The 72,089-nt window shown below is 37.7% G+C and overlaps 1 protein-coding gene, 1 long non-coding RNA gene and 1 pseudogene across 3 annotated transcripts; all 3 read left to right on the top strand.

Moving 5' to 3' along the window:
* The first annotated feature begins 17,916 nt into the window (after positions 1-17,916).
* On the top strand, positions 17,917-44,566 carry LOC149838806 (metal transporter Nramp2-like; annotated as a pseudogene). The gene is made up of 4 exons (XR_016431990.1): positions 17,917-18,502; positions 18,995-19,131; positions 19,245-19,897; positions 44,297-44,566. The product of XR_016431990.1 is annotated as a metal transporter Nramp2-like (transcript).
* On the top strand, positions 23,175-25,036 carry LOC149838807 (uncharacterized). The gene is made up of 2 exons (XR_016432214.1): positions 23,175-23,707; positions 24,000-25,036. It is a non-coding gene; the product is annotated as an uncharacterized LOC149838807 (long non-coding RNA).
* An 8,281-nt stretch (positions 44,567-52,847) lies between the features above and the next one.
* LOC149838805 (FRIGIDA-like protein 3) lies at positions 52,848-58,581 on the top strand. Its single transcript, XM_090006814.1, has 4 exons — positions 52,848-52,954; positions 55,992-57,076; positions 57,341-57,513; positions 57,796-58,581. Exons 2-4 carry the CDS (start codon positions 56,017-56,019, stop codon positions 58,309-58,311), a joined length of 1,749 nt encoding a protein of 582 aa, XP_089862940.1. The 5' UTR covers positions 52,848-52,954; positions 55,992-56,016; the 3' UTR covers positions 58,312-58,581.
* The last annotated feature ends 13,508 nt before the right edge of the window (positions 58,582-72,089 follow it).

Raw genomic sequence — 72,089 nt, 5'->3', positions numbered from 1 at the left:
TATTGTTTGACTTTTTGAGATAGGTACACATATTCGAGCTTGTGTACATTATATTAGGTATCATGTTCATGTTGTGGAGGATCCACATATGCTTAGCAACATATGTATGGTACATGTATTTGGGCTTGTGTACATTATATTAGGTTTCATGTCATGTTATGGATGGCTCACATATGCTTAGTATATCAGCAAATGAGGTTGATGGTGTGAGTTCTGGAAAACCTCTTTTTAAAACAATATTTTTAATTAAAATCAAGTGAAAACCCGATACCAAAAATATAAAAACCGGCTCGCAAGAACAGAATGGAAAATGCTTTGTATTCAAACACACAATTGAACTACTCTTTATTACATTGAAAAAGAAAATAATAATTAACTAAATAAACAAAAGAGTGTTGCCTCTTCAAAGGGCTTAAACAAATAATTAAATAGCTTATTACAGGACCAATTAATAAATAAATAGCAGAAATAAAACTCTAATCTAAAAAGAAAAGAAAAGGCTCCAATGCTTCGAGTCTTCTTGTACCTTCTTGATTGATTTGCTTTCTTTTATCCTTTCCTCTGTGTACCCTTAGGGTACTTAGGTTGAACACTTTTGTATGGTTTACTAAAGAGCCCTACGAGGCCTCTCTGAGGGCACTTATGAATGCTTGAGGGCACAAAAAAGGCTCTACCGCACGTCCAACGCTTCTCTGCAAAACACAAAAAAATAAAAAACAATCCTTGGTTTCGAATTCGAATGGAATGGTTAACGTGCATGAATATATGATAAATCTGTGTTTGATCCATGATAAGATTGAAGTGTAGATCTAATTCAACCTTTAACTCACAATTCTTACAAAAAAAACCCGATTCTTGAATTTTTAACTATTTATTTTTAGTAAATAGATTTTTTGAGAGATTCTTGGTTTTTTATTATGAACTATTTATTGATCATTGTTATGTCATGATTATACATAGTTTTAGTGGGCTTAAGGGTTTCGTTTATTTATGCAATGATGATAAGATGGATTAAACTCTATTAACTATATGAATTTAAGATTTTTATTAAAATAAGCCTACGTATGATGCATTTTTATGTTATTTTCGTGCATGTGTATTGTGGGCAAAACTCCATATGGGGTATTGATATGTTATCAGCCACTGTTTAATGTCTGAACCGATGCCATGTCATGATCAAAGGTTTTAATGGGCTCCAATCAGATTTTTACCAAAATGATTTTTGGAAAAAACCCATATCTCGTGATTATCATTTGTGAAAACCATGTTGATGCTTTTAGATGAATGTTGAATGTGATATTTGAATGTGATCATCATGTACAATGTTAGAAACATGATTAGTTTGATAATTAGAGTATATAAAAAGAAAAAAAAACTAGAACCCTAAACTTGAAAGGCCGATTTTTGAGTTTTGGGGTCTCTTTTTGGAAATTTTGATTTTATGGGTTTTACGTTATTGGAGTATTATTATTCCTATACAATTTGATTGAGACTAGACTTTTGTGTATTCGGATATGAGTATGCATGACTGAGTGAAACATGCATAAGCAGGTTCATGTACGCTTGTACCTATTAGGGTTTATGAGACCCTTTTTTAGAAAATCAGGTTAGAAGAATTTATTAATATTTTATACACAAATGCAAACTAATTGATGATCAACCACTATTAATTCATATTATTTATGTCTGATAACCCTTTTGTATGACTGATATAATGAGAGTATATAAAAAGAAAAAAAAAACTAGAACCCTAAACTTGAAAGGATGATTTTTGAGTTTTGGGGTCTCTTTTTAGAATTTTTAATTTTATGGGTTTTATGTTATTGTAGTATTATTATTCCTATACAATCTGATTGAGACTAGACTTTTGTGTATTCGGATATGAGTATTCATGACTGAGTGAAACATGCATAAGCAGGTTCATGTAAGGTTGTACCTATTAGGGTTTATGAGAGCCTTTTTTAGAAAATCGGGTTAGAAGAATTTATTAATATTTTACACACAAATGCAAACTAATTGATGATCAACCACTATTAATTCATGTTATGTATGTCTGATAACCCTTTTGTATGACTAATATAATATTTAAACTTAAATTTTAATTGGTAAAATAGAGACTTGTTGTTTATAAGCCTTGTTTTGGAAACATTTAAACATTTATATTGCATGTGTTTATAATGAATAATATGTTTATGATGTGCATACAATGCCATGAATGCATTTAATGTTATGACATGTATGAGATGCATACAGGGTTATGAATGCATATAGTATTGTATGTGAAGCATGGGGTTCCAAATGAGAACGAGGATATACTTGACACAATGAGTTATTCATGTGAGAACTGCATTAACTTATGACCTAATAAAGATAACCTTATTTTGAGATTTCGGATATGCCTCATAAGAGTATGTTAAATCGAAAGGCCCAAGTCTACTTTGAAGATGGTAGGTGGTACAAACTCCTTGAACTCATGAATTGTTAAAAATGCTTCAAATGATAAAGACTCAGTTAGTCCTCAGATCCAAGGGGAGTTAGGAGGCCATACTACCAATATTCATCTGAGGTAGTATGTCTATGTCTTCTATCAAAATTAAAATCGATCATGTTTGGTCATAGCCACTAGGTGAGCTTATCTTAGTGTAGAACCGCTCCTAGTGGGTTCGACTCAGTCAATTACTAAGAAAAAAATTAAAACACACAGCATAATAAACACCTGAGCAGTCTCGTTGTTTTGTGTGACACCTTTCATGTACTCGATGGGGTTGGTAATCAAGAAGAATAATGCATTAGTTGATTATGATTAGTTTTTAAATTATGCAATTTCATTCACATCATACCTGTTATTGAAATCATGTATTAGATGTGGTTAACATTTAATTTATTATATGCCTGATAAAGTATTATTTGAATTTTCAACTATTATGACTATTATGATATTGTTGTGAATAAATGTTGTTTACATGCATACTTAATATTGTGTATGTATGCTTGTTTAATGTGTAACCTACTTAGAGTGGTTAACGTCTAACTCCCTATGTTTAAACAATTACTGGTAATGAGTGAGAAATTATAGAGTAGTTATGGGTTGTTGGTGGGGTACTATGTGAACCAATCATTTAGTTTCTGGGAACATTCTTTTGATTATTTGAATTGTTAAATTTAAAACTAGACGTATGCACTTTTATTTATATGATGAACATTTAAATTTGATTTATGAATGGATGAGATGTGCTTAAATGACTGTAATCTGCTCGGAATGTTTAACGGATTTCAAATTTATAATTTTTGCAGTGTTTTTTAAATTATTTAAAAAGAAGTTTTATTAGTTAGATGCCTTTTCTCAAACTCTGTTATAAGGAGTTCTTAAGCGCTTGTGCTTGTGCTTGTGCAAGTTGACTCCTTAGAGCTTAATTTGGTTAAGGCAATATAATAAATAAAACTTATTTAAAAAAAATTATACTTTTAGGTTAAATTTTTGAGGTGTTCCATGTTTGCACCTAATTCTTAGAACTCATTGACAAAGCTATATGGTTAGTCTTCAACAAAAAATAGTGGAGTTTTATGTGAAGTAACAATTGAATATACTTTAAAAAAAAAGAATATACTTGAACATATAGATACAACATCCTTAAATACCAGCCGCATTCCATATCATAGTAATACATCCATTTAAGTGTGGAGTACCAATCTCAAGTGTTATAGTTTTTGAACACTTGGTGTATTTAATAGTGGTAATAGAATAACCCAAGATGGAGCCTAAGGGTTAAGTCAGTATTATCACAATGCCCTTGTACAAAGGTAAGGATGTGAAGGGTTGTGTCTCAGCCCAAGTCACACATATCAAGGATATTTTGAAAATATCATTGATTTGATCAAGTTTCCAAAAAAAATGGAGCAAAAAAAACTAGGTTCACAAGGGTCCACTAGGATCTATTTATATATTTGAATTTTATCTACTTTTTATTTGGATATTGGGCCCAAATGCTGGATCCATATTCAATAAGAAGTTAAATAGATTTAGGAAATTGTCTTCGATAAGCTTTATCAAGATTTAAAAAAAAATTATTTATAAGTAGAGGGAAAATTTAGAAGTCTGGGGAGACTTAAGTTGGATTCCCAAAATTGTTATTTCCATTTTATTCCAGTTGTTTCATGTTTCTAGTTAATTTCCAGTAATTTCATACAAATTTTTTTATTTTTAGATATTTTCAAACTTATTTCATGTTTTCTCTAGATAATTTTTAGTAGTTAGGTGTCTTTTGTAAATCATACTTCTAAGTTACATTAATTGGTATCAAAGCAAGAGATCAATGTCTCGATTCCATTCAAGGGAAGATCTTATTGGTTTTATCAGTTACAAGGCATTCAATTTGAAAAGCACAATGAACAACATAATAGAACGTTAAATTCTTCAAGATCTTAATAAATGGCATGGATACTTAAATCACTTATAATGGTTGCTTATGCTAGGGAAGAATAGTGAAAGTGTTGGTGTTCCTCAAAATAGAACCAGAATGTAAAACATGAATACATATCTGTAGAAGCTATGGATGAAACGATGTGCAGATGCTCAGCATTCTACTCTGCTTATTGATGCTGACGATGAGCCAGGCCGTTAGGTCGATGGTTAGAAGGACCTTGAACCCAAATGAGAAAGAAGAGGACACCCCTTGGTTGTTCCCATCATGCAACTAGGCCCCTTTCTTATAGTCTTTTAAGAGAGGCCTATAGCGGGAGTAGTAGGTGGATACCACTATTAGTGGTTACTCTGCGTAGGCAGTTACAATAATTACGGCCCTGTAACTCCCATGAGTTATGCTCCACCCCATGATGTACTCATGTCAAACCAAGTCACATAGGTTGGATCCAATCCATATTCCAACATTCTCCCACTTGACTCATTGACATGGAAAAACACTACATCAAGGTTTTATTGTTATCTTGATTCAATTTCCATGAGGGTTCACATGCTATCCTTTATCACCAGAATGAATCATATGAATCATGTTGATGAATACTTTTTTATGAAATATCACATTTCTATGTACTACAATATAATTCATTTTTAATGCTTTATCATATTAAGATTACCTTTATGAATAGGTTGGTCTCTAACCAATTCTATTGGTCATTTAATATTGTTATTTTGTTATTCTCTCTAACCAAATAAGAGATCATTTATATAGAATCAATAATACACAAAATAATAGAGAATCAATTTAGTTTCACAAATATGATCACATATAATCATAATGTATTGTTATACATCAGAAGGAATCAAACAGACCCATCCCATTTACATGTTGGAAATATAATCTCGGTGCTAGCCTTAATTTTAGTAAGGCAAACCGCAATCATTTTCTTTGTATTGATTATATCGATACAAACTAAATGATTCTTAGTCATTTCTTTAACAACAAAGTATTTGAACTCTATGTGTCGACACAAGGTTGAGCTCTTGTTATTATTCAAGAACATGGTAGCTTCATTATTATATAAGATCTTTAATAGCCTCCCAAGAGAGTCTACTATACCAAGATCCATAATAAAGCTTTCAATCCATATGGCCTAAGACAAAATATAGTATAAAATCAATAATTTATGCTCCAATAGTTTTCAGAAATTCCTTTATTGTCATGTACGTAGTAAGAGATGACACCTTAAATATTCTCATCTACTCGCGATTGCAAAAGCAACCTGCTAAAATTATTCAAACACTCACATTTGTCATAGACATCCTTTTAAGCACTCCTACTTCTTATAGACAACCTTTAGAATGGTTGTTCTATTCTCTGTATGATTGAGAGATTAATACTAAAAACATAAATGTGAGACCCCTTAATATTCACCTTTTCTGAGACAAGCATAATTGGGTCATTACCATTTTACTTTGATAAAAACGATAATTCTCATAGTTGTTTTGTCTCCTCAATTTATAAGGAATCAACTTCAATTAGTGAAACTAGCAGATTATATAACAAGTGTCAATTCAACATTGTACATTTGGGTACGAACATGCTTCATGGGTTGATATACATATCTACTATTACACTTTGTGTGAATTTGAAACACAATGACCCATCTTTGGGTAGAATCGCTATTTTATAAAATCACACACAATCATAATACTGAATCTTAACACGATCCTGAGAATTCTCAATCAACAAAACTCAAATCAGTTTAGTGATTGCATGAGTAAGTTGTTAAAGATATCTTACTGCAAACATATCCGTATTACGGAGCATGTCTACGCAGATAGGATAATGCATGTATATTCATGATGAAATATGTGTTATATCATTAAAATATATAATCCATGCATTAACTTATATGCACTAATAAATTTTGATGAGAACATATTACAAATGTCATGAATTTAGTCATAATTCATGTTTGAATATCATGCATAACTTAAATAGCATCAAATGCATGTAAAAAGTCAGGCTTTCGTGATAATAAACACTTATAAAGCATGAAAAATAACAAAATTATACTCTTTTGGGTAAAACTTGGAGTCTTTATGCAAGAACCGGTCTATTAATGCACCAAACCGGTATAAAACGGTTCCGAACCTCTCATCTAGATAAGCACTTTACAAAGTCCAGTCTCTTCAAGTTGGGTCCAACCTCCCATTTTTTGTCCCAAATATCCAACGTATCCTGCTGAGGCTGTAGTATATGGAGCAAAGCATGATTGTCAGCCATCATCTATTAATGCCTAGTGTCCAAAACTAATTACATGGACAGCAATGGTAGTAGAAGCACAAAATTGGGACATCAGACCAACCTATTGAGTTTTTAAATAACAATTAGCCCCAGCAAACATCACCCTAATAACCCTAGTTAGGGCTACTAAACAGAAGCACTCCTTGGGTAATGCAAGCCAACATATTGGCCTGACTTTTGTTTCATGTTGACCAAATACTCCTTATTTAGGGACCTACCAATCCTTAAATGAGCTATTTTTTGACATTTGATTTCTTTATTAAGCTAAATCACAGGTTTATGGGGTCACGGATTGCAGAGCAAGCTCTTATTAGGGTTAGTAAAAGAGACGGACTGCTAATGGTTCGGTTTGCAAAGAGCTCGTTCAAACTTGTAAAATAAGTTCTACAAGCCAAACACAAGCAATAGGTCTTTGGCTTGATAATAAATATACTTTAGATATATCATAAATGGTAGAAGTGAAGTGTTTGGCTTGCAAGCAATAGGTCTACAGTTCAAATCTCTTGTTTCTTCTAGAGCCTTCAAATAAAGTACTTAATTTATAAATGGGTCAATTTGAGCTCAGCTTAATAAGTTTAGACTTTAGTGTTCAAATCCTTTCCGACTTTGAAAAATAATTTTCATTCTTAAAAATAAGCCAGTTTAGGCATGGCTCATTTAGCTTGAGCTCAGCTCACTACAAGCATGAGCCAAGCTTGAACACCTCAATTTTGACTCATTCAGCTTTACTGGCCACTGTTCTAGCCGATTAAAAAATGAAACTCTTGGTTAAGCTTACACCTAGCTAGTTCACACACTATTTCAATTACCTAACTCCACAAGATCTACATTCCACCCATTGAAGCTACGGACACTCAACCCAAACAGTTACAAGGCCTGTGAAATTGAGGTGTAGCCTACGCAACTGCAAAACAGTATGGATTGCTTTACCCTTTCTAAAAGAAGACAGCTTGTCTGGGAGCAGCAGCTAGTGCACGTCAACATGTGTTGGGACGTTGCAAGTTCGAATCCCAATGGTATCGTTGTATAACTTGTAGGGGTCTGCCTAACCCCAGCTTTTTTATAAAAAAAAAATGAGAAAATAATCCCAAGTACCTTGCATTCTCTCTCAAAAAAAAAAAATTTGCCAAGAAATTGCACTTTTATGTTGCTTGTTGAAGTACCGTGTATCGTAGTCCTTCATCAACCGGTTTGACGCCACCTCGACCGCTTTCTGCAGCTCTACCTCATCGGTCTTGTCTGTGTCTATGCTGAGCAAAACGTTCTTCCTCCTGATAAAGTGGAACTGAGGGGCCTTGTTGTGGAAGCCACTGACTCGGAGAATGTCCCCAACTCGGTACCGGTACAACCCAGCATAGGTGGTGATCACGATCTCGTATTCCTTGCCGACTTGTACATCAGCCAGGTCGACGAGTTGGGTGTGACTCCGATCGGATTGGTTCGGGTCAACCCGCCAAACTGCCAACCCGTTTACCCGACCCAACCGGTTTATTAAGCGGGTTGGCTGGACGTGTCGGGTTACCCGTTTAATAAACAAGTCGGGTTTGGGTTGAGGTATGCTTACCCGCCAACCCGACCCGATTGCCACCCCTACCTGTAGGTACTGTGTCTAGGTGACATGCCATGACACAAGGGCACAGCAAGTGACACGTTAGAACACTTACGGTCATCATTTTATTATTTTTATCAATTAAATAATAAAAAATTTTATGTCCTTGAGTCTTATTTTTAAAAATTCTACAAAATTTTGCCTTATGTGGCCTATGAGCAGATGTCATGCCACAAAGCCAAATTAGGGTGGACACAAAAAAAAAATTATATATATATACACACACACACGAAAAAAGAGAGTAATAGGTATGTGCTAAATGAAACATGCTAAATGAGTTTTTCAAAGTGTTTGATTCCAACATATGGGTAGTTTTTAACTTTTTATAACGTTCGAAAAATCAATGGTCCAAAATCTTTGTAAAATTTTGAGGCTCCAAATATCATTTTTCATCGAAAATACATTATCCAAGTATGGATTCCTCAAAAATCAACCATGCCCAACACATTTATGGGGTCAGAACTGCGAAAAACTATTGGAAGAGCACAAAAATCCATTTAGCATGATTTATTTAGCATGATTTATTTAGCATATATATATATTAGATTCCATTTCTCGTTATGCCCTATTTCGGCTCATAGGTTTTAAGTGTTTTATGATAGATCTAAATCGTTAGATGTCATTAGCATGCTCTATTTAGTGAGAAATGACTCTTGGATCATATTTTTTCGATGAAAAAAATTATTTTGATGAGATCGAAAAAATTAATACCTTCATAGCCATCGATTTTGCATCGAGAAAACCTGTATGTAGATCAAATTCTGACGATCCAACAGTTGATTCCCACTAAACAAAACATATACATCACATCTATGGTGTTAGACATGAGAAAAAAAATTAAAACTATAATTTTTGAAAGGGCCTAACGAGACCTAACAAAAAAGGGAGCCTAAGGAACACACACACACACACACACACACACACACACACACACACACATATATATATATATATATATATATATATAGTGGAAACAACCTACAAATATTGGTGACGTTAAGAGTTTTCTTGGATTAGCAGAGAATTATAGTCGTTTTATCCAAGATTTTCAAGAATCACCCTGCCAATGATGAAGCTTCTCCGTATGGGAGTGAAGTTTGTATGAGGCACCAAGTGCGAGGAGAGCTTTCAGATATTGAAAGAAAAGCTTACAATTGCTCCAATGTTGATCTTGTAATATGGACAAGGTGGTTTGTTCATGTCGATGGATGTCTCAGATACTGGTCTAAGGTGTATTTTGATGTAACACAGGAAAGACATTACTTATGCATCCCGTTAAATGATGGTTCATGAGAGAAACTACCCTACTTATGACCTAGAATTAGCAACAATGATCTTTGCCTTGAAAATTTGGAGGCATTACTTGTATGGTGAGCAATTCAAGTTTTTTTACAAACCATAAGAGCCTCACGTACCTATTTGTGCCGAAAAAGTTGAACAGTAGGTAGAGAAGATGGCTCAAATTCATAAAAGATTATGAGTTCACGATCGCTTACCACCTAGAAAATGTGAATATCATAACAGACACTCTTAGTTGCAAGGCGTGAGGAGTTTTTGCAAGCATATAGAGTTTGACAAAATATCTCATTGAGTGGAAACCTTTTTTATCTTAAGATTGTAAGATCAGAATTGTTAGTATGGCTGTGATGACTAAAATCATAGAGCGGATCATAAAAATGCAAAAAAAATGATCTCAAATTCACTCAGATGGTAGTTGCATGTCAAGAAGATGGGTCAGCTTTACACCTTAAAGTATCTAGTACGAGCAAAGGTTATGAATACCTAACGACCCTCAAATTAAGGAAGAGTTGCTTAGCAAAGCACATAATATCGAGTTTACCATACATCCTGGTAGTACTAAAATATTTAAAGACTTGTAGATGAGATAATATTTTATGATTTTTCTTATTTTTAAGTCTATTTTTTTGTTATTCTTATTACTACCCTATCCTCTTTGAATTTTTATAGTTACTAGTGGAACGGGATAAAGCGAGACGTAACAGATTATGTTTTGATGTGCTTAGTTTGCCAACAGGTTAAGATAGAACATTAGAGGCTTGACAGGTTATTGCAGCAAATTGAGATTCTGCAGTGAAAATGAAAAGAAATCATGATGGATTTTGTAGTTGACTTACCCAGGATACATAGAGGTAATGATGATATATGGGTGATTGTCGATAGACTTACTACCCATCAGATTTAATCGATCTTTGGAAAGTCTAGCAGACTTGTACATCAAGAAGATCATGTAACTACATGGAGTACCTCTATCAATCATCTCCGATCGAGATCCACGATTTACTTTGAAGTTCTAGGGTCAATTACAGAAAGCCTTGGGAACTCAATTGAAGTTTAGTATGGCCTTTCATCCTCAGACATATGGTTAGTCTGAGATGATGATTCAAACTCTGGAGGATATGCTTAGAACGTGTATTTTGGACTGAAAGGGTGATTAGGACAAACATGTTGTGTTGACAGAGTTTGCCTACAATAGTAGTTACTATGTAAGTATTGGTATAGCACCTTATGAGGCCCTATGGATGACCATGCATATCACTGGTCTATTAAGACGAGGTTGATGCACGTACTTTAGACACACCAACGGTGATAGAGCACTACACTGAGCAAGTGTACAAGATTCATGACAGACTACTAGTTGCTTAGAGTAGGAAAAAGAGTTATGCGGATCGACGTCATCGAGCGCTCACATTTGAGGTAGGTTGTTTCATTTTTGTGAGTTTCTCTTACCAAGAGTGTGTTCGAATTTTGCAAGAAAGAAAAACTCAGTCCTAGATACATTGAACCATTCAAGGTTTTGGAGAGGATATGCACAATGACTTATCGAGTAGAGTTACCACCCTAGTGTACGAAGATTCATGACGTGTTTTATGTGTCAATGCTGAGAAAGTATGTACCTTACACGTCACACGTGATTTAGTATGAGGATGTGAAGATACAAGAATACCAAACTATGGAGGAACATCCAATTAAAATCATCGATCGTAAGAAACAAGTGTTGAGGACGAAGACCATTATTATTGTGAAAGTACGTTGGCAACATCATGGTATAGAGGAATATACTTGGGAACCGAAAGTTGTTGTGCAGGAGGAACACCCTCATTTGTTTGAGTAGTATTTGTATCGAATTTTGAGAACAAATTTTATTTTTAAGGGGGAGAATATAATACCCGTATTTTTTTAATTATTTTAATAAATAAATAAGAATTTTTATTCTCATTTATGAATTTTTATTTATTCAAGAAGGTTTTGAAATTAGAATTGATTATATTATTAATTCAAAAAGTTGATCTTAGTTGGATTGGAATTTTAACTAAAGTTAAAATGAGATTTGAATTTAACTTAGGGTTAAATTCATGCAAACTAAAATTTAAATATGATTTGAATTTGAATTTGAATTTGAATTTAGTTACAAATGGATTTGGGTTTAGTATGTGAGGTTGGATCAGTATTGGGTATGAAAATTTATTGGATTAGGATTTGGTATAAAATCCAAGGTCTGAAATAGATCCATGATCCAATTTGAAAATTGTAGATTTTCTTAAAATTTATAAAATACATTAATTAAATTAAAGTTGCAAGTTCATCCAAGAGGGTGGGACGCCTCCTAGGTGGCTCACACCCCCTTGGCTAGAGATTATATTCAAAACTTACCACTAACAAAGAAAGAAAGAAGAGAAAAAAATAGTAAAAAGGAAACTTTTGAAAAAAAAAAAGTCTAACTTGTGTTAGAATTTTGGGAAAAGGGAATTTGGAGGAGGGTTTTGGAAACTCAAAAAAAGAGGAAACAATGGGGGAAAGTCCCACCCTCTTGCCTCTCTTTCTTATTTCACACACACACGTGTGTATATATATATATATATATATATATATATATATATATATATATATATATATATATATATATATATATATATATATATCTTTCTAAATTTCATCTTGGCTCTCCTTCTTTTCATTACTTTTTATCTCTTCTTTTCTTCTTTATCCAACATCCATTGGTGATTTCACCTTGAAGCTAGTGGTGTTTTGGAGGTGTTGCATTTGATTTTGAAACCAGAAATCGAAGAAATTCACAACCAAATACCGAATGAGGTAGGTGCATCAAACACATAGGCATGGATCGATCTAAACGCATGTGATATGCATAAGGGTTATTCTGAAATCTAAACAAAAGGTGGATCAGACCTTGTAACAACTAAAATAGATTTTGTTTTAGTTTTTAAAATTAGTTTTAGTGAAACCATGTAGGATAATTGTCATGAATGTTGACCGTAAGCATGTTTGGTTGAGAATATGTGCATTTGACTTATATTGTCATGTTGTGTTACATGCTTTAGTTGATTATATGAAGATGTACCAATGCTTATCTTTTGTGTTTGGGTTACATTCATCTTTATGTCGTTTGATGTATCTTATTGGGGTTGTGGATTAATGTTTCCATATAATGCATGAGCTGGTGTGATGACAAATAGCTTGGCGATGTCATACAGATCATTATCGTTTTTTTTTCAAAAGATCTAGTTTTTTTTTTTTTATAATTTTATATTAAGTTAGATTTTTATTGAGACATAAACTCTAAATTTAATTGAATTAATTTCTTCAATTAATATCTTTAAATTCATATGTGTGTTGATATGTTATTGTAACCCACCCCAAAGTTTGAATCAGTTTCAAATCTTCTATTCCCTTGTGTTTGCATTTAGATAAATCAAATTAAAAAAAAAACTTTAAAATTTTTTGATAAAATTTTGGGGCATTTTAGGTATACTCCTCGGTGGGTAGTACTAGAAATGTGCAATGTGCTGGGCAGCCCGTGGGCCAACTTGGAATGGGCCGCAAGCCAACACAGGTTGGGCTACATGCCGACTTTACATATATATACCCATCCCGATTGGGCCTACGGGGCCCGCCCGCCCGAAACGGCCCATCGACCTCAAGTGTTTTACGATTTTACCAATCAAAGACCTGCCAATGTGTGGCCAATAATGAGGGGCGTTCCCTTCGCCTAGCTTAAAAACAAAAATCTTAGGGTTTGTGTTTTTATCTTTGTGACATAGGTTACTTAGGGGCATGAAGTTTGTGATTAGCTAGCTCTGTTTCAAATGAGACTTTTTGTTAAGACATCTTTTTATCGAATATGCTCTGATCTCCATACTTATCCAAAGCTGGGAACCAAACTTCTTGTTTCATAAATGTTAACAGAGTGAGCCTACCACGCAATCACATGTTGTGAACCAAACATGCAGATTTTGGTGGGCCCACAGCCCAGTCCATCGACTTTTTAACTTTTCAAAATACAAAACGGACGGCCACGATGTTGGCATGAACAAAAAAAAAAAACTTTTTCAAAACAAAGTAATTTCATGAAGCTACCAAAGTTACCCTTTTTAAGTAAAAAAAAAATTAATTATGCATTTTGGAAAATGCCATTTTTTAGTGTGTTTTAGTTATTTTCATATGTTTGAATTTATCTAATGTTAAACCTAACTGGTTTAATGATAGATTAACCTATATAAATATATATATATATATATATATATATATATATATATAGAGAGAGAGAGAGAGAGAGAGAGAGAGAGAGATCGTAATATAGGTTTCCATGTCAGATCCTTGAATTTATGGGCGTCAATGGGTTAAATCAAGTTCACACCCAATAAATCCAAATCCAGATCTGACTTTGAGGTGCTGGCACCGGATCCAAACAGGGGTCAAACTGAGTCTTATCATTAAAAAAAAACATACCCACGTCATTTAAGGATTACATGAACCCGGTAAAATAATATTGTTTAACTTTTTTACAATGAAAAATCAGGAATCTTAATCTGAATTCGGGTCAGACCTGGCTCTGGTTTGAAATTTCACAAACCATACCCAACTCTATATATATACTAATCAGATCATTCGGTCTGACCCAGATTCTAATCTAGCCTCCTTTGTTATTACAAAACCTAGACCCTGTAAGGTTTGGTATGGGTGTGGTCATGGTCAAACCCAACCATTGACACCCATACTTGGATTTAAGGCATTCAAACAATCTCATATCTTCACATTTTGTTTTGCTCTTCTTCTTTTTATAGTCTAAGGCCTCTCACATACCACAGACTTGTTGGCCTCTTCTTTGGTAAAAACCTTAAGGTCCCTCATCAGTACACTCAGCTTTGACCTTGGGACAAGGGATGCCACTCATGGGTTTTTAACTTGTGATGTCCTGTGAACTTGGTGACATTCACAAGATGCCACATGAGTAGGGGTGGCAATTTCTGACACAACCCGCCAACCCGCCTCTTAGGCGGGTTCGGGTTGGGCTTAAGCCAACCCGTTTAATAAACGGGTCGACCTACGTAACCCGTTTATTAAACAGGTCGGGTTCGGGTTGGGGGTATGCCAACCCACCAACCCGGTTGACCCGTTTAATAAACGGGTTAGGCAGGTGGGTCGACCTGCCAACCCGCCAACCTGACCCGTCAACCCACCAACCCAACCCGTCGACCCGCCAACCCGACCCATCAATCCATCAACCCGACCCGTCAACCTGAGAACCCGTTTACCCGACCCAACCCATTTATTAAATGGGTTGGCGGGTCGTGTCGGGTTACCCGTTTATTAAACGGGTCGGGTTCGTGTTTGCCACAGCCGACCCGTTTAATAAACGGGTCAGGTTCGGGTTGAGGTATGCTGACCCGCCAACCCATCGGGTCGACCCGCCAACCCGACACGATTGCCACCCCTACACATGAGTGAGGCTCTTGTGGTCATATTTTCACTTTTTATGTTAGACCAAAAATCCTTAATTCTAAATCTAGGATTTTGGATATGACCTCTCATATTTGATAACCAAGGCAATCAAACATGGCCTACAAGTGCAACCTAACCTCAAACTATCTTATTCAACCCTATGGTTCTATTATCCAAAGCAACCTTTTTTTAAAACTTGGGAGAAACTACCTCAATAGCTAATTTTATTGGAGCAAATTATATTAGAGACTACACCCAGCTTCGATCTTGCAGCAAAGGATACACATTTGTTCCCAACTCAAACTTAAAAACAATAATTAACATAAAACTTTGACAATCTGTCTTTGTGGATTCCTTGACATGCCTGGTTTACCGAGACCCGACCAGAACCAAACCTCTATAGGGTCTGGGTATGGTGATAAATAATAAGACCCACCCAAAGGTCCGATTAATACATTTACCCGGGTATAGTTTGTAAAATTTTATACCAGACTCAGACCCGACCTGAGTTCTGATTAAGACCCACAAATTTTCAATGTAAAAATAATAAAAAATAAGATTATATCGGGCCGGGGGGTCTGGTTCATGTAGTTGTTATTGGGTCCGGGTATTATTTTTCTTATAATGGACCCCATTAAACTCGGGTCCAGACTAGATACCATACCCCAAAACCGGGTCCAAGTCTGGTACCACCTGGTCCCAACCAAACCAAACCTGTTGACACCCCCATCCCCTACGTGTAAGACAAACCTTGGCCTCACCTAAAGTACCCATGACATAATGTGAACAATTACCAGTTTAACTTGTCCACTGGAACACGTGAACATAAACCATTATTTTAATTGAAAAGTTAGGGATGGAAAGAGAGATAACAACACTTAGGTACCATTGATCTAAAAGACGGGCTTAGTGGGCATCCACATATTCCACCTTCCTGCTTTGGAACTCAGATTTGTGGTATTTTATTTTGGTGGTATGTTTAGCATGAACAAGATAATTCCACCCACAAGGGCTTCTTCTTTTTGGCTAAAAGTGATCAAAAGTTTGTCACCTAACATAGAACGACCACGGTTTCAGACCCACAAGGAGCATCTTTTGTCGCAAGGTTGAAGCTGAGCCTACTCTCTAGTAGGCAGGAATAGGGATGGCAATGGACCGGGGCGGGGGCGGGGGCGGGGGACAGGGTCTCCACCCCCATCCCGTCTCAAGATTAGAACCTCCATCCCCGCCTTCAACCCCGTTTCATGTCCTCCATCCCCGGTTCAAACGGGGATGAGGCGGGGCGGGGCTCGTTTCCCTGTAGTCTATTGCCATCCTTTAGAAGGACTGGGGATGGGGTGAGGCAGGGCGGGGCGGAGAAAAGTGTAAGTCCATCCTTGAACGGGGATGGATTTTAACCTTCGTCCCCGTTTCATACCCGTCATCCCCGGTCCAAACGGGGTGAGGCAGGGCAGGGCCCCGCTTTCACCAGGTCCACTTTCATCCCTAGGCAGGAGGAACCCCCAAGGTTTTACTGATTGGCAGCCTGTAAATATATGGTCTTTGATGGAGGAAATTGTGTTCCCTTTAGCCTAAGCCAAAAACAAACAAAAAATCAACTGCCGGCATTTCCTCTTTCAAGTGCTAATGCCTGGAATTCGCTCTCCTATCTCATAATCCAAACATACTTCTTGTAGAGTCTTGGTGGAAATCTTGGTAGGAAAATGACTGGGTGTGGTTGGTTGGAGTTGTCAGTGCATGTCTCCTTGTGGTGGAACTTTGAAGGTTCAAAACCAAGTGGTACGTTCAATAATAACTGGTGGGGGTCTGCCTAACCCCAGCTTGCCTTTAAAAAAAACAATCTCACGGTGTATTGAAAACCTTTTGAGAAAATATTCCCATGAGCAAATACTTAACAAATATATGTATAATATTATAGAGAAGATATTAAAACTATGAAAATGTAAAAGAAGCCTTTTTTATCACATTAAAATCTTTTAGAAATAATGATATATTAAAAAATAACACTTTTTTTAGATTATATCAGCCTCTCAAAGCATGGCAGATTTTTATATCCAGATTTTCACTTTTCCCCTTGAAAGAACCAAATATTGCACTGCAATTATCATCATCTCTGTATGTGGTTGGTATTATGAACAAAAGTATCTTATTAAAAGGACAAAGACAAATGAATAATACTCAACTACTTATCCAGGAAACCAGTGCAAATTTGAATATTGGATTACAGAGCACAATGATAAGATGAATGTCCCAACTTATCCCAATTTTTCAGGATAAGTAGTTTCTTTCAACACCCGCTTAGGATACTGTTCCGGATGAACTTTGATTGCGTGCCCTGGACTTTGGCTATTCGCTATTTGACTTGTGTAGAAATGAAACTCTAGGTTTGATTGTCATGGTATAATGGTAAATTCCCTTGAGTGGTGGATCTAGTTCGGAACTGTACTCTTTAGTGATACATAGAGCAAGGGGCACGTTCAAAAAACATGGTCCAAAAGAAAAATAGGGAAAAAACGGTAAATTCCCTCCCAAGCATGATTTCATGGTTGTTAGTTTTGCAAATATATCAATAATAATCTCGATATTTAAAAAAATAAAACAGCAAATATTTGTTACACAGCGGACAAGGTCCCCAGAAAAACGGAAACAAACCGAACCCGTGACCCGAAGTCCAAGAACCTCCGTCTTCACGCTCGGCAACCTCATCCGCACGTGCGAAACTCGAGCCGGAGCCTATGCGCAACGTGGCGGGCGGGCACGCGTTTCACACGTGCGAGATAGCCTATAAATACGCCGCCGGTGAGCTCTCTCCCTGAGATATGGAGAAGGAGAGAGACGCCAAGTGAAGAGAGAAGATGAGTCGAGTTGCAGAGGGCGAGAAGGAACAGGACGCCCTGCTCTCCTCTTCCTTTTTCGATGAGGAGGAGGAGGAGAAGGCGTTCGAGGAGCGGGAGAAGGTCGTGATCGGGATATTGGAGGATTCAGGCGAAGACGATCCGTTTCCGTCGTCGCCGCCGGCGTTCTCGTGGCGGAAGCTCTGGATTTTCACGGGCCCAGGGGTCTTCATGAGCATCGCCTTCCTCGACCCCGGGAACCTCGAGGGGGACCTCCAGGCCGGGGCGATCGCCGGGGACTCGCTGCTCTGGCTATTGCTCTGGGCCACCGCCATGGGGCTCATCATCCAGCTTCTCTCCGCTCGGATGGGCGTCGACACCGGCCGCCACCTTCCCGAGCTCTTCAGGTACGAGTATCCGGCGGCGGCGAGGGTCTCGCTGTGGCTCATGGCAGAGGTCGCGCTCATCGGAGCAGATATCCAGGAGGTCATCGGGAGCGCCATTGCCATCAAGATCACCAGCAACGGGTTTTTACCCCTCTGAGCTGGCGTGCTGATTACCTCCATTGATAGGTGAGGTTTCTGTGGTATTTTCCCTTATTGGTGGATCTGGGAAGGTTATGCGTTGGTTGTTGCTTTCTCTGATTTTAATTAGGGTTATTGGATTAGAAATTGGGGTTTCTCCCCCTTTATTGCATTAATGCCACCCGCACGCGCGCACACACATACACAGATTCAATTTACTGCATTGTGGATGTATGGATTTGTCTTTTTCTATATTTGATTCTGTGCTTTTAGGTTTTTTTTTTTTTTCAAATTAATGTTCGAGATCTGGTTTTGTGTATCTGTTTGTTGATTCAATGAGAAATTTTTCTTCTTTTCTTTTCTACTGCGGTGCTTGATTCCATATTAACGTTTTGTCAAAAGTTGATGCGGGAGAGCTGATTTGTTAATTATTTGGCGTGTGGGTATATGCTTTTGTTTGTCAATTATTGGTTAGTTTGATGTCGAAGTTTTATTGTGCCTTTGATGTTTTCTTTTCCTTTTTTCCATGGTGGTGAACAGTTTCATATTCTTATTTTTGGAGAACTACGGAGTGAGGAAATTGGAAGCAGTATTTGCGATGTTCATTGCGACCATGGCACTTTCTTTTGCTTGGATGTTTGCTGACACCCATCCGGATGGGAGGCAGTTGTTACTGGGTATGACCTATGAACTTTGTAGTACTTTCTTAATGTAGTTGTACTGTACTTAGAAATCACTACTTTTGTTGATTTCTTTAATGTGAAATTGTGGATGTATTTTATATATGTAGGTGTTCTGGTTCCGAGACTCGGCTCAAAAACTATAAGGCGGGCTGTGGGAGTAGTGGGTTGTATAATTATGCGACATAATGTAGTCCTGCATTCTGCTCTCGTCCAATCAAGAAATATTGACACAAAAAACAAAGTTCGAGTTCAGGAGGCTCTCAAGTACTACTCGAGTGAGTCTTCGCTTGCATTGCTTCTCTCATTTATAATTAACCTGTTGGTCACAACTGTTTTCGCAAAGGGTTTCTATGGGACAAAGGAAGCTGAAAACATTGGCCTTGTAAATGCTGGTCAATCTCTTCAAGAGAAATATGGGGGAGGGGTGTTTCCCATACTTTATATTTGGGGAATTGGATTATTAGCAGCAGGACAGAGCAGCACAATTACAGGAACTTATGCTGGACAATTTATCATGGGTGGGTTTCTTAATCTCCAGATGAAGAAATGGATAAGGGCTGTAATCACAAGAAGTTTTGCCATTGTGCCAACAATAGTAGTCGCTCTGGTGTTCAACACATCTGAATCTGCACTTGATGTCTTGAATGAATGGCTTAACGTGCTTCAATCATTGCGGATACCATTTGCTCTTATTCCACTTCTTTCTTTAGTCTCCAAGGAGCAACTCATGGGCATTTTTAAGATAGGATCTGTCACCAAGGTAAGTGTATCTTTCTTCCTATCTCTTTTAAGGATCTTTGGTTATGCTTTACCGTGGGTACTTGAAGTAATATATCTTTCTTGTGTATCCCTTTTAAGGAGGTTTAGTGATGCTTTACTGTGAGTACTTGAATCCAACAGTTTGCTGCTAATCATCTGCGACTAATAGACATAACTCTTACTAACTACACTGATGCAGCAATGGTTATGGAAATATTCTAAGGTCCAGATGCAACCATTCTTTATACCAGTCCCTTTTCCTTTCCAGCTCCAGTTGTCATGATAATCTTGGGATAAAATTGATTTTGGATACTAATGGGCTTCACCCCCATGAGTGCACCCTTTCTATAGAGTAGACCAACTTGTATTCATGAAACACTAGGAACTTATCAAAGGTTTGCAGATTGGAAAGTTAGGCCATTGGAAAGAATGGAGATGGTTTCTAGAATGAAAAATGCACGAACAAGCATTGCTGGCTAATTTGAATGGAAGCTGCTGCTGAACCTTACAACGCTAATCTTAGCTGTTATCCAATTTTGTTTGGGAAAAGTGACACTGTCTCCACATACCATCAACTGTTTTACTTCCAAGTTTCATCCCTAGCAATGAGCTTGATCGCCTTGACAACCAGCAGTTCTTCCAGGATGGCTAACAGATGAGTATTGCTCACTGTTGAGCGCTAGGATGATGGATATTTTTCATAGGAACTGAAAGACTGTTCTATAGCCTTTTCTGCATGGATCACACAATAAGAAATCATATTTCACTTATACTGCTGCTAATAAATCATAGACTCATAACAGTAAACTAGTCATACTAGTAATTCTAGAGAAGTAACACGTTTTATACATAAAAAGGTCTCAGTTGCTTGCTGTTCTGGAAATATCGAAGGGAGTAACCTATGTCATAAGGAGATATCACTATTTTTCTCTTGCTAGACACGATAAGGCACACCTTTGATCCCCTAAATTGCATTTTTCACTAGCTTGGTACTTCCCATATACTACAGACACGAAAGAATTATGTGCCAAGCCTACCACTAAATGAGGACGCACTATACAGCTTGTCTCAAAAAGAAATGATAGCAAGAGTGTGTATGATTTACTATGAGCATTCAGATTCCACTCTAGAGTATTCAATCAGCCTCCCTCTCACTTGACTAAATTGTTGCAACTCAGTAAGTGAATACTAAACCCTTCTAATGAACCATCTAAACTCTCTTATGTTCCATCCTCTTCTTGACACAGGCAGATCTGAGTGATGTGACAAGCTTGTTAACATGTACCTACAGTAACCACAACAGGGGAAAAAAAGAAAAAAGAAATGTCATGCTGCTTGGTTCATCAAGTTCCAAAGTAGTATGTGGTGCCATTGTATGTCATTTCTTGAACTGAAAGATAAGCATTTACCAAGATGAAGCTTCTGGCGGTGTTGACTAATGAATTGTGTATACAGTAATGCAATCAAGTTTCCATCTTCACAGTTGAAATCATGGTTGGCATTCTCGGGACTCTGTCTTGGATCGGCCAAGCTTGACTCGGTGACTCAGATGAGTCAAGATTTTTCATTTTATTTATTAAAAATAAATAATAAATATGTATTTCATAGATACAAAAAGAGTATATTCATTTAAAATATGGATCTTTCATATAAATAAGCAAATTATATATATATATATATATATATATATATATATATATATATATATATATATATATATATATATATATATATAGAGAGAGAGAGAGAGAGAGAGAGAGAGAGAGAGAGAGAGAGAGAGGAGTAGCTGCACACCCTGGCCAACGCCCCAGCATCGTCCATCGCAGATGATGGACGGTGCTAAAGCACCCCATGAGCGCGTCACGCGTGCAAAAAACCATTTAGCGGCGACCACGACCGCCGCTAAAGACTCATTCGCGATGGATGATACGCGAGGGTAGGCTGCTCTAGGCAGCTACTCCACCCCCCCCCCCCCACTCTCTCTCTCTATACACACACACACGTGTGTGTGTGTGTGTTGGAATTTGGTTTGAATGTAAATTATATTAAATTGTTGCATGTAAAATCACAAGGCACATTTAAGAAGGCATGTAACTGTTAGAAAATGACATATATATGTATATACTTGAATATATATATATTTATATATATATATATATACATACTTTTCGTAATACAAGAGTATGTATATGTATATATATATGTATATAACTATATATTTAAAGTATATACTTATATTCTTGTAATACTTTTTTATTTATTTATTTTTGTAATTTTATTTCTTTCTTATTTTTTGTCTTTTTGTCAAACAATCATAATTGACTAGAGCTGTTGGACTGTCAAAACAGCCAACAACCTTTTTGTCAGGTTCTGTCAAACAGTCAAAATGTTGACTGTTTGAATAGAGCTGTTGGGCTACTTTAATAGCTCCTCTCATGTAACCTCTCTATAAATAAGGGCATGCTGCCCATTGTAATTTATATACAAAGGTAGAGGGTTTTACCTCTCACATATTCAGATTCAAGTGCATTTATGCACTATTCTTATGTTTGTGCTGTGGAGCATTTTGTATGCTATTTTGGTTTACCATATTGGGTGAATGTATGTTTTGTCAAGTTGTTTGTAGACTTGATTGTGTGAAAGACTCTTTACATGGTATCAAAGCTTGGTGTATGATCAACCGTGCATTGGTGAGCTGCCTCGTAAAGCGTGCCTTCTTTCTTTCGTGATTGGTGGTTCCTTTTTTTCTTTGGATTCATCATGGGTGAATTTTTTCCGCACAATACAAGCAACTCCAACTTCATTCCGCCATTCAAACTTGAAGGAAGCAACTATAACATTTGGGCGGGACACTTGGAGACATTCATCAAGGGTCAAGGTTTGTGGGGATTTGTAAGAGGTACTATTCTTGAACCCACTCCCAAAATTACATTAGGTGAAAATGACGTTGAGACTAGTCTTGAAGAAAAAAACAAAGCCATGGAAGAATACTACAAAAAATTAGATGAATGGGAAATGAAAAATGCCAAAATTCTTTCATGGATGCTTAGTGGAGTTGAGACAAAAATTGCCTCAAACCTTTTGTGTTACAAAAAGGCAAATGAAGCATGGGAATATCTTAGAGGTATGTTTACCGAAAAAGATATGGCTCACAAGTATTATCTGCAAGAAAAAGTTAGAAACATTAAACAAGGAGATAAGAATATAAGAGATTATTTTATGGAGTTATCTTCCATTTGGACCCAACATGCCCAATTTGAACCCAAATGGGAAGGAAAGTGTATAGAAATGCGGAGAGTTCAAGTTGAAGAAGAGAGACTTTTCGCTTTTCTCTATGGTTTGAGACCCGAGTTTGAACAAACAAGGGCCTCCTTGCTATCATCTTCATCACCTCCTCCTATTCATGAGATTCTCACTAAACTTAGTGGAGAAGAGACTAGGCTAAACATGAGTAAAAATGTTAGTGTGCACGCTACTTCTAGCAATGGTCAAGAAGAGTATTGCGCACTTGCCGCATCAAAACCAGGACACTATATCAAGCCATATAAACCTCCTCATTTTAATAAGAATCGAGGAGAATCAAAAATCATTTGCCATAATTGTAATGAGCCCGGTCATATTAGGCCTCAATGTCCTAGATACAAATATAGGCCTCAAGAAAAGCGTGTTGCGGCTGCACCATCAAAACAAGATGAAGATACTTTGAATCTCAAAGACCTCACCAAATCATTATCTCAACTGACGGAGGCATTACAACCACTGCTTAAAGGATCTACCTCAGGAGCGGCCATTGCAACCTCTTCTACTCCTGGTATGTGCTCTTGGCTTCTTGATTCAAGAGCTTCTTTTCATATGACCCACATAGATCTATACTATCCGAATGTCAACCTAATTCAAATGCATCATTTGTTTCCACTGCCGATGGTACTGCCTTGGAAATAGAGGGTGTTGGAATTTTTAAAAATGATTTGTCAAAACATAACAACTTTTATATTCCGAAAATAAGACTTATACCAAAACTTCATCTTAATCTACTTTCTGTTTCTCAAATCTCGGATCATGGATGTGATGTCATTTTCTCATCAAGTAAATGTTGGGTGCAGGATCGCCAGTCCGGGAAATTGATTGGGGAAGGTTCTAGGCAAGGAGATCTCTATTATATGGATTTCCTTTGTATTCCAAAGGAATCATTTTGCAACACTGCCCAAACAAAAGACATACGGACTTGGCATCATAGACTTGGGCATCCAAATATAAGAAAATTAAATTTTGTACCTATTACCAAGAATCTTTGTAAAGATAATTTTGAATGCAAAGAATGTTTACTTGGTAAAATGAAAGTCTTGCCTTATGGTCAAAAAACTTTTTACTCCTCAATGCCTTTTGAATTAGTTCATTCGGATGTATGGGGTCCTGCTCCTGTAGCCTCTAAAGGCGGATTATCCTACTATGTTGTGTTTATTGATGACTTCACTAGATATTGTTGGATTTACTTTCTTAAGTATAAATCAGATGTATTTGCAACCTTCAAAACATTCCATAACATGATTAAAAATCAATTTGAAAGTAAACTCAAAATTCTCAGAACTGACTCTGGAGGAGAATACTTGTCAAATGAGTTTAAACAATTTTTAGAAAATGAAGGAATTTTACATCAAAGATCATGTCCTAGAACCCCACAACAAAATGGAGTTTCAGAAAGGAAACACAGACATATTATGGAAACTACAAGAACTCTTCTTATTGCTAAAAATGTTCCAAAAAATCTTTGGGCTGAAGCTGCATTAACCTCAGTATATCTTATAAATAGGATGCCTTCCAAAACTTTATCTAATGAAATTTCTTTTGAAAAATTATTCAAATATCAACCTGACTATCAAAGACTGAGAATCTTTGGTTGCAAATGTTATGTTTTGAATGATAAAGGAGATAAACTATCTTCTAAAGCTATTTCCTGTGCGTTCATTGGTTATTCAGAAACACAAAAAGGATTTAAATGTTATGATACCAAAAATGATAAACTTCTCATTTCAAGGAATGTTAATTTTGTTGAAAATGAAAGTGGATTTGAAGAAAACATGTCGGAAGACATAAACTCTGATTATTCTTTCTTGTTCAAACTATTGTCTAATGATGAAAATATTTATGTAGAACCTCTTATTGAAAATAGAACAATAGTTGAACCAATAGTATACACTAGAAGAAATCGAAATGCATTCAATGAAGGTGTAAATCAAAGTAATCATGAAGCATCAGAAATTCCTTCAGAACAAACCACTATTCGTAGATCAGAACGAACCTCAAGAATCCCAAATAAATTTGTGTCTTATGATTCATTCTCTCCTAAACATAGAGCATGTCTTATAGCTATCCACTCATATTTTGAACCCTCATGTTACAATGAAGCAAAAAATTTACCTGAATGGATAAAAGCTATGCACATAGAATTAGAAGCTCTTAAAGATGCTAATACTTGGGAAATTCTGGATTTACCTATAGGAAAAAAGACAATAGGTTGTAGATGGGTTTTTAAAGTAAAAACCAAAAGTGATGGATCCTTGGAAAGGCATAAAGCCAGATTAGTTGCCAAAGGATATTCTCAAGAATACGGAGTAGATTACGAAGAAACTTTTGCTCCTGTTGCCAGGATGACCACTGTTCGAATGCTTGTAGCTATTTCAGCTATTAAAAATTGGAATATATTTCAAATGGATGTTAAAAATGCATTTTTAAATGGGAATCTCAATGAGGAAGTATATATGGATATTCCACCTGGATTAATAATTCCTTCAGGTAAAGTGCTTAAATTAAAAAAGGCATTATATGGCCTCAAACAAGCACCTAAAGCTTGGTTTGATACTTTTAACAATGTTATTACAAGGTATGGTTTTAAACCATGCTATACTGATACAACTTTGTTTATCAAGAACTCTTCTGCTGGTATTATAATTTTACTTTTATATGTTGATGATATGTTAATTACAGGTAGTGACAAGGAGGGAATCAAGAAAGTAAAACAATTTTTGAAAAATTCTTTTGAAATGACAGATCTTGGGTTTCTAACATACTTTCTTGGTATAGAAGTTTCATACTCTAACCGAGGATACATATTGTCACAAACAAAGTTTGCTTCAGATATTATTGACAGGTCAGGACTTTCAGATGATAAAGTTGTTGATACTCCAGAGATTGTTGGAATGAAAATGCGAGCCGATGATGGAGTTCCTTTGGACAATCCAACTCCCTTCAGACAGCTAGTGGGATCTCTTATGTATTTAAGTATTACAAGACCAGACATAGCCCATGTTGTACATATAGCCAGTCAATTTCAACATGCTCCAACATCAGCTCATATGAGTGCAGTCATGAGAATTATTAAATACATCAGAGGCACTATAAATAAGGGAGTCTTTTTGTCCTCTTCTTCCTCCTTAGATCTTATTGCATATTCTGATGCTGATTGGGGAGGAGATCCAAATAACAGGCGCTCAACAACTGGTTTTTGTATATTTCTAGGTGAATCTTTGATTTCATGGAGATGCAAGAAACAACAAAAGGTGTCATTATCATCTACAAAAGCTGAATATAGAGCAATGACAACTACTACTATGGAAGTCGTGTGGCTCAAACAACTGATTTCAGATATGGGGATTCACCTTCAGAATCCTACAAGATTGTGCTGTGACAATAAGAGTTCGATATACATTGCTCGAAATCATACATTTCATGAAAGAACTAAGCATATAGAGATGGATTGCCATTTTGTTCGTGAAGAATATTTGAAGAAGACTATTGATCTTCCCTATGTGACATCAGAATATCAACTTGCTGACTTCTTCACCAAGGCACTATGCTCACCAAGATTTAACTTTTTACTTGACAAACTTTCGGTGATTTCACCATAAGTTTGAGGGAGACTGTTAGAAAATGACATATATATGTATATACTTGAATATATATATATATGTATATAACTATATATTTAAAGTATATACTTATATTCTTGTAATACTTTTTTATTTATTTATTTTTGTAATTTTATTTCTTTCTTATTTTTTGTCTTTTTGTCAAACAGTCATAATTGACTAGAGCTGTTGGACTGTCAAAACAGCCAACAACCTTTTTGTCAGGTTCTGTCAAACAGTCAAAATGTTGACTGTTTGAATAGAGCTGCTGGGCTACTTGTTAAAATATATGTAATACCTATATTTATATATATATATATATATATATATATATATATATATATATATATATATATATATATATATATATATATATAGTTCTCATTCACTACCCGATAAGGGGTAGTTTTGTAATCTCGCCCAATAGGGGCATTTTAGACTTTTTCCTTTTCTTCTTTTTTTTCCTTTTTCTTTTTCTATTTTTTCCTTTTTCTTTTTTGTCTTTTTTTATTTCTTTTTGTGCATTTAATGCACAGCCATTGGGGGCCCCAACAAAGAGTCGTTGGGCCCCCAACGGTCACAATTGTGACCGTTGGGAGCCCAACGACTCCTTGTTGGGACTCCCAATGGTCCCTCTCTCTTGCTTTTCTCTAACTCTCCCTCACTCCTCTCTTGCCTATAAATAAGTGGGGTCTCCCTCTTTGTAATGTGTGGCTTCTTCAAGCCCTTTTGTGCATTTATAAGATTTTATGCTTTCTAGCCATTATTGGCTTTTGTGTATGTCCTCTTTTGGACTTGTTCTTTGATTTCTATGTGTGAATGTCCATTGTAGGACATACATTTCTTTTCCGCATATTTCATTACATGGTATCAGAGCCTTGGTTGTGCTCTTGATTCATATTGCTAGTTGTCTTGTTTTATCTCTCTTTGTTTGTCCTCCATTCTTGATTATATAATGGAAGGAGAACAAAAGATTGATCTCTCCTTCAAGCTCAATGGTACTAACTACATGATGTGGGCCGCCGCCATGGAGAACAACCTCAAAGGTAAAAAGCTTTGGGGATACGTTATGGGCACCATTAGGGAACCTCAACTTCAACTTACGAAAATTGATGGTGATCAAGAAAAAGCTCTAGAAGGAAATGCTCGCATGAAAGCTATTGAAGATCACCAATCCAAGGTAGAAGATTGAGAAAGTAAGCATGCAAAAATTCTTGCATGGTTCATGAACAACGTGGAGTTAAAGATTTGCGCCAACATTGCTAAATTCCGCCTAGCAAATGAAGCATGGTTCTTTATGAAAGATATGTATACTCAAAAAGACCTTGCTCGTCAATTCTTCATCCAAGAAAAAATTCGTACCATTAAGCAAGGTGAAATGAGTGTAAGAGATTACTATAGCACTCTTGGCCTTTTGTGGGATGAGCTATCCCTTCTTGAACCCAAATGGGTATCAAGTGAAGATGTTGAAATGAGGAGAGAACAAATGGAGAAAGAACACTTTTTCCAATTTTTACATGGGCTTAGGCCCGAATATGAACAAGTTAGGTCCTCCCTCCTTCATAGATCCAAACCACTTCCATTGGAAGATGCCATAGCCGAAATATGCCAAGAAGAAACACGTCTTGGCATGATTAAAAGAGGAGATGAAGTTCTTGCCGTGTCTAAACCCGGCAATCATATGAAAGCATATAAGCCTCCACACTTTGGGAGGCAAAATAACTATAATGGCAATTATAGGAAAGCCATTTGCCATCATTGTCAAGAACCGGGTCATATAAGACCTAATTGTCCAAAGATAAATGAACCTCCAAAAGGTAAAGTTGCTATTATTGAAGAAATCCCACAAAAGAAGGAGACAATAAAAGGGAAAGAGTCCTTCTCCCTTGCTCAACTATCCGAAGCACTACAAATTCTACTCAAGTCGCCATCAACTTCGGGAGCCGCCATTGCCTCTTCTTCTCCTCCAGGTACGCCTTCTTGGATCCTTGACTCTGGAGCATCTTTTCATATGACCCCTATTGACAATGGACTATCCAATGTATATAGAAACTCCAAAAATTTCTTTGTTTCCACCGCCGATGGTACCTCTTTACAAGTTAAAAGTTTTGGAACCTTAGATTTTTCAAAAGATTTTTTTGTGCCAAATGTAAGAGTAGTACCTCAACTTAATTTAAATCTTTTATCGGTCTCCCAAATATGTGATCATGGATGTGAAATCTCCTTCTCAACCAAGGATTGTTCTATACAGGATCTCTAGTCCGGGAAGCGGATTGGGCAAGGCCATAGGAGGGGAGATCTCTACTACATGACCCACTTGAAACTTCCTACTAACTCATTTTGTAATCATGTCCAAGATAAAAATATAGAAACTTGGCATCAAAGACTTGGACATCCAAGCTTCTCAAAAATGTACTCCTTTCCTTTTGGAAAGAAATTTTGTAATGAGAAACATTTTGTTTGCAAGAGTTGTATTTTTGGAAAAATGAAATCCACCCCATTTCCAAAAAGAACATTTGTGTCAAAAAGACCCTTTGAATTAGTTCATTCGGATGTTTAGGGTCCTTCTCCGGTCATATCAAAAGGAGGATACTCATATTATGTTACTTTCATTGATGATTTCACTCGATATGTGTGGATCTATTTTCTCAATTTAAAATCCGAAGTTTTTAACTTCTTTAAAAAATTTCATATGATTGTCAAAAATCAATTTTCAACTAATATCTCCATTCTTCGATCCGACTCCGGTGGAGAATATCTATCAAATGAATTTCAAGAATATTTGGAAACCAATGGAATTTGTCATCAAAGGTCATGTCCTAGGACTCCCCAACAAAACGGTCTAGCCGAAAGAAAGCATAGACACATCTTGGAAACCACTAGGACTCTTCTTATTTCCAAAGAAATTCCAAAATGCTATTGGGCCGAAGCCGCCTTAACCTCCACTTATTTGATAAATAGAATGATATCCTCATCCCTACAAAATATATCTCCATATGAAAAACTTTTTGAAAGAACACCCGATTTTAATAGATTAAGAATTTTTGGGTGTAAGTGCTTTGTCCTTACACATAAAAGAGATAAGTTATCTCCCAAGGCTATCGAATGTGTGTTCTTAGGATACGGAGAAAATCAAAAGGGTTTTAGGTGCTTCGATCCCAAAAGCAACAAACTATATGTATCAAAAGATGTTACATTTTTAGAAAATGAGAACGGTTTTGAGAAAAATAAAGATATTGATGAAAGCGAATATGCTTTCTTATTTGATCTTCTCTCTCAAGAAGATGTGATTCCTCACGAAGAGGATGTTCCTAATGATTTAGAGGATACTCCTCTTAGTAATGTTGAAAATGCAAGTAATAATGTTGAAAATAGGTCCATTCAAACCTATGCTAGGCGTGGTCAAGAAACTCCTATTAGCGCTTTAGAAAAATATTCTCAAAATTCCAACATAGAAGAAACCTCTTTAAGGAGATCTAGCCGGATCTCCAATCCTCCTAATAGGTTTGTTTCCTATGAGTCCCTAACACCTAAATATAGGGCATGCCTAATTGCATTACACTCTTATCATGAACCGTCACACTATAATGAAGCCAAAAACATTCCTCAATGGGTTGAAGCCATGAAACTTGAACTTAGTGCCCTTGAAAAGGCTAAAACTTGGGAAATAACCTCATTACCCACTGGAAAGAAGTCTATTGGATGTAGATGGGTCTTCAAAATTAAAACTAAAAGTGATGGGTCATTAGAACGTTATAAAGCTAGGTTGGTAGCCAAAGGATATGCTCAAGAGTACGGAATAGACTATGAAGAAACCTTTGCTCCCGTAGCTAGAATGACTAGTGTTAGGACTCTTATTGCGGTTGCATCCGTTAAAAAATGACCTATCTATCAATTGGATGTTAAGAACGCATTTCTTAATGGCGAACTAAGTGAAGAGGTCTATATGGATCCTCCACCAGGAGTATCCATTGGTGAAAACAAAATTCTTAAACTAAAAAAGGCACTATATGGGTTAAAACAAGCTCCGAAAGCTTGGCATGACAGATTTAGTACTGTAATGACTAGCTTAAATTTTCGTTCATGTTATACTGACACTGCGTTATTTGTGAAAAGTGCAGGGTCCTCTGTAGTTATTCTACTACTATATGTTGATGATATGATCATCACTGGAAGTGATGAGCAAGGAATCCATGATATTAAGAAAATTTTAAAAGAAAATTTTGACATGTCTGACCTTGGTTTCTTAAGATATTTTCTAGGTATTGAAGTTGCATATTCACCTCGAGGGTACATCTTCTCTCAGATGAAACTTGCTGCTGACATCTGTGCCAAGTCTGGAATTTCGGATGATAAGAAGACAAAAACCCCTGAGGTTATCAATGCAAAGCTGAGACTGGAAGATGGGACACTTCTTGAGAATCCTACTCCCTACCGTCAACTCGTTGGGTCTCTGACATACTTATCCATCACTCGGCCAGACATAGCTCATGCAGTTCACTCCGTCAGTCAGTTTCAACATGCACCTACAACTGTGCACATGAGTGCAGTCTTAAGAATTGTCAGATATATTAAAAACACCATAACTAAGGGAGTTTTTCTTTCCTCTTCATCATCCCTTGATTTAATTGCTTATACAGATGCTGATTGGGGAGGAAATCCCAATGATAGAGTCTCAACCAATGGTTTTTGTGTTTTCCTAGGTGACTCTATGATTTCTTGGAGATGCAAGAAGCAGCATAAACTATCATTGTCCTCAACTGAAGCGGAATATCGTGCAATGGCCACTACAACCATGGAGCTTGTGTGGCTTAGAAGTCTCCTCTGTGATATGGGCATCGTCATCTCAATTCCTTCGAAGATGTGTTGCGATAACAAGAGTGCTATCTATATTGCCAGCAACCACACCTTCCATGAGCGTACTAAACACATTGAGATGGATTGCCACTATGTTCGAGATGAATACCTAAAAGGAACCATAGCATTGCCCTATGTCACATCCGAGTACCAGTTGGCGGACTTTTTCACCAAAGCTCTTGCTGCTCCTCGTTTCATGTTTCTTCTCAACAAGCTTTCCGTTGTATCCCCGTAAAGCTTGAGGGAGGGTGTTAAAATATATGTAATACCTATATTTATATATATATATAGTTCTCATTCACTACCCGATAAGGGGTAGTTTTGTAATCTCGCCCAATAGGGGCATTTTAGACTTTTTCCTTTTCTTCTTTTTTTTTCTTTTTTCTTTTTCTATTTTTTCCTTTTTCTTTTTTGTCTTTTTTTATTTCTTTTTGTGCATTTAATGCACAACCATTGGGGGCCCCCAACAAAGAGTCGTTGGGCCCCCAACGGTCACAATTGTGACCATTGGGAGCCCAACGACTCCTTGTTGGGACTCCCAATGGTCCCTCTCTCTTGCTTTTCTCTAACTCTCCCTCACTCCTCTCTTGCCTATAAATAAGTGGGGTCTCCCCGTTGTAATGTGTGGCTTCTTCAAGCCCTTTTGTGCATTTATAAGATTTTATGCTTTCTAGCCATTATTGGCTTTTGTGTATGTCCTCTTTTGGACTTGTTCTTTGATTTCTATGTGTGAATGTCCATTGTAGGACATACATTTCTTTTCCGCATATTTCATTACACTACTCCCAACGGCTCTAATTAGAGTTGTTGGGAGTAGCCCAACAGCTATTTTAATAGCTCCTCTCATGTAACCTCTCTATAAATAAGGGCATGCTGCCCATTGTAATTTATATACAAAGGTAGAGGGTTTTACCTCTCACATATTCAGATTCAAGTGCATTTATGCACTATTCTTATGTTTGTGCGGTGGAGCATTTTGTATGCTATTTTGGTTTACCATATTGGGTGAATGTATGTTTTGTCAAGTTGTTTGTAGACTTGATTGTGTGAAAGACTCTTTACAGTAACATGCTTATTTATTTGTCAAGGATGGTGTGGTGCGTGTAAGCAGTAGTGAGTGCATGCAGCCATACAAGTAAGGTCATTAAAGAAGGTGTATTTAATTGGTCATAAGGGACAGTGCATAATAAAGAATGGTCCTAACTAAACCTAATTAGAAAGAAAAAAAATTGTCTAAAAAACCGTGATTCCCCTGCAACTGAAAAAGTAAAGTAATTAAGGAAGCACATTTGATTGGGTTAAGGAATGGTGCATAAACCTACTAAAAAGGAAACTTAGCCAAGTCTTAGATAAAATTCACTAGACGGCTGATTCTTGGCTGACTCAACTGAGTTTAGTTCAAATCGAGTTGTCATTTTTTTGACTCGGTTAAGGGGGGCGATATGAGGCAAATCGGCCGAGTCTCACTGAGTTTTCCAACTTTGGTTGAAATATTAGAGTTTTCTACAGCCAGCAAGTGTGGAGATTAGAGACAACAAAGACATGATTGACTTGGATGTGCAATAAAATATTATATGAATAGAAATTTCATACTAAACAAAAATGACTTGTGTTTTAGTAGCTTCTTTTTTTCAATCAATGAATTTGTTTTTTCTATTCTGAACTGAAGACTGAAGTCGAGATGGTTCAACTTTCACACTCGTCTATAGGCTTGTCTCACAATTTTATAGATAGTTCGGGTGGAAGAGAACTTAATTGAGATAGCTATAGTGTAATTGTAGCACGGACACAAATTTTCAGTTAAACTCGAATTGCAACATTGTATTTATTTGCAATTGAGTGGATATGGTGGGGTCGAGAAAATTTTACTGACATCTGTATGTGCCTCTTTTGAACCAGATTAACGGTTTAGCTAACCAAAATAGATGATGCAGGAGCCGAGAGCCTTCTATTTGGATCTACATATCTGGCAAAAAGAACGTCTAGTTGGAAAAGTTTTGATGTAGCAAGCATATATGACATCAGCACAATGAAGCATCTAGGTTTCATAGGCGCACTTCGAATAAAGATTAAGAATACAATTTACTGCCAAACTATGTCACATGGGTGCGGGTGCGGGTGCGACACGGGTGCAGCGCAATTCCAAAAAATTTGGACACGGGGACTCGGCTATATATATATATATTAAAAAATATATATTATAAATATATATTTTTTAAATATATATAATTATATATAACAATAAATTAACACATAAAGATTGTAAATTTTAAAGCAAAAATAAAAAAACAATTCTTAACAACACAAACTTACCAAAATATAACACATAAAGAAGCTTGTGAGTGTGATAAACAACAAAACTTATCATAAATCTTTCTTATCGTCTGAATTAGAGGGAAGAACAGGATCGAGGTAGTCCATGTTGAGAGTATGTAAATTATGTTCTCCCTCCAAGTCAAAATCTTCTGGATTTACATCCCAATTCTTGGATGGTCCACAACTGCATCAAAAAATAACTATATTAGTATCTAACTTAAAACTTTGAATGCAAATATTTAAATACAAACTTTGAATACAAAAAAAAAGTACCTATACTCTTCTTTGGTGCGGCGAGAAATTAATCGTAGATTTGAGTGAACATAAACCAAATCCTTTGCTCTTTTACTAGTGAGTTTGTTTCTTTTAATGTTGTGAATTTGAGCATATGTACTCCAATTTCTTTCACAACAAGATGATGTACCAGGTTGGGATAACAACTTCATTGCAAGACGTTGCAGATTTGGTGTCTCCGATCCATATGTTGCCCACCAATTAAGGGGATCTTCCTCGTCCCTTGCCACAAGTGCTGCTAAAGAATCAAATCTCCCAGTAGAAAACTTGTCAAACTCACTATTTATAACCTTAAACATGTGAGGATCATTAAAAAGTCTTCCCAAATATATCATTCTATTTCCTGATATCTCAGGATCTTAATTTGGAGAAACACGACCAACACCTGTTGTCAACTATTTTTTTGCGTAGTATTTTGGATTGAGAGAGTGTGCCATGCAATGCAAAGGTGTATTGCTTTTATCCCATCTTCTCACTAAAACTGAATGTACATGATTGTAAAATTCTGAATCATCAAGTGCAATATCTTTCTTCTCATGTTTAAAAATGATACTTTGAACTTTTTCAATCATATTGTCCCACATTTCATAAATTCTATGAAGCATGGGTACATCTCTGTCAACTTCTCTCAACATTTCCCAAATAGGCTCTGTAAATTCAACAAAATATGTAATTTTATCCCACCAAAAATCATCACAGATGCATTTTTTGATAGCTTGAGCCTTGACATCATCTTCAGTACGATAAAAATCCCAATCTTGATCAACCACCATCATCATCAATGCATTCTTGAGTTGCTTAATTCTTTTTATCATAACAATGAGAGAAACAAAACGAGTTTCAACAACTTTTAGTAACTTGAGATAAGAATGCCTATTAAATATAGAAAGGGCATGATGATGGTTTACAACAAAATTTCTAATATTTCGAACATCATGTTTTATTTCCTCAATCCATAAGCACATTTCATGTGCATGTGCATCATCTTTTGATGGATTGCATATACTCTTAAGTGCCAAATTTAAACTGTGTGCTGCACAAGGAGTCCAAAAAATATGTGAATATGTATCTTCACTTGCCAAATTCATTCCTGCACGATTGCAAACTGGAGCATTGTCAGTAATGATTTGCACCACACTTTCTTCACCCACTTCTTTTATCACTTCGACAAATAATCTCTTTAAATATTCAACATCTTTATACTCTCCAGATGCATCAACAGTCTTAAAAAAGATTGACCCATTATGTGAGTAAGCAATGAAGTTTATCAGTGGTCGCCTTTGTATATCAGTCCATCCATCAGAAACAATCGACACTTCATGTCGTTTCCATGCAAATTTTTGAGTCTCTAACAAGTCTTCAATTCTATTTTTTTCCTCTGCAAGAATGACTGTTCTTAGTTTTTCTGAACTAGGAGGCACATAATCACTCAAATTGCAATTAGCCAAAGATGTAATCATATCTTTCCAGTATGGACTTCTAGCTACATTAAAAGGAATTGAGCTTGAGTAAAAGAATCGACAATCTTTTTATCAATTTCTGCTCTTGCCATGTTTTTGAATGACGCTTGTATTGTTTTATTGCTTTCCATCTTTCTTTTCTTTAAAAGCTCTTCTTGTATATCACTAGCAGTAGGAAAAGACAAATTAATCGAATCGCTTCTCATCTCTGCAATTTTCTTCTTTTCAGCTTCCTCTTGTTCTTTTTTTAATTGCTTTAACATGTCTTTGTCAACCCCAGAACATGCTCTAATTCCTTGACCACAAATATGCAAAAGATGTGCTTTAACACGCGTATAAGAACCTGTGAAAACAGTCTTACATAGATTACAATGAAACTGCACATTCCCACCACCACCACTACTAGCTTTTACCCCTTTTGTCACAAGCCTCCAAAGTGGTTGAGAAACTTCTAATTCAGGGTTAGAACTTGAACCAAATGTATTGACACTACCGCTAGAACTCGCCATTATATCTGAAAAGTGAAAACTGAAAAGAAAATAAGTAAATAAAATAAAGTTAATAAACACTTCAAAATAATAGTAATAGGAGCTACCCCCTATCTAACGCAAAAAAGGAGGGGCAGGGCAAGCCCCTGCTGAACCTTATCCGTGCCGGGGGCTTCGCCCTTGCCAAAAAGCCAAAGGCAGCAGGGGAAACGAGGAGGGGCCGAGCCTCTCCTCGTTTTCCTTTTGTTCGACAGGGGTAAGAAGGAGTGGGGGAAGGAGGGGGTTCGGCTGACAGGCCGAGCCTTGCCACGTCGGACAGAAGGGAAATGAGGGGTTGAGCCCTTCCCTTTGCCTTCGATTCACAGAAGAGGGGCTCGACCCCTCATTTCCCTTCTGTCCGGCGTGGCAAGGCTCGGCCTGTCAGCCGAACCCCCTCCTTCCCCCACTCCTTCTTACCCCTGCCGAACAAAAGGAAAACGAGGAGAGGCTCGGCCCCTCCTCATTTCCCCTGTTGTTCGGCGTGGCAAGGCTCGGCCTGTCAGCCGAGCCCCCTCCTTCCCCCACTCCTACTTTGAACTTTTTCAATAAAAGGGAAACGAGGAGGGGTTGAGCCCCTCCTCTATGAATCAGACGCACAGGGAGGGGCCGAGCCCCTCTTCTGCGAGCAAAGTGAAAAGAAGGCATCGTTATCTTCATTGTGTATGTCTGACCCGATCCATTTATGTAATGGATCAGGTCCAGATCTGGTTCATGTATTGTAAATTAATATTTTGTAAAGGGGTATTTTCGTACCCTAGTGTTTTACACTTTATTATAAATAGAATGAGAGGGCAGTCACGATGGACTGAACCCTCCTTCATCTGGAATCTCTCTCCCTCTCTTCTCTTCTCTCACTGTCGATTAGGGTTTCCTTCTTTCATGGTATCAGAGCCCAACGTGAATCTGCGTGAGCCGTGAATCTGTGTGAAGAAAGCCCAACGTGAATCTGTGTGAAGAAAGCCCAGATTTATCAGCCGTGAATCTGTGTGAAGAAAGCCCAGCGTGAATCTGCGTGAGCCAAAATCTGGGAGCAAATCACAGCGTGAATCCATCAGCGTCAGCAGAGTGGATTTATCAGCCGTGAATCTGTGTGAAGAAAGCCCAGCGTGAATCTGCGTGGTATTGTGACCCTCAAATACCCAGCGTGAATCTGTGTGAAGAAAAACCCAGCGTGAATCTGGACCTATCAGCCGTGAATCTCAAAGAATCACAGCATCAATCTGTGTGCCTTTAATCAGTGTGCTTCTATCAGCAAAATCTGTGTGTAATAAAATCAGGTTCTCCCTTTCCTTTGTGAAAATTCGATCCTCTTTCGATCTGTGGTTTAATCCCTGTTGTTTTCTTGTTGTTTTTCCTATATTTAATCTGTGTTTTCCCTGCTACCTGCTAATCATTGTTAATCTACCTCTCTTGATCTGTGTTTTCCTTCCTGCTGTTTTTCTCTGCATTGAATATGTGTTTCCCTGCTACCTGCTAATCACTGTCAATCTGTGATTTCCTTTTCTGCTGATCTGTATTTTTTTTTGTTGATTCTAAAGAGAACTGCCTGCTAGTAGCCATCTGTTTTTCCTCATCTGAATTTTTTTTTTCTGTTAGCCGAGTCCTTTGTTTTTCATACCTAAGTGTCAGTTCAAGCATATTCATCAAATGGATTTTACTCACGGGCAATCATGTCTGTCCTCAAGTTTTCTTGGTCAACTAGTCTCTGAAAAACTGAATAACTGCAATTTCTTAACCTGGAAAAGACAGATTATTCCGTTTATAAAAAGTCAGGACCTCTCTGGTCATCTGGATGGATCGGTCCCACCGCCTCCAGAATTCCTTTCGCAAGAAAAGGCGGACGATAAAGGAGAACAATCTGTTGTTCTTCACAAGAATCCAGAATATGTTGCTTGGATGAAGAGAGATCAATCGCTAGTGGCATACATCACTTCAACTCTTTCACAGGAGGTCCTTATTGCTCTTCTTGATGATTGTTCGGCAAAGGAATTGTGGGATACGTTAGTTCAAACATATTCACAAATTTCTGAGGCAAGAATTATGTTTCTTAAGCGAGAATTTCAAATGCTGAAGAAAGATTCCATGTCTATTATGGAATACCTAAATAAAATGAAAGGCATCACAGATCAGTTGGCGGTTGTTGGGTGTCTTGTCATTTGAAAAGATAAAGTACAACAAACCTTGAGTGGATTGGGGCCAGACTATCATGTTATGACGACAACCTTACTATGTCTACCGGAACTTCCAAAGTTTGAAGATCTTCATGCAAAATTATTGCAATATGAGATGAATCTGAAAGGTTCCTCTGAAACCTCTCATGGGAATTCCGGAACACAAGATGTGCTGGCTATGGGAATGAGTTATGGTCGAGGTAGAGGAAGTTCTTTTCGAGGAAAAGGAGGCCAAGGGAGAAATAACTATGGAGGTCGTGGCATACTTCCAACACCCAATGTCCAGGGACAACGACCCATTCCCACCTGCTTCCTATGCAACAAGAAAGGGCACATTAAAGCGAATTGTTGGTTTAATCCCCAAAACAAAGGGAAAGCTCCACAAGTAGAGACTAAAAAGGATGGAGAAGTAAAAGAGTTACTGTTGGCAGCCTTGGCAGGATTAAACATGAAGCAAAATGACAAAGGAATTTGGTATGTCGACTCCGGAGCAGCTACTCATGTTCCAGGTGATGTAGGTAAGCTCTTGACTCTTACACCTTATGTTGGAAAGAATAGCATAGTCACAGGAGATGGATCTCATCATGCCATCTCACATACTGGAAATGCCATTATACACATGTCAAAATCCTCTCTTAAACTTCCAAGTGTCATCCATGCTCCTAATATTCAAAAGAACATTGTTTCTGTCTCAAAACTTGTTGATGATGCTAATGCTTCAGTTGAATTTACTCCCTCTTCTGTTTATGTCAAGGATCTTCGCACGAGGAGGATATTCGCTGAAGGAAAACGATGGGGCAACATGTACATCTTCCAAGAAGATCCTTCCTTCATTCATTCCAACTATTCATCCTTGAAGCCTCACCAACGTCAAGTCTTTGATTCTGATTTTATATTTACTGTTTCTGAAAGTAATAAGCCAAGACTTTGGCATAGTCGTCTTGGCCATTGTGGTCGTCATTTCATTGAAAAACTTGTCATGAATAATCTTATTCCTAAGTCCAGTCTGAGTTCAGAAGTCGTTGATACAAAATGTTCTAGCTGTCATCTATGTAAGAGTCATGTGTTACCTTTTGCTTCCATTAATAAAAGAGCTTCAAGGCCATTTGAGGTCATTTGTTCAGATGTCTGGGGTCCTGCTCCAATTACTTCTTTTTCTGGCAGTAAATACTATCTTATTTTCATTGATAGTTACTCACGTTATACTTGGATATTCTTTATGAAGCACAAATCAGAAGTTTTTGGATTGTTCCAGAAATTTCACTCTTTCGTTCAAAATCATTTCTCTACCAACATTCTTAATTTCCAGTGTGATGGAGGAGGTGAATTCTCTTCGAGTGATTTTGTTAATTTTCTTCAACATAATGGGATAAAGAGAAGAGTGTCTTGCCCTCATACACCTCAACAAAATGGGATTGCTGAGAGGAAGCATCGACATATTGTTGAGACTGCAATGAGCATGATGCACGAGAGCAATCTCCCTATATCATTATGGACTGAGGCCTTCCACTCTACAGTTCATGTGATAAATCGCTTGCCTATGAATATCTTAGAAAATAAGTCACCATACTTCTCTCTTTTTGGCATACAACCTGATTATCATGAATTACGTGTGTTTGGGTCAGTTTGTTATGTGCACATTGATAGCTCACTCAGGCACAAGTTCCAAGATAAGGCTTTGAAATGCAGGTTTATAGGATATGCAGAAGATTACAAAGGGTACAGGTGTTATGATCCCCTGACTAAGCGTGTCAAAATATCAAGGAATGTTATTTTCGATGAAATGAACTTTGCTGATCAGGATACTAATTCAACTATGGTGGATACTGATAACTCAAGCTCCAGCATTGAGGTATACTGCCCATGGTTAAATTCAGAACTCTTCTCCAACGGTACAGTAGACTGTCCAGAAAATTGCAGTCAGAATGAGCCACATGAGGATTCAGCCAATGAGACTCAAACGGAGGAAACTGTCACATATGACTTGGAGCCAACAAGGTATAAGGGTATTGTGTACACTCGGCGAGAGAAAGAGCCCTCATTCATTCCTTGTACGAACACGGATCCATCTGGATCATCCGTTTCGCAGCAAATGGATATCAGAAGATCTTCATGGATTCGACATCCGCTTGACAGGTGGGTAAGTTATAAAAAAATTTCATTGGATTTTCAGTTATTCTTGACATCCATAAGTAAAGAGGATGAGCCTCTTATGTTCTATCAAGCTGCGAGCTCTAGAAGATGGGTAGAAGCAATGAATGAAGAAATGGAGGCCTTACATGAATGTGGCACATGGGAGATTGTGCCTAAACCACTGAACATAAATGTCGTTGGGTCAAAATGGGTGTATAAGATAAAATATAAACCAGATGGGAGCATCGAAAGGTACAAGGCTCGACTTGTAGCCAAGGGATTCACACAAGAGGAAGGCCAAGACTTTGATGAAACCTTTAGTCCTGTAGTTAAGATGGGGACTATTCGTATTGTGTTGAGTCTAGCCATTAAACATGGATGGACATTGAGCCAGTTGGATGTAAAAAATGCTTTTCTGCACGGGAATTTAAAAGAAGAGGTCTACATGGAACAACCCACTGGATATGCAGAACGAGACGCCAAAAAATATGTATGCAAATTAAAGAGAGCACTCTATGGTTTGAAACAAGCTTCTCGTTCCTGGTTCGATAGTTTTTCTCTAGAAATACAACAACATGGTTTTTCTAGATCTCTTCTGGATCACTCATTATTCATTCACAATGAACAAGGAGTTACTACTCTTCTGTTGATATATGTAGATGACATCATCATCACAGGGAATTGTAAAAGCCACATTGAGCAGGTGAAGAAGTTATTAAATCAGAGATTTAAGATGAAAGATTTGGGAGAGCTGCGATATTTTCTTGGGGTAGAAGTTGATAACAAGAATGATACATTTACCCTTACTCAACACAAATATACGCTGGACATTCTCGGCAGAGCAGGCATGACAGATTGTAAGCCGTTAACAACTCCAAGTGTCATTCATCAGAAATTGAGTTCACAAGAAGGGGATATATATGGAGATCCCACTAAGTATCGCAGTTTAGTTGGCATGTTGCAATACCTGACTTTTACTAGACCCGACATAGTATATTCGGTTAATCAGGTATCCCAGTTTATGCATGAACCTCGTGTGTCACATATGGAGGCAGTCAAACGTATACTTCGCTACCTAAAGGGTACAGTGGGTGATGGGCTGGTATACAAAGGCAAGGAAGAATTAGATCCAGGCGGGGGCCATGAGATTGTTACTTATGCTGATGCTGATTGGGCGGGTGATCTAGACGAATGACGATCAATATCCGGTTACTGCAGCTTCATTGGGCCAAACTTGGTATCCTGGAGCAGTAGAAAACAAAAGGCGGTTGCTAGATCGAGCACTGAGGCTGAATACAGATCGATGGCCACTGCCACGGTCGAGGGTACATGGATAAGACATCTTCTGACTGAAATGGGAGAATCGATTGCTCGGTCACTGTTGCTGTGTGACAATCAAGGTGCCATCAACATGTCATTCAATCTCATTCACCATAGTCGAGCAAAGCACATTGAAATAGATCAACATTTTATTAGGAAAAAGGTTGAAGACAAAGAGATTGAGCCCATGTATGTGTCAACTAAAGAACAAGTTGCTGATATCCTCACTAAAGGGTTAACAAAGGATAGATTTTGTTTTTTGAAGAACAAGTTGTTCATGGTCCAACACCATGCACAACTTGAGGGAGGCTGAAAAGAAGGCATCGTTATCTTCATTGTGTATGTCTGACCCGATCCATTTATGTAATGGATCGGGTCCAGATCCGGTTCATGTATTGTAAATTAACATTTTGTAAAGGGGTATTTTCGTACCCTAGTGTTTTACACTTTATTATAAATAGAATGAGAGGGCAGTCACGATGGACTGAACCCTCCTTCATCTGGAATCTCTCTCTCTCCCTCTCTTCTCTTCTCTCACTGTCGATTAGGGTTTCCTTCTTTCACAAAGGGTGCAGAGAGGGGGGGCGAGCCCCTCTTCTGCGAGCAAAGGGTGAAGGGAAGGGGGGCGAGCCCCTCTTCTGCGAGCAGAGGGTACGGGGGGAGGGGCCTGCCTGTCATAAGCGAAACGAGGAGGGGCCAAGCCCCTCCTTCTTGAATAGGAGGCACAGAGAGGGGCCGAGCCCCTCTTCTGCGAGCAGACGGTGCAAGGGAGGCTGCGAGCAGAGGGAGGGTTAATCGACGTACCTATTGAGTGTTGACGGAGGGGGAGACGGTGACTGCCTGTGCGTACCGTCGCCGGAGTCTGGATTGCCGGCGTGGGTGGAGGAGAAAGCTGCAGGGGCTGAACGGGAGAAGCAAAATCAAGAGGGTAAGCCCCTCCCCCTGTCGATAAACCCCTTTTAGGGTTCGGCTGCAAAAAAAATTGGATCTGGGTCGGGTCCAGACCCGACCCGACCTAGATCCAAAATGTAATTTAAAAGTCGAAATGGACATTTTTGGACTCAGTCAAAGTTGACCGTGTCCAAAATGTGGACGGACTCGGCCGACTCGGCGTTGACCGAGTCCGACTCGGCGTTGACCGAGTCCGGGCCGAGTCCGAGTCCGCACTCGTGTCGACTCGGGTGCGGCACCTCCTTAGCCGAGTCCGTGTGACATAGCTGCCAAACTAAGGTGTTGGAAGACATAAAATCAATCACTGAGAAGATAACTGAGATTTATGTTTATCATTTCTGTCTATGATGAATGAAGTCAATGAAACCATATTACCTAGACATCATTACTGGCATCAGTGTCAAACATGGTTCAGAATGTTAACACATGGATAGTTGGAAACCAAGACACGGCAATATGTATATTATAAACATGCACACACAGAGAGTAGGAATGTCAAAGCTTTGAACAACCAGCGGTGGTTAAAACATGTTTAGGCATTGAACCACATAGATAGAATTGTATGAGACTAGAAGTCAATGAATTTCTAGTTACTTTGATGATTTAAATAGAACCGTGAAGCTATAAACAGTACAAAGTCATCAAGAAGCTTATAATTTTAGAGCCAAGAAATAACAGAATTAACCAAAAAAAAACATGTTTAATTTGAAAAAGGGAAACCTAAAATTGCATGTGAAAAAAAAATGAAAACTCAATCAACTAAAACTGGAGTGTCCAGAAGTTTTTGTCTGACCAAATCTCAAGCATGTATATGGCTGGTTGATAAGATCGTCTAGGTAACATAGACAATGAACCACCTACACTTGTCTGTTCTTACTTTTTAGCTTTTTGATTGTCCTTAGTGCTAGGGTATGGGATGACCGTTCAAACCATACTTAGATTGCCTGATAATCCAGACACGATTTATAACTTCAACAGTAAACTCACACGACCAACTTAACAGAGACAAGCTTCATGCTTGCTTGTCTCTATCTAGAATAGGATCAATTATCGAATTACTGATTTTAAAGATTGGCCAACTGTTTTGATTGCTCCCATATTCTGAGAGATCATCCATGACCCTACCATATCATCGCTTCTGCCCAATAAATGAATTCTACACATTTTGATCTGGGAGGGTGATAGATATGTGTATGTGTGTGTAAAACGTTAAGCCCCCTGTAGATTTCCATGTAACTAACCTGTTATCTTTCTTTATTCTTTTGATAAGCAGAATATCTTATTTTTAGTGTCAGAAAATCTTTTATTTAACCTGTAGATTTCCATGTAACTAACCTGTTATCTTTCTTTATTCTTTTGATGAGCAGAATATCTTATCTTTAGTTTCAGAAAAGCTTTTATTTAACCTGCTGTAGTTTGGATTTGTTGTTTGTAAGATCCTTATTCTTGTTGTGTGGCATTCACAGGTTGTGGCATGGCTTGTGGTCTCACTAGTGATGGTGATCAATGGGTATCTTGTTTTGGATCTCTTCTCTAATGAAGTGAATGGTCCATGGATTGCACAGCAATAGCCATGTATGTGGGCTTGATCTCATATGGAGCTTCTGCAACTTGGCACAATCTTCCTCTGCCCAAATTGCTTCTCGTTTTTCAGGCTAGGTGAACCTGTATTAGCTCACACGTTGCAAATTTTGAAGAATTGTATGATGACGATGGTACAGGGGTGACTTAACCCATAGATTTTTCTGTAGCATTGTGCTTCATGCTGCATCCATGTCCTGGTTTATTGGCGGTGGCTGCCCTACAGGTTTTCAACTATCACCTTTATTGTGATGACGATTCATTGCTTAGACAGCCGGAAGGTTGTTAACTCCAATGACATGAGCTGCTTCTGTGTTAACACCATTTTCATGTTATATAAATTATTTTGGAGGCATTATGAACATCCTCATCATCGTAAAACACTTCATTGTGTACAATGCGATCCATTTAACATGTTTCGATGTGAGAATATCTTGAATTTTTTCCAGAGTCAATATACTGTTGAAATATTTTGAAAATGTCATATTTTTATCCTGATATATTTTTTTATATTTTTGTAGTTTTTATATGTAACTCCGCCTGTGTGCCGGTCCCAAGCCCGGATAAAGGAGGAGGGTTGCGGTAGGCCTCTGACAGCCAGCATAAAAACCTAGTCATACCCTATGAATATGAACCAATATGTGAATTTCGTTGGGGGCGTTCCCTACTGAGCGACGCGCTGTACTCTATAGGTTCGGAGGCAGTGATAAATGGGCAAGGGTTGCTAGGTCGTCGCTCGGAAGCGACGCGTCACATCGGTGCCCTGGGTGTGGTGTCAAAATAGGCAAGGGTTCCCTCATTTTGTTGGACGGGTGGGGGTAAAGAAGTTAGTCCAAGGCCATAAAATTAGGTTAGCTACTTGGAACATAGGATCTTTAACTGGTAAGTTGGTAGAGTTAGTAGATGTTATGTGTAGGAGAAAAATTGATATTTTATGTCTACAAGAGACCAAATGGGTAGGTGAGAAAGCAAAAGTGATAGAACTTTAGGGATATAAGATTTGGTATATAGGAATAAATAGGAATATGAATGAAGTAGGGATTGTTATGAGTCGTGAGTTTATAGGTAATGTAGTTGAGGTCCGTAGGAAGGGTGATAGGATTTTACTTATTAAATTAGTATTAGGTACGAATATTATTAATATTATTAGTGTTTATGCATCTCAAGTAGGTTTAGATGATTCCATTAAGCGTCAATTTTGGGAAGATTTAGATGGAGTAGTACAAGGGATATCTTATGGAGAAAGGCTTTTCATCGGCGGTGACCTTAATGGGCATGTAGGCATTAGTAGGGATGGATTTGAGAGTATCCATGGAGGCTATGGTATAGGAGAAAGAAATGAAAGTGGAGAAAGGATTTTAGATTTTGGTTTGTCCTATGATATGATCTTAGCAAACACTTGGTTTAGGAAGAGGGAGTCTCACCTAGTTACATTTAAAAGTGGGTTTAATACGAGTCAGATAGATTTTTTTCTACTTAGAAAGAGAGATAGGGGTTGTTGCATAGATTGTAAGGTTATACCGGGAGAAAGTGTAGCTACACAACATAGAGTCTTAATTTTAGATCTTAGAATTAGACAATACCGCAAAATGGATAGACATATGATAGATCCTAGAATTAAGTGGTGGGCACTGAAAGAAGCTAAACAAGGAATGTTTGTAGAGCGGGTAGTTAAGGAAGTTGATTGGTGTCTCGAGGAGGATTCAGAATCTATGTGGAATAAGATAGCGGGTGGCATGAGAAAGGTGGCTAAGGAGGTATTGGGTGAGTCTAAAGGCGGTGCACCGCTAGGTAAGGATACATCGTGGTGGAACGAGGATGTCAAATTAGCTATTAAGGTTAAAAGAGAGTGTTATAGAAATCTAAGTAAAAATCGTGATAATGAGAATTTGGAGAAGTATATGATAACAAAGAAGGAAGCTAAAAAAGTAGTTCGGAACGCGAGGGATAAGGTATATAAGGAGGTTTATGACAAGTTGGATACCAAAGAGGGCAAGAAGGATATTTATAGGCTTGCAAAGATGAGAGATAGGAAATCGAGGGATCTGAGTATGGTTAGATGTATCAAAGATGAAACACAAAGGGTTTTAGTCAAAGATGAGGAGATTAAGGAGAGATGGAAAGATTATTTTGATAAGCTATTTAATGAAAGTCATGCTCAGGATCTTGGAGACTTTTCAATTCTTTTTCATGAGATGAATCGTGACTTCATGCGCAAGATTCAAAAGAAAGAAATTGCAAAGGCTTTGAAGAAAATGAAATCAAGAAGGGCAATTGGCCCAGATGGTATACCTATCGAGGCTTGGAAATGCTTGAGAGAGAAAGGTTTAGAATGGTTGACAAATCTTTTTAACAAGATTTGGCGGACAAATAAGATGCTTAATGAGTGGAGGAAGAGTACTTTGGTGCCTCTATATAAGAATAAGGGTGATATACAAGATTGCACAAACTATCGTGGTATAAAACTCATGAGTCATACAATGAAACTTTTGGAGAGGGTGATTGAGTCTAGGTTGAGGAAGATTGTCATGATATTAGAGAATCAATTTGGTTTTATGCCTGGAAGATCAACTATGGAAGCTATACATCTTCTTAGACAACTTATTGAGAGAAATAGAGAGAGGAACAAAGATTTGCATATGGTTTTTATTGATTTGGAGAAGGCTTACGATAGAGTACCTAGGGACGTTCTCTGGTGGACAATGATGAAGAAAGGTGTTTCTCTCAAGTACATTAGTATAATTAAAGATATGTATGAAGGAGTAGTAACCAATGTACGCACTTGTGGAGGGGTGACAACCAATTTTCCTATAACGGTTGGGTTACATTAAGGATCTGCTTTAAGCCCTTTCCTATTTGCTATAGTGATGGATGAGCTTACGAGATCAATTCAAGAAAATGTGTTGTGGTGTATGTTGTTTGCTGATGATATTGTTTTGATTGATGAGTCTAGAGCTGGGGTTAATGCTAAGTTAGAATTATGGAGACAGACATTGGAAGCAAGAGGTTTTAAGTTGAGTAAGAGTAAGACAGAATACATGGAATGTCGATTTAGTAAGCAACGAAGTAGTGATGGGAGTGTAGTGAAGCTTGGTGAGCACGAAATACCGGTGGATGATTCTTTCAAATATTTGGGATCTATCATTCAAAAGTATGGAGAAATTGATGGAGATGTAAATCATAGAATAAAGGTTGGGTGGATGAAATGAAAGAGTGCAACTGGAGTGTTATGCGATCGTAGAATGTCATTGCGGTTGAAGGGAAAGTTTTATAAGACGACTATTAGGCCCGCTTTACTATATAGTACGGAATGTTGGGCTGCCAAGAGACATCATATTCAAAAAAATGAGTGTAGCTGAGATGCGTATGCTGAGATGGATGTGTGGAAATACAATAAAAGATAAGATTCAGAACGAGGAGATACGTAAGAAGGTAGGCGTTGCACCCATTGAAAATAAGATGAGAGAGAATCGTTTACGGTGGTTTGGACATATTAGACGTAGGCCTAATGATGCTCCAATTAGAAGGATGGAGAAATGGGAAAATGTATTAGTTAAAAGAGGTCGGGGTAGGCCTAGGAAGACATAGATGGAGGTGATAAGAAAGAATATGAATGCTTTGAACCTCACCGAGGACATGGCATTGGATAGAAATGAATGGAGGAGAAGGATTCATGTGGAAGACCCATAATGATTTTCTTTGTTGGTTCATATCGCCGACCCCAATTGTTTTGGGATGAATGCGTAGTTGTAGTTGTAGTTGTAGTTGTAGTTGTAGTTGTAGTTGTTGTTGTTGTTTTTATATGTGCCTGATAATTTTCTGAGGAAAGCAAAGTATATTTCAACGTATAGCATGATTTTCCCTTTATGAGATTTTTTCCGAGAACAAGAATTGTGACATTGTTCCGAACCCTGTTCAAGCAGATTCCCTGACAGGTCTTACCTTTGAAATAATGCAACGAAAAAGCATCGAAGTACACAGCCCCCTTTCTGGAGCAGAGATTTTATTTTGGACTGTATGAGCTTTCCCTCTCCCCCCACATGACGGTGGCAGGTCTCCGGTTGATAAATCCTTTGACGTTGTCCGTTATGATATCTACACATACAATAGAAATTAAGAAAATCAATCCAAACTGAGACCTAAGAATTCATAGAATAAATTTCTCTAACCCAATACATGCTGCAATTTCAGATCCTCAAAGCAAACACGCCCGGAGATATTTTGAATTTGTAGATGTTTCATTGTGGCGACAGGATAGGCAAAAGCCTTGAACAGGCAATTAGTTTTGGTGTTGTGTTGTCTACCTCGGTCACTAAGTTGACAGGTTCACAGAAAATCGATCTTTACGGGGACCGGTGGAACTGCATCTCACTTGTGTTGCTTCAACAAATACATCTAAGAGGTAGGTCTGCTGTTGGGAGAAGCATCAACCTGCCGGAGTGAATAGGAAGGCGGTGGTGTCAAATCGGAAGGAGAGAGACATGCATTGACTGTATTTCTTCAAACAACAGAACACATGTTGGAACTTGTTAAGGCAAATACTGAATATTTTCCTGCCAAGAATTTTTATTAACTATGTAAGAGTAACTCCAATCATGTTCAGATAACAACTCTATGAAAACAAGTTTTCAAACCAAACCCAACAAAATTTCCATTTTTATGTTCTTTTTATTTACCTGTGTCAAGCCCAATTTTGGTATGAAAATTTGTAAAGCAGGCCTAGGTTCATATCGCACTTGGACCTATGAGGCTGCCCCAATTAGCTAATCAAACATGTATCACTAAACTAAGTCCAGACCCGAACTAATTGGACCTGACTTGGGGTCAAAATCGGGTTATACCTGACCCTTTGACAGTTCTACCATCTCAGGTAGAGCCGGAAAATCATACAAGCGCCCGCAATTCAGCTTGGGCTCTCCTAAAGTAAGCTCGGCAGGCTGAGGTATGAATTGCTCATGACTTGAACATCCTCAAAACCATATAAATCGAGGGGGAGAGGTTGGACCAGAGACCTAGGGATCCAAGAGATCCATAGATCTCACATCCCTAGGGAGGTCAAATCTTAGGATACGGGATCCAAGGCTCTCAAACGCATCCTAAGGGAAGAGATTTGGTGTGGGGACTGTGTGATACATTCAATCCAATTACCATCTAATAAATGTATGTTGAAAATATGGTGCTTTAACTAAAAGACCAAAAAAAACAAGTGGTCTAATTAGCAAATGTTTTAAAAGAAAATGAATTTACCTTTAGTAATAGACTTAGTAATGGCGTTAAGAAAAACAAATTTATTAAAGACGAAATTATGCTTTCATCACCAACTTTTTTATTAAGACAATTTCATTTGCTATTCATTAAGAGAAGAAGAAGAAGAATGCTAGAGATGCATCCGGTTATGGAAAAAAGTATAACATGTGGCTCATAAAGGCTTCCCTCACATGGCAGGGGCGATTTGTGAATGTCACTAGGCTGATGGCATGTAACAATCTCGAAACCCACAGGTGGCACCCCTTGCTGCATAAGCTGGGTGTGCTCTTCGATAAAGCAGGGAGGACCTCAAGGGTTTTACCATCTATAGGCCAGCCAATGTGCAGTCAGTGATGGGTAGGAGGGGGTTCCTTTAGATTGTCCCCCAAAAAAAAAATGCGTAATATTTGCAAGATGAAAGAGTTTGATAGTGTAGTAGGCTATGCTAACAGCACGATTGTGATGGACGTCATGAGTTCAATATATGGGGTGGGCATCCTTTGCTGCAAGGCTGAAGCAGCTGACTCCCTGATGAGTGAAGGGGCCGACCTTGGGACTTTATGCCATCAGGCATGACCACCATAGTTTGGCGGATGGTGGCTTTAGAGTTCGCCACCAAAGTTGGGTAGGACTTTAGAGCGCAACGACAGTTCTTAACTCTGCTTGGATTGCCCAGTTACTGGGTCAAAACCCAGTACAAACTTGTTTTGTACAAAACTCTGCCGAGTCATAGGCTGACTCAACTGAGTCAACCCATAACTCGGCCAAGTTTGCCCATGACTCAGCCAAGTCATGCATATATAATATATTTTGTATATAATTACATATATTATATAAAATATAATATAAACATTTATGTATATTATATATATAAATATAGTTATACATATGTTAATAAAATTATACATTAAACATATTATAAAAAATATCATATAATGCATATTTTGTACTATATACTTATAACATACTATAAAATATGCATAGTATATACATATTTTATATACAATATAAAGTTAACATGACCTGGCCGAGTCACTAGTCACTCAAGGACGAGCTAAGTGATGGGTCACTAGGTTTTAAAACTATGGTTTTTCCTTTTAATAAACAAAATCAACATGATTGTCATGGACAACAAATTAGCAAAGCAAAGAATTTGACAATCATATGAACGTCTTTTTTGTTTGTTTTTTTTAATCTTTGGCTATGGGAAACCCTTGAGGTCTTCAATGCCCACTGGAGAGTAAGAGTCAGCTTCAACCTTAGGGCAAGCTATATTTAATTACCTCTTATAAGTCATCCTATATTTAATTACCCTTAATCTTATAACTTTTTTTTATTCTAAAAAAAAAAGGAAAAAAAAATCTTCTATTGCCCTAACAGGTCTTCTCTTCAGCTTTTGAAATTTGTTCAATAATCCGAAATAAAAATAAAATAAAAGCATAAATTCAGAATCTAGCAAAAAGACTTTTAATTATTGTAAATTGAAGTGACTAAAAAAATTTGATTGAACCAATGTTATCAGTATCGGTGTGTATCGGCTGATACACATAGTATAGACAGAAATTCGATACGCTGGAGGCCTGAATCGGCTATTTTTTAATAATTATAAAAAATACTAAAAAAATACTGTTTAATATTATTTTAAATTTATTCTAATAGTTTTAACACATATCATGTTATGATTGATACATAATAATTTTTATTATTTTTGAGCTGATAGAACGATTCAGGGCCGATACCGATACTAACAACATTGGATTGAATAACTATGAAAAGCAAAATGGCTCAACTAAAGAAAGCTAAGTCTTTATTTCGGACGTGCATTCTTCGTGTGTAAAGGCAGTATAAAAAGATTATGATAATAAATTGAAAATTCTTTATTGGTGGTTTCAAAGTAGGGGTGGCATAGGTTTTACTATTTTGCGTTCTTCATGTGTAAAGGCAGTATCAAAGACTATGATAATAAGTTGAAAATTTCTTATTTGGTGGTTCAAAAATCCCCTATTTAAATGCCATTTCAATAGTTTATATGCAAAAATAATTCCGAATATTCCCATAAATTTAAGTTTGGAAATTCATCTGCCACGAAACTATCTTTTGAAAACTCTCATCCAAACAGGACTTTGGCCTTTCATGATCGCCAAAAAACTTGGCAATCCAAACACGAGAGAGAGAGAGAGAGAGAGAGAGAGAGAGAGAGAGAGAGGTGGGCAGGGTCACAATGAGTTGAACTCACAGATGCAAATTGTTTCGATTCAATCTAGCCTTACATGCGTGTTCAACATAGTTGATTTGTTAGATATTAAACTTGAGCTATGCTTTTTGACCAAAAAAGATTTTTTTTTTAAGTTATAATAAATTTGTGCATTTACTGTCATTGATTTTTAAACCATGAAAAAAGCATGTTCACACATTAGATTTTGGTGACTCAAAAGTCAATCCCCACCAATTAGATCATGTAGATCAGATTCGTATGGTTAGATTTACTTAAAAAAAAACACGAGCAATACAATATTACTCGTTTAAGCTCAGTATCTGTGAGTATCGGTCCGAATCGGGCGATACATATCGTATCGCCAGAAAATTGATACGATACTGACATGAATCAGCTATTTTTAATAAATGTAAAAAATAGCTTAGTATTAATTTTTAATATTATTTTAATGGCTTTAGCACGTTTCACGTTCTGATTGACACTTAATATTTTTAAAATTATTTTTTGACCAATCCAGAATCCAGAATGATTCACTTGAGAATCGGTATTCGCCAATTCACCTGAATCGTTGGCGAAACGATACAGGTCCGATTCCGATACTGACAACATTGATTAATACCATATGCGCTAAAAGCACTATGATATTTTAAAATATTACGATATTATCGTTTAAACAAACACACCAACTTATTTCGTTAAATTATGTATCTATCAGCATAATATCAGTAAAATATCGCTGATTTTAATTTGTTTTACAAGATCTTGGAGTAAAAAAACGAGAGAGAAAAAATATCGTTAAATATCACGTTCCATTCACAACCGAGGGCGTTCTCACAACAAAGGTCGTTTTATCCGCTTCATTGTGGTCAAGTTGTTTTTCGTCCTTGACTGGAACTTGTAAGGGTATACTAGTAAATTGTGCTTCGCCGATGAACCACACCGCCCAGACCGTAGAAAAGCGGCATCCAACGAAACGAAGTGTTAGGGTTTGCGGTTTTGCAGCGTCGGCTCGGAGAGTCAGTGTCTGTGACGACGGGAGCAATTAGGGTTAGGGTTTCCACCATTCAGACCCTCCCTACAGGTAAACTTCCCCCAAAATCTCGCCTGTTTTTGCTATCTTTTTTGCTCCTGTTTTTGTTCCCTCTCTTTCCTCATCGTTTGCATCGTTTTCTTCTTGTTAGATGTCAAGAAATTTCCGGTTAAGATGAAACCTGGGTTTTTGTTCTACAGATATTCTTTTTTTTTTTCTGGATATTGTATGATATTCTTTGGAAAAATGATTGCTCGTTCTTTTTCCCCAGTTTTTTGGGGTTATTGGATGATGGATGGTTGTTCTTTTACGACGGCAGCTAAACTATGTATTAGTAGTGTTTTTCTTTTTTCTGGAACGAAGGTGGTGATTTCGAACCCTTCTTGTGCATCGAAACGTAGGGGAGATGGGATTTGATGGTGGAGGGCGCGATTGGTTCATTCTGAAAAGGGGAAAAAAGATCTATGTTCAAGGAAGATGAGAATGTCAAAGAGTTATAGTGGGAAACCGTGTCGAAGGGTGGAGATATATAAGGGTATGCAGACGATGCAATTCTCCAGGTGCCGGCGGGTTAGCTGAATACAGATGAACATGGCCGTTGTAGGAGTCGGTCCCGTAACGAAGGCGGATAGTTAGACGCTCATAAGTCATAAGACAATGTGGTTACCATTGATTGGGACGAGAAATGAATCAGGCCCAAATTCATTATATAAGCTGTGTCAAGTTATACTGCGAAGTTGAGTTGAATAATGTAGAACTAGTTCATTCATATATATGTGGCCATTCACAGATGCATGCGGACGTACACGCATAATGAATTTGGGCCTGATTCATTTACATACATGTGTACATACGTATGTACACATATGTATATATGTATGTTCATGTATATACTTGTTTTTGTGGATATATCTTATTATAGTGGAGATTCTCGTATTTCTCTGTATGTATATATTAGCCCCTAGTGGATCAAGCTTTTCTACTTAACTAATTGAGTATTCAAGTTCAGGTTGCAAGTTAGGTTACTGGCTGAGCTTGAGCTCTTAGCTTGTTTTCCAGCCTCAATAAAAATGTTGCATGGGGAAAACATTGGCATGTTAAGATTGTTATTTTAGTTTTGTGAACTCCAAATATGAAAAAGAAAGAATCAAAGAAAGCTGAACGGAAATTAGATATCATTGTCATTTAATGGAGATTGTTATATGGAACCAGCGTCGTGTGCCAGTTCTATTCCCTCACTTTAAATAGAAGAAAAGGAAAAGAAATAAAAAAGAAATCTAAGAAGGCATTTATACATAATAAAGCTGCTAGACCTCCATTCTGAAACAATGGTGGTTCTTCCATTGACACCAACCCTATCTGTTTGATTCCCTGTACTAGATACTTATTTGAACAGGGCTCTATAAAATAACATTTCACTCTGGGAGGAACTGACCAAGAATTTTAATTCTTTTGACATGTTGAAACTTATCTATCTCAATTGATGAATAGATTTTCAACAAAATCTTGAAGCAAGGCCTTCAACTCAATTTTTTTTTTGCTGATTTTTTACCTTCTGTGCTGTCTTATAAAATGAAATTGTTATTAATTTTTTCTTTGAGTGTAAAAAGTATCCTTTTGTTTAGTTGTTGAAAAATAATGAATAAATTGTAAACTTTAACTTTTTATTTTGTTAGGTTCATATTATGGTGTTGGGAGTTGGGCCCTGTGTCCAGAAAAAAGTTATTTTCTCATCTTTCAAGCTTTTTATCCAAATTTTGATTATTGGACATACTCTCAACACACAAATTTGAGGTAATGGAAACCAGGTGGAATCAATCACAAGTTTAACGTAAACCATTTGGAATAACCCCACAAATTTGATGTAATGGACACCAGTTGAAATAAACTTGCAAAGTTGATCTGATAGGAATCTTGGAATACCTTATTCTTTCCTATTGTGGAACTGTTACACCAGTTAGCTATCGCTAAGCATCATATATGTGCCACAGATGCCTTGGATAATCGTTCCAATGGACCTGAATTAGCCGACTTTCTCTTGTCTCACCACTCATTGATTTTACCAGTGTAGAGCTGTCTATCATGTTCTTGTCGATCTTGGTAAAGCCCATGACATAGTAGATTGTGGATTGGCTGGTTTATTTCTTAGATTCTAGAGATATGGGCTTCAAACCAAACTGATGTTTAAATTTTGACTTGTGCCTCTGTATTATTTTCTGTCGGATCAAAGGCCATCCTTCTAGGATGGAAGCCATGTTGATATTCAGGCACAATTTGGGTTTTCCAGTGCCTGCTTGCATGATGGAAGCTGCATATTCTAGCTCCAAGTTTCTGATGCCTAAATAATATTCTATAATATTCTCCTTCCTACGTTACAGTGAAGCATCAAAAGTTAGATTGATGAGTGGTCTCATACTCTTTTCTGACTCCCTCAGATCATTGTCCATGCAAATGATCAATATTTTAAAGGTGTATAATCTTATCTTCATAATGAATTTAGCTAAGGTCCTGATACATGTTAACCTAATGCCTCCCTTTTGGTCTTTTCATGTTGTGCTGGCTTTCAATTGGACAATTATCTGATACATGCTATTTTAATTTTGCTATTTTGGTCTATTCATGCTGTGCTGGATTTCTCACGGGATTTACAGCACTGACACCATTCTCATGCTAATGTTTTTAATTTTTTGTTTCATGAAAGTTTCTTAGCTTTTTGGTTTTTACTTCAAAAAGTTTTCTATGTTTTTTGGGGAAGGAATGATCAGTGGAGTTGTAATTCTAGGCGCTGAAAGGAACCACTTTTTGGTTTGAAACCAAAAATTCTGTAAATCCTATTCGTTACTGTTGATCATCTTTATCTGGAAATAAAAAAATCTCTTTCTTTTCTTTTTCTTTTTCTTTTTTTCTGGTTGAGTTGAAAAACACCATCATCACATGTTCTAAACAGAAAGTTTCTTAGCTTTTTGGTTTTTACTTTGAAAAGTTTTCTTTGTGCATTTTAAAGAAAAGATAACATCAAGAATTCCTGGAATTGTACAAAGGATGTGGATACTCTCTCTCTCAGTTATTATTGTATTCAAAATCTCAGGCTTGATATCAAAATCAACAGCGCGATGGCCGAGTCAGAACCAATCCTTTCCCGTATTGAGTCCACAAGTTCAATGATTGAGCAGCTCCATAAGGCATTCAATGATCTGGAAACTCACAGAGGTTCCTCTTCAAACTGCAAACTGCAGTGGGAGGAACTGCAGAAACACTTTCTCAGCATTGAAAGTTCACTGAAAAAAAGATTTGATGAGTTAGAAAGGAAGGAGAAGGAATTTGAAGCTAAGGCATCTGAAACCCAAGAGTCTCTCAATCAGAGTGAGGTGGCTGTTGCTGCCAAGGAACAGGCTTCATTGGATCGTTTGCAAGTGCTAAAAGACTCTGCAGTTGCTGAGATTAGGGAGGCATGCAGCAAGTACAAGAAAGCAACATCCCCAAAACCTGCAGATACTACTGTCAATTCCGAAAGTAAGGTAAACAGCTTTTCTAATGGTGAACCCAATGCATCACTGTCTGGTACAGAGGAGAATTTTCCTGATACCCCGAGTGGGTCTGGACCTGCTGAAGTTAAGCCCCGTCCTCAGTTGAAGCAGTTATGTGAAGAGATGGATGCAATAGGGCTTTTGAATTTCATTTCAGAGAACCGGAAAGTTCTTGCTGCAATACGTGAGGAAGTTCCTGTTGCCTTGAAAAGTGCAATCAATCCAGCACAGTTGGTGCTGGATTCACTAGAGGGATTTTACCCTCCTGGTCAAGCAACCCTTCCTGGGGATAAGAGGGATGGTGCCCTTTTGGGCTTGAGAAGGTCTTGTGTTCTGTTGTTGGAGTCACTGGCTCCCCTTTCAACGGGAACTATGCCAGATGCAGATCACCCTGTGATCACTCCTGAAATTAAACAGCAAGCAAAGGAAATTGCTGATGAGTGGAACCCCAAATTGGCTACTGTGGATGCTGATGCTGCCAATGGCAATTCATTGGAAGTACAAGCATTCCTGCAGCTACTCGCTACTTTTAACATTTCTTCGGATTTTGATGAAGATGAGCTTTGCAAGCTTGTACTTGCAGTCTCCCGTCGCAAGCAAACACCTGAGCTCTGCCATGCTCTTGGACTTGTGCACAAAATGCCAGGTTGGTATTCTGTTGGATGACTTGAGGGCTCTCAGCATGGATCCCTCTGTATACCTTTTTTTTTTTTTGGTAGGACATTTGCTTATATATTTGCAGCATCTTGAACAAACCTCCCACCTTAAATTGGATCCGTTTAGATCCTCAGTAGTTTATTGTGCTTAAAAACATTTTGGCAACCAGATCAAATTTAAGTTTTCAAATACCTTTCTCGGCCGTTTGGCTACGATCAAGTATTTGATCGTTTTAGCTGACCATTCTGTGCAGGTGTCATTGAGTCACTGATAAACAGCGGAAAGCAGATTGATGCTGTCAACTTTATATATGCCTTCAAGCTAACTGAGAGCTTCCCACCTGTACCTCTCCTGAAGACATATTTGAAGGATGTAAGGCGAGCTTCACAAGGGAAGGGTGGAAATGCTGGTCCTGGTGCTCCTCAGGTGTGAGATAAATTTCCAAAAGTTCATTGAGCCTCATCTGGTATCTTGGCTTGTCATTTTTTCTTTACTGAAGGCCTTAATTTGTTTTCGCTCACTGGGACCAAATTAGTTCCAATAACTGGTCCAGTTCATGAGCAAACACTGTACATACCAGTTCAACTCCTTTGCCAGAGTCACCTGTATCTTCTCCGCATGTACTCCTTCTAGGAGGGTTGCCTTTTTTTGGTTCTGTTGTTGTGTATTGTCATATACTCTGTTTAATGATATTGTGTGTTGATGTAGAATGATGGGAATGCAAAAGAATTGGCTGCTTTGAGAGCCATAATGAAGTGCATTGAAGAGCACAAGCTTGAGTCAGAGTACCCACTTGACCCCCTGCAAAAGCGGTTGGCACAGTTAGACAAAGCAAAAGCTGATAAGAAAAGGATGGGTGAGGCGGCAAAGCCCCAACCGAAGAGGTCTCGTGCTAACACTGGCGGACATGGACATTGGATGGGCATGACTGGTGCCAATAGAATGGGAGATACAGGTGATAGAGGTGCATATAACAACAGTGTGCCAGATAATAGGTACATGTATTCTGCGGCAACCGGGTATAACTACCAGGTACAAGCTGGTTACAATGCCGTAAACCAAGCTCGATACGAACAGCAACAGAGCCACCCGAGACCATATCTTTATCAGGAAGGTGTGGTGGCCGCTACTGCTGCTCCATATAATGCCACCCCAACTGGTTATGGGGGAGTTTATATGGGCAGTGGATTGCAGTCTTCTCACCTCCCTCCGACGTATCTTTAGGAAAAGTTGGGAGAGTGTAGAAGATATCTAGCACAATTATACTTAGAAATGATGGATGTGATCTCATGACGGTGGTTAGCTGCTACATGGTTTGTTTGATTTTTTGTTTGTCATCGAGTTGATATCTGACTACCTAGTCAACTTGATTTTTTGTTTCTGTCATCAAGTTGATATCTGACTACCTAGCCAACTTGATCCTGCTGTTTCTTGGTTTGGTTCTAGTTGTAGAACTTTATTTTCCACTGTCATAAATATTTTATTTTACCCCCATTTTCTCTTTATATTCTTTTAAGGATAATGGCATGTTCCTGGATGTGTTTTTCATAATTCAAGATGCTATGACATGAAAATGACTGGAATGTAGTGGAGCGGTTGATGGCTTGTGGTTTCTAATGGTGCGTTTGATGCCCAAGACCCATCCCGCCCAGGGAGATAGCGGCCCCATGTGTCCTGCTTTTGATGCACAACAAAGCTGTCCCCGCAGGCACCTCTTTGACCCTGTCCCAGCCATGTTGGCCGGACTGGCCGGTCACAACCGTTGGGGTGCAAGCAACCGGCCGGTTCTGGATGAACTCAGGGGGCTGGCGTTTATCCGGCTTATTTGATGTTCCCTAAGAGTCAATAGTTGTCTTCCGTTTTGATCGCTGTTGAAATCTTGTCGGGCATGGCAAAAGTGCACATTGTTATGCTTGTTCTGTGGGAAACTTGCACATTGGTGATGTGTTGTCATGTTGATGCATAGAGCCTCTCTAGGGGTTGAACTTGAACCATCCCCAGGATTTGCGATAAACTGGAATCGATGCCAGATTTAGTTAGCTTCTTCTGTGTTATGAATTATGGACGCATCTCTATTGCCCGTTTCTTAAACGATGTTAGCAACTAATGGGTTTTACAGAATGTGGCGTATGCTCTCTAAAGTTCTCTTAAAGTTGTAATAACGTAGATCATATGTTAAATGATGTTAGTGGCCGCTTGTTGCTGCAGAGTGATCCTGGGTTCGGAATGTTGATTGGTTCATGTTATCTATATGTGATGAACAAAGAGGTGGAAATTTTTGTCGTTCTCTCGTGTGGAATATAGGGGGCCTGAAGCTGTGTCACAGTGACATTTCAAATTATTCCCTTGCCGAGTCCTCGTGTTATGGTAATCTTAAGGGAAAAATTACACTAGAATGGTCTCTCGTGTCCTTGTGACAGCCCAGAATTGATCCATATGATCGGGGTTAGATGCATTGACAAATGTGAGTAGCAAATATGCAATGAAATATGCCATGCGTTATGAACCTTATTCGTCACCGGCAGAAAGTGGCATACATGTGTGCATTGCGATGGGGCTTATGGTGACACGTGCGTTGCTAAGTGGAAAGCCTATGTCTTGCCTATGATATGTGGCGGGCAGCACGAGGCAACACAATATTCCTTGTAAGCATCACTATAGGCCAGCATTAGTGTGCCCGATAAATCTCAAGTGCAACTGCTCAGCTCCATGCCACAGAGGTTTTTTCAGTCACCTGCAATTATGTGCCATGCTTCGGGGGTATTACGCCACTCGTAGCCTGTCTCAACTTCGTGTCCGCAAACGAAGAATTTTTATATGGAATTCATATGTCATGGTCGAGTATTTTTCCATACAATCATATGTGAGGGACGCATTCGTAAAGCCAGAACATAGAAAGAAGTTACTTCATCTGGAGGTACCATGCTGGTGCCTACGCAGGCATGTCCGAACTTTGGGATTGCATATCTTCATGCACATTGAGAATATCTGAGCTAATATTAAAATTTAGCTGACACATTCATATGTGAGGAAGACCCTAGTGCAGTTGTTTCAGCAAAATACTAAGTCTATATTTAGAAACACCATTGGGAATAAAAGTGTTGCATTCTTAACGGATATTAGGGTTCTTCCCACTAGCGGGAGGGTCAGCACTCATAATACTTATATATGGGACCTTTCTCTTTACTTGCATTGGTGAACTACCATGAGCACATCGAAGTGCACAGGGGTGCTCACGAATATGCAAATTCCCCACTTGAGTATCTCAGGCATGTGTGGGGCTCGCTCTTATCACTTGCCTTGAAGCCCAACCTTGCACCCATGCAAGGGGCTCAACGAGTGCATGTCGAGCGATGATGATTCCTCTTGGATATAAATTTCTACTATGTCATACTAGCAACGGTCTCTGGTTGAGGGTTGAAATACCTTCTCCATCGTAGTGGGGGGTTCTCCGTGGGCCGCACTCTGTGCTCCGTAGGGCTCACATATCCTAGAAATCAATATGCCCCTCATTTGGTGTATTTTGAAAACTCGATGCTCACTCTAATGTCTGTAATGTTTATTCGGACATATAGTTGGCTCTATGATCCTCGATTGCTAGTGCACTCATCACAAGAAGACAACACATCTGTCTCTCATTGGCTCGAATGCTCATGCACCAAAGACTTTGACATCACCCTTCTATCGACCCGTTCAACACTGCTGCTTAAGACAATTCCGTTGTGCTAAGCGTGCATGAGATATGCACTACCTTGAATTTGCTTCTGCCAGGTTTACGTAGTTCCTCGTCTCTAAGGCAAGCTGCCTGCTACACGGTCTAAAAAGCCTGTCAAGCTCTCTCTCCACTTGTTAGTTTTGGTCGTTGTTAGAGTCACCCAAACTACTATCGAAACAAAAACTGTCTTAGTTCATATTTTCTCAGTTTGCTATTTATTCTATGTTGATATCGGTAGTGTGAATGCTTCGAGTTATCTGCATCGTCCCTCACCAATCAATTAGTAGTAGACTGGTTGAAACACATCATACCGCAAGTGTGAGTTGTGGTGAAGTTTACACTCAGAAGTTCATCATGTTTGTCGAGGATATTTGCAACAGTGTTGGAGGTAGACTGTTGCATGATCAAGTTTCTAGATTCAGAAGTGACTCCTACACACCCTATTGCCCGAAGTCGCATGTTAGTAACTCGTGCTTACTACATGCCCCTTCTTCTACTGATGGATGTTGATACCCAGTTTAGCAAGGTAGTTATGAGATGCTTCGTAAGGCTTCATAGTGATGTTCTTTTCTACAATTTCTCCCTTTGCATAGGTGTTGCTCATCGGTTGAGTACCTTGTTGTGGTGACCATTCCTTCTTAAAGTGCATTAAGGGGATGAATTCTACTTCAGTATGATGTTTATAGGAGCAAGTCTCGCATGTGAAGTTAGCTCATTTTCATTGCTCGTGCGATGATGCGGTATAGGGACCGCGTAGTGCATTCGACTATTTCTTTGCACCTTATCAATGAGAAAGACTCGTCAGCATGCCTCTCTTCTCCCCATACTCAATTCACTCATTCAACACCTTGCCTTGGTGTTGCGTGCACTTGTTGATCATTGGGTTTTACATGTTTTTCATCATCAACATTATTTGCTTGGTTCATCTTCACTCGGTCAGTCTCTTTACCTACCTTGTGTCGAGTCATAAATGACATGGTAAGGATTGCTAGCTCTTGGCATTTTGTCATTGTAGCGGGACTTGGTGTCACACCTCAATGACCATCTCGAGGATATTCACCACTTTGTGAAGGCCAAGCCTTCACTCAAATAATGTGAGTGTCCAAATGCTTCATCACTCTTCTTGTGTTCATAGAGAAAACACTCACGACACTTTGTGTACACCCTTCATAAGCCAAACCTCTGCTCATTGGCGCATGTGAGCAAATTGTGAAGACACTCCATAGCCAACCTTTTAGTTGTGTTTTGCTGAGAAAAGTTGATGCTTTGCAGCACCTACTCGAAGGACCAACTCATATGCTCAAAACTGCATCACATCTTTGGCCCACGTTGCTACGATCTTTTGGGTCATGTGTCGCTCGTGGTTGTGTTGCTCTGCTCAATGAGCCACTGTAGGTTTAAAATACCAACTCTGCTCAGAAGGACTAGACCACCTCCAATATCAGCAGCCTTGCCTTGGCTGCCTTAAAACTTTATGGGAGCTTGTCAATGTTGCACATCTTCATGAGTGACAATTTCCACACTCTATAGTGGTCTTGCCTGAGTTGTAATCAAAAACTTCATAGTTGCTTCATTCTTCTCCCAATTGAAGAAGCATTGACGAAAATGTTGAGTTCATGCTAGTGGAAAAGAATGTAACAACCTTTATTCATCACCAGTGAGACATATCACTATATTACTTAGGTCACGTCTGCTCGTGGTCGCATTGCTCTGCTCAACAAACTACCTCAGGGGTAAAAGACTCGCTCAACTCAGAAGGACTGGACCACCTCCAACTTTAGAACTTTCTAAGCGACTTGCTACGCTGCACATCTTCGTGCATGGTGATTCCTACATCGACGCTTCATTGGTAGCTTTCATATGCCATACTTTTAAGGACTGATATTGAGCTCTATCTCAGAACCCGACTCTACTCTGTTGCCTTGCACGCGGTCTTTTGAAAGATGATTGCTCTATATCATCTTCTGCTAATGTTGATCAAACCTCCTTCCAATTGGTGAAGTATCAATGAGGATGTTGATTTATTTTAATGGTCGAGAATGTAATAAACTTTATTCATCACCGCCCGAAAGTGGTGTATGTGTATGTGAATTACAATGGGGCCTATAGTAGGGGTGGCAATTTCTGACACGACCCTCCAACCCGACCCGCCAACCCGCCTCTTAGGCGGGTTCGGGTTGGGCTTAAGCCAACCCGTTTAATAAACGGGTCGACCCGCGTAACCCGTTTATTAAACAGGTCGGGTTCGGGTTGGGGGTATGCCAACCCGCCAACCCGGCTGACCCGTTTAATAAACGGGTTAGGCGGGTGGGTCGACCCGCCAACCCGTCTGCCAACCCGCCAACCCGACCCGCCAACCCGACCCGTCAACCTGACCCGCCAACCTGACCCGCGAACCTGAAAACCCGTTTACCCGACCCAACCCATTTATTAAATGGGTTGGCGGGTCGTGTCGGGTTACCCGTTTATTAAACGGGTCGGGTTCGTGTTTGCCACAGCCGACCCGTTTAATAAACGGGTCGGTTTCGGGTTGAGGTATGCTGACACGCCAACCCGACACGATTGCCACCCCTAGCCTATAGTGACATGCATGTTGCTAACTGAAAAGCCCATGTCTTGCCTATGGCATACAACGATGTCATGAGGCAATACAACATTTCTCGTAAGCATCACTACAGGAAAACATTAGTGTGCACGACAAATCTCAAGTGTATCTGCTCAGCTCCATGCTCCATGCTCTATGCCATGGGAGTCTCTCTAGCCACCTCGGTCATGTGTCATGCTTCGAGGTGCTACGTCACCCACAACCTGTCTCAACTTTGTATCTGCAAACGCAGAACTTTCATGCAGAATTCATGTGTCACTGTTGAATATGTGTCTGCACAATCATATGTGGAGAACGCGTCTGTGAAGTCAGAACACATAAATGAGCTACTTCATCTAGAGGTGCTATGTTGGTGCCTACGCAGGCCGACCTAAACTTTGAGGCCACATATCTCTATGCATATTGAGAATCTATGAGCCAAGATCGAAATCTCGTCAACACATTCATAGACCCAGGTGCAATCGTTTTGGTGAAATACAAAGTCTATATTCGAAAACATCATTTGGGACAAAAGCGTTGCATTTTTTGGGATATTAGGGTTCCTCCTAATGGCAAGGGGTCAACACTCATAACACCTATATAACGGACCTTCCTCTTAACTTGCATTGGTACACCATCATGCGGTTTGGAGTGGGCAACACATATATCTCGCGAGTATCACATTGGAGTGCATGGTAGTGATAATGAGTATGCAAATTTTTTACTTTGCCATCTCAGGCATGTGCAGGGCTCACTCTTATTGCCCTACATCGCACCCTTGCAAGGGGCTCGATGAGTGTATGTCGAGCGACGATGATTCATCTTGTCTAGAGAGTTTTACAATGACATACTAACAACTAGCTTTAGTAGGGGGTCGAAAGACCTTTTTCATTATAGTGGGGGGTTCTCTGTGGGGCGCACTCTGCGCTTCCCGAAGCCTGTAGGTCCCAGAAATCAATATGCTCCTCGTTTGGTTCATTTCAGTAACTTGATACTTATTCTAATGTACGTGATGCTTATTCTGATGCATAGCTGGCTCTACGACCCTCGATTGCTCGTGCACTCATCACAAAAAGGTGATGCACCTGTCTCTCATTGGCTTGGGCGCTCATGCGCCAAAGACTTTGGCATTGCCCCGCTACCGACCTATTCTACATTGTTGCTTAAGATAATTCTGTTATGCTAAGCATGCATGGGATATGCATTGCTTCGAATCTGCTTCTGCCGGGCTTACCTAACTCCTCGTCTCTAAGGCAAGTTGCGTGTTGTAACAAACTTTGCATTTTATTCTCCCTAAAAGAAAGATTTTTTTTTAAAACACACCCTAAAGTTTTGACAATAGCCATAAACAGACCTTTGTTTTAGATATTTTAAAAATGCATCTAAATTTTTGCAAAGCTAATCAAAAACAATTTTTCATCCATTTAACCTAGGTCATCACTAACCCAAATTGAGTTAACAGGTTAAATGTACCGATTTTCCCTTGAAACTTTCTTCCTCTCTGTTTCTCCTCTTTCTCATGTCCGTCTCTTGTTCCCATCCCTTTTGTTTCCCCTTGTTCTCATGTCCCTCTCTTGTCCTCATTCCTTACGACACTCACTAAATAAGCTCTCTCTCTCTCTCTCTCTCTCTCTCTCTCTTGATAGCTGAGAATATGGTGCTTTTTCTTTTGATTTTTGAACATGAAGAGAATAATTCCTGCATCTTTAGTTGGTCAAAATATGAAGTTTCTAAATTATACATCTCTTGATTGATCTCACACACAATGATGAACACGATTTCAGTCTATACACCATGATGAACAATTTCAGTCAACTAAGAGGTGGATTCCTATGTGGTATTTCTATGCTTATCATCTTTTTAGTGGTATCTTTCGATCGTTTCATCCCCATTAAAAAGGACACCACCTTGGTGATTAAAAGGATCAGTGAAAAATAAACTCGTTTCAGGGTTTGCTTTTCGGTGTTACCAAAGCAACATAATTATTTCTCCCAAAGCCAAGGCTCAATGGAAGAATGCTTTGATGGAGTCTCTCGGCCGCCCCTGAGGGTGAAGAGAAGCACATAGTCCAAGCCTTCATCCCCAACCTCAGGCCTAGCACTCATGGGCTAGTATCTTGGAGGGTTCCCCTTCTCATGGATCATCTTCGAAAGCATCGATGGTGCCGTTTGGAGATTCATATCACTTAGAGATTATTGTTGCTCGTCATGATGAGATGATGACACTATTCAAATGGACACTCTGAATTTTCAAATAAAAATCCTCGAAAACATCTATAATATCAATTTGCCTTCCAATCTCTTCGTTACTTGTGAAAACTTGTGACTCCAACAAAGTTCATCTTCCTACATCAAGGTATTTTTTTATCAGACTGAATAATACAGAGGATATGGCTCGAGCTCTATATAGAGAACTATGGAAGATTGCAGGGCGATCCCTAGTTGCCCCACCAATGGGAGCCCGGGATGGAGTTGAAATTGAAGGTGACAAATCGGGTGCCTCTCTGGATCAAGTACCTGGTTTGTCCATGGAATGTTGACACAAGATGTGTTCGAAGGAATAGTGCAGTTTTTGCAGGATACTCTGCTTGAAATTGATGATTACACAGGAAGCACCATAGGACCTAAGAAAGCATGCTTCCCCGAATCACATTTTGAAAGCCCAAAATGTGATGCTTCCAAAACATGTTGTGAAGCACCATAATTAAATGAGAAGCTCACTTCTTCTTTTTTCTTTTTTCTTTTTTATTAACTATTTGTTAATTCCTAGGTCGCTTCTGGTTCGCTTCTTAAGTTGCTTTCTTTTCGCTTATGAGATGATTCTCTTCTTTTTAATTATTTTTTGCTTCCTAGGTCGCTTTTGGTTAGCTTAAGTCTCTTTAGTTACACTTACTCGTCAGGTAGGCATCCTAAAACCCGAACTTGACACATCAATGCCACATCACCAACTAACATGGTTTCTCCTTAAAGCAGAGAAAACATCATCAAAGGAGAATATCTCTCCTACCATGAATGAAGGAAGCTCCCTTCCACACATAAGCCTTCTTTCTGACCCTTTTGACTTTAGGATAGTTACCCAAATCTCATGGGTCCAACTGAGATGGGTGACACAAGTGCTTAGCATTATCAAATGAGCAGTTCAATGCAATGCTCCAACCAAGCGTCAATTGGGTTGATCCCATAATCAGTAAAATTGGTCATCTGTTAGCCTGCTTCACTAGGCCTGAAGGCCTGGTAAATAAGTCAGCTGGGGTTGGACATTATACGATGTTTATGTGTGGCCCATTAATGAGCCACGCGCAACCTATCAACAGGCCAATAAAAAATATACATGAGCCTCTGTTTTTTCTCTTTGGACTGGGGTTTTGACTTACACTTTTGCTCATCCTAGAGGCATTTGGTATATATATATATATAGAGAGAGAGAGAGAGAGATTAGGAAGGTCGTATCATACCAAGACTTTTCAAACTTACTATTACATGAGAGAGAGAGTCATGCCATAATAAGAAATTTTGAAGTTACCATTATCGTTATGGAATCTTTAAAGTTACCACCGAGAGTGATTAGGAAAATCCTACCATGGAAAACCCTTTTAAATACTTAAAAGGTTACGAGACTAAGTTTGATATGATTATCATTTTTTTTAGGGAAATTTCTAAAAAGACGCTTAAAATTTGGGCATTAATAAAAAAGGCATCTAAATTTTGTAAAAATTTAAAAACATACCTAAAAAATATCTTGGTTAATTATAAAAATCCCAAAAGTTTATTACCACCAAATTTGTTGTTAAATGTGATATGAAATTACCATTTTACCCTCAACATTATATTTTCAAAAAATGCACCTAAAAAGAGGGAAAAGAGTTATTGAAATGAAAAAATAACATGTTTCTCGAAATGCCGCACAATTTTTTAAATCTCCTAATGTCCAAATTCGTAAATGTTTAACTCTTTTAGGACCATTTTACCCTTCGCACGAGTGAACCTCTTGAAGTTCGCGCGATATGTCGATCCGCTTTTCAAAAATATGTAAATTTCCTCTCAAATGTGTGAATTTTCTCCTAAATATAATATTTTCTTCTTAAATATATGATTTTCCTCCAAAATATGCAAATTTCTTTTTAAGTATGTGATTTTTCTCTCAAATATATGATTTTTTTCATAAATACGTGGTATTCTTAAATATGTGATTTTTTTTAAATATGTGATTTTCACCAAAATATGCAAATTTTCTCCTAAATATCGCACAAGTGAAACTTTTCGGGTTTGTGTGATATGTTGTCGCTACACTTCAAAAATATACAAATTTTCTCCAAAATATGTGATTTTCTTCCAAATATTTGAATTTTCTCCTAAATATTTGGTCATATCTTTATATTTTAAGGTTGTTTTTTGAAAAATAGATGTCTGACCTTACCATTCTCATCTTTTGCACGAGTTTGTATTTTGCATCTAAGTTCTCTTAAAATACACAAAAACGAGAAAACAATCACTTTTCTCATTGTTTTCTACAAAAAAAAAAATTGTTTCTTAGGACATATCTTAGTGCTTCGACATCAAAAATTAGTCTTTTCACATTTGATGAAAAGTTGAGACATAGACTTAGAACTTCTCAGTTTTGGATTAGAACGGAAAATGATTTTTCTCCTAAATATTTGGTCGTATCTTTATATTTTAAAGCTTTTTTGAAAAAATAGATGTTTGACCTTACCATTCTCATCTTTTGCATGAGTTCGTATTTTGCCTTTTAAGTTCTCTAAAAATACACGAAATCTAGAAAATAATCACTTTTCTGATTGTTTTCTGCAAAAAAAAAAAGTGTCTTAGGACGTATCTTAGTACTTAGACATCAAAAATTGGTCTCTTCACATTCGTTGAAAAGTTGAGACATAGACCTAAAACTTTTCAGTTTTGGGTCAAAACCAAAAACCCTGTAAGGTCTTTATTTTTTGGTCAAAAAACCAAAACAAAAAATTTGTCATGCAAACAGTAACAATCAAAACTCATTTCTCTCTAACTTCTCATTAAATCAGGCCAATCTTGGTGACCTTGGAAAGTTATCTTTCCCATCTTTTTCAATTATTTTTACTGTTTTCAGAATTTTTGAGCTCGTAGCCCAAAAATTGCTTAGAACAATTGTAGCAGGTGCCCTAACACCTATTTTTCTCTTATTTTAGGAACTTTGTCAGTGTTGTATCTCAACTCCCCTTTGTTGTTTTTTAACGTGTAAGGTATCATTGAAAAGATATTAGAGTTTTTCTAAAAATCCTTCTTTTTCTTATTTTAAAATCAATGTCAAAATCTGATAGAGATATTGGATTTTAGGAAAATCTGATAAAACTCTAGTTTTTTATCGAATTTGGTTTTTGAGTCCTGGATCTTGTGATCTCATTACCCTTAGCACTTATTATGTTCTGTGTTGCTTGTGTGCTCCTTGTGGATCCAAGGAAATCCTTTGGTAAAGGTTTCTTTGGGATTCAATCTTCGATCCAATTACTAAGTTTCTTGTGAAAAACCATTTTTATCTTTCCTGAAAATCCTTCCTAAAAAAAATATAGTGCTTTGTTGTTTATTTATCCTGAAGGAGAGAAAACGTCATCACAGGAGAAAAGTGTTTTTGTTGTTTATTCCTCCTTAAGGTAAGAGAAAACGTCATCAAAAGAGAATCTCTCTCCTACTGTGAATGAAGGAAGCTCCCTTCCACCCATGTCTTCTTGCTGACCCTTCTGACTTAAGGATAGTTACCCAAATCTCATGGGTCCAACTGAGATGGGCGACACAAGCGCTTAGCATTATCAAATTTTGTATATATATATATATATATATATATATATATATATATATATATATATATATATATATAGAGAGAGAGAGAGAGAGAGAGAGAGAGAGAGAGAGAGATTGAAGGTCTTACCATACCAAGACTTTTCAAACTTACTATTACATGAGAGAGAGTCCTGCCATAATAACAAATTTTGAAGTTGCCATTATCATTATGGATTCTTTAAAGTTACCACCGAGAGTGATTAGGAAAATCCTACCATGGAAAACCTTTTTAAATTTACCACTACCATCATGGATAGACTTTAAAGGTTACCAGAGAGAGACCAAGTTTGATTTTTAGGGAATTTTCTAAAAAGGCGCTTAAAGTTTGGGCATTAATAAACAAGGCATCTAAATTTTGTAAAAATTAAAAAAACATACCTAAAATATATCTTGGTTAATTAAAAAAAAGCTCAAAAGTTTATTACCTCCTTGCTGTTAAATATGATGTGAAATTATCATTTTACCCTCAATATTATATTTTCAAAAAAATGCACCTAAAAAGAGGGAAAGATTTTTTGAAATGAAAAAATGACATGTTTCTCGAAATGGTGCATAATTTTTTAAAATCTTCTAATGTCTAAATTTTCAAGTGTTTGACTCTTTCAGAACCATTTTACCCTTCGCATGAGTGAACCTCCTGAAGTTCGCGAGATATGTCGCTCTGCTCTCCAAAAATATGCAAATTTTCTCTCAAATTTATGAATTTTCTCCTAAATATAAGATTTTCTTCTTAAATATATGGTTTTCCTCCAAAATATGCAAATTTCTTCTTAGGTATGTGAATTTTCTCTCGAATATATGAATTTTCTCATAAATATGTGATATTCTTAAATATGTGAATTTTCTCCTAAATATATTATTTTCTCCCCAAATATGTTAATTTTCTCCTAAATATTGCATGAGTGAACCTTCTGAGGTTCATGCGATATGTCGCCACACTTTTCAAAAATATGCAAATTTTCTCTTAAATATATGATCTTCTTAATATGTGAATTTCTTCTAAATATTTGATCGTATCTTTATATGGATTTTAAAAAAAAATAGATGTTTAACCTTACCGTTCTCATGTTTTTGACGAGTTCGTATTTTGCCTCTAAGTTTTCTGAAAATACACGAAATCGAGAAAACAATCACTTTTCTAATTCCTTTCTGCAAAAAAAACAAATTTGTTTCTTAGGGCGTATCTTAGTGCTTTATCATAAAAAAATAGTCTTTTCATATTCATTGGAAAGACCTAAAACTTATTAGTTTTGGGTCAGAACTAAAAATGAATTTTCTCCTAAATATTTGGTAGTATCTTTATATTTTATGGCTTTTTTGAAAAACATATGTTTGACCTTACCGTTCTCATCTTTTGCACGAGTTCTTATTTTGCCTCTAAGTTCTCTGAAAATACACGAAATTGAGAAAATAATCACTTTTCTGATTGTTTTCTAAAAACAAAAAATGTTTCCTAGGACATATCTTAGTGCTTCGACATCAAAATTTGGTCTTTTCACATTCGTTGAAAAGTTGAGACATAAACCTAAAACTTCTTAGTTTTGGGTCAAAATCGAAAACCCCTATAAGGTCTTTATTTTTTAGTCGAAAAACCAAAACAAAAAATTGTCATGCAAACAGTAACAATCAAACAATCTATCTTCCGAAACTCATTTTTCTATAACTTCTCATTAAATCAAGGCGATCTTGGTGACCTTAGAAAGTTGTCTTTTCGATCTTTTTCGGCTATTTTTACTATTTTTTTAGAAATTTTGAGCTTGTAGCCGAAAATAGATTACAACAACTGGAACAAGTGCCCCAACACCTATTTTTCTCTTATTTTAGGAACATTGTCAGGGTTGTATCTCAACACCCCTTTGTTATTTTCTAATGTGTAAGGTATCATTGAAAAGATATTAGAGTTGTTTCTAAATCCTTCTTTTTCTAATTTCAAAATCAATGTTAAAATCTTATATAGATATTGGATTTTAGGAAAATCTGATAAAACTCTAGTTTTTTGATCGAATTTGGTTTTTGAGTCCTAGATCATGTGATCTCATTACCCTTAGCTCCTATAATGTTCTTGGCTGCTTGTGTGCTCCTTGTGGATCCAAGGAAATCCTTTGGTAAAGGTTTTTTTGGATCAAATCTCTGATATAATTAGGAAGTTAGTTTCTCATGAAAACCACATTTATATTTCGTAACAATTCTTGCTAAAAAAATAAAGTATTTTTGTTAATTATTTCTTTCATTATAGGTAGATACCTTTGGTAGAATTTTGTGTTTAATTCATTTGCTTTAGCTTAGAGGATATAACTAGAAACACTTGTTGGAAAAAATCCTTAGACTTTTCTAGAAAAAATTGATAACTTCTAACAAGTTAGACTTACATTTTTTTTTTAGACCTTGTTTGCATAACATTTGTTTTCTTTATTTATCCTTAAGAGGAAATTGATATATTTATAAAAAAAACATATATTTAGGAAGAAATTCACATATATGCGAAGAAAATCATATATTTATGAGAAAATTCATATATTTGAGAGAAAATTGCATATTTAAGAGAAAGTTCATATATGTGGGAGAAAAATGCATATTTGAGAGAAAAATAATATATTTTAAAAAAAAAATCACATATTTTTTGAAGAGCGTAACGACATATCGCACCAACCTTAGGATGTTCTCTCATGCAATGGGTAAAATGGTCTTAAAGAAGTTAAACATTTGCAAGTTTGGACATAGGGGGATTTAAAAAATTGTGAGGCATTTCATAAAACGTATCATTTTGTTATACAATACGATCAATTTTCATTTTTGAATGGTTAATTAGTAAATTAACCCTCTTAACGCATGTTGGGTTACTAATAACCTAGGTTAAATGGATGAAAGTTTGTTTTTT

This window comes from Nuphar pumila, chromosome 5, assembly GCF_984573655.1.
Source record: "Nuphar pumila chromosome 5, dmNupPumi1.hap1.1, whole genome shotgun sequence".
In the NCBI taxonomy this organism is placed as follows: domain Eukaryota; kingdom Viridiplantae; phylum Streptophyta; class Magnoliopsida; order Nymphaeales; family Nymphaeaceae; genus Nuphar; species Nuphar pumila.
The sequence above is the reverse complement of the archived record's forward strand: the minus strand, read 5'-3'. Positions and strand labels throughout refer to the sequence as shown.

Bases quoted from the DNA above. Each gene is read 5' to 3' on its own strand.
- LOC149838805 (XM_090006814.1), top strand. From the start codon at position 56,017: ATGGCCGAGTCAGAACCAATCCTTTCCCGTATTGAGTCCACAAGTTCA. The intron at 57,077-57,340 runs GTTGGTATTCTG...CATTCTGTGCAG, and splicing joins ACTTGTGCACAAAATGCCAG to GTGTCATTGAGTCACTGATA. The intron at 57,514-57,795 runs GTGTGAGATAAA...GTGTTGATGTAG, and splicing joins CTGGTCCTGGTGCTCCTCAG to AATGATGGGAATGCAAAAGA.